The 72,089-nt window shown below is 41.6% G+C and overlaps 2 protein-coding genes and 1 pseudogene across 2 annotated transcripts; 1 reads left to right on the top strand and 2 right to left on the bottom strand.

Moving 5' to 3' along the window:
* Positions 1–2,528: 2,528 nt before the first annotated feature.
* On the bottom strand, positions 2,529–7,755 carry LOC118244048 (sulfotransferase 6B1-like). Its single transcript, XM_035538733.2, has 7 exons — positions 7,554–7,755; positions 6,319–6,464; positions 5,780–5,869; positions 4,953–5,079; positions 4,429–4,523; positions 3,883–4,039; positions 2,529–2,659 (listed from the first exon to the last, which is right to left on the bottom strand). Exons 1-7 carry the CDS (start codon positions 7,753–7,755, stop codon positions 2,529–2,531), a joined length of 948 nt encoding a protein of 315 aa, XP_035394626.1.
* Positions 7,756–11,156: 3,401 nt separating this feature from the next.
* Positions 11,157–17,104, bottom strand: LOC118244131 (sulfotransferase 6B1-like; annotated as a pseudogene).
* Positions 17,105–53,440: 36,336 nt separating this feature from the next.
* Positions 53,441–66,772, top strand: DACT2 (dishevelled binding antagonist of beta catenin 2; the record flags this gene model as incomplete). The annotated part of the gene is given in 5 exon segments (XM_035538627.2): positions 53,441–53,523; positions 53,525–53,846; positions 58,818–58,950; positions 60,548–60,835; positions 64,316–66,772. Coding segments are annotated over 5 exon segments (2,616 nt in total), but the record flags the coding sequence as incomplete, so codon positions are not given.
* Between the last annotated feature and the right edge of the window lie 5,317 nt (positions 66,773–72,089).

Here is a 72,089-nt window from a genome sequence, read left to right as displayed (position 1 = left end):
AGGGCCCTGGGGGGCTGTGAAGACTCCTGGGACTCACCTGGCAGCGCCGCTCCTTGCCTCCAACTTGGCTGCAGAGGTGCCATCAAGGCAACTGGCTCCAGCTGTTCAGAGCCAGCTGCAGTGCCCTTGCTTATGGGTGAGAGTGCAAAATGAGGAGGTTTTGTGACCGCATGGTCACAGGCTGCTCCCCACAGCCCTGCTCGGCCCCGTGCACTGCTGGGGATGTTCCTGTCCCCATAGGCAGGCCTGTGCAGTTCCCTAGTGTGCAGCAGCTGTCAGGCTTGGCCCCATTGCCATGGGCCTCCGCAAGGCTATTATCCCAGGGCTTCCTAAACGTAGGTGCTGTGGGCTCTTGCAGCCATCGCAGCTCTGGGGATGCTGACAGACCCATGGGGACTCTCCTCACCCACACAGTGCCATGGGCCAGGCCCTCAGCCCGCCACCTGCTGCCAGGCTGGGGGCAGATCTGTAGAAAGCCCAGGCCCGGCCCTTGGGGAGGGTCCCTGGGGGCTCTCCCTGGCACTAGGGCAGTGTGGCCCTGCCCAGGCTGCTGCACCCTTGCAACCAAGGGTTGGAACGTTTTCAATGGATACAGGCCTGGCTGGGGGCCTGCCCTGCTCAGAGGGCTTGGGCAACTCCACAGCATCCCTCCTGAGCTTCCTCTTCTCCAGGCTGAACAGTCCCAGCTCTCACAGCCTCTCCGGGCAAGAGAGGTGCTCCTTCAGCATCGTGGTGTCTCTGCCTTGGACTCCTTCAGTCTCTCTGTGTCTATCTTGTGCTGGGGGTCCCAGAACTGGACACTGCGCTCCAGGTGCGGCCTGCCCAGTGCTGCCTAGAAGAGAAAGTTCACCTCTTTTGGCCTGCTGGCAACAGAAAGGTTCACGAGCATCCCATATCACACTCTGAGTGTCCAGTAACCTCAGAGAGACACGGTGTGGGTGTCCAGACGCCTTCCTTTATGCCTCCAGTGACAATATAGAGTCCTCCAACCATGCATCCTGTCTGCCTGCAGGGCCTGTCTCAGGGCAGGCAGGGAGTGGCTCCATGAGTCTTCCTCCCTCCCTCCCTCCTTCCACCAAACTGCCACACCGCACCCGGTCGCTGTTCCTGGCTGCTCACGCTCCTCAGGGGCTGCCTTTGGACACGTGGGGGAGGCCGCTGCTGCCCCTTTCAACACAGCACAGTTATACCACAATGCTTCGAATAAAAATTTTTAAACTGAAGCACTCATGACAGTTTGTGAAAATTGTTTACCTCAGTGTTTTTCCCCTCCTCACAGCCCTAAGGATCTTTAAGTTCACCAATTTTTTGGTCACTGCAGGCAAGCCAGCTTTTGACCTTCACATTCCCAATAAGCCCTTCTTCATTCCTGAGAAAGAGGCTCAGCGGAGCACCTCTCCTTGTCTCCTGTATCACTTGGATGAAGAAGTTATTATCAGCGCATTCCAGGAGCCTCATGGATTGCTTATGCCCTGTTATGCTGTCCCTCCTACAGCAGTTGCAAACGTTTCTTCAAAGTAACCACTTTGCTGTACCAGTAATGCAAATATAGTTACCATTCAAGGCTGCAGCTCTCTCTTCTTTTCAAAGCTTCCCTTAGGCACCTGCTTCCTTCCTAACTCCACATCAAACAACTTCAGTCTGTTCACCATTCATAACCTAACACAGTCAGCCTCAGTGAACTAAAGGGGATGTCATAGTTTTGTGGAACCTCCATGTCAAAGGATTTATATTGCCCAGAGAGGTCTGTCAGGCAGGGTTATGTGATGAAGGGATGGTAAGGGATAAGAAATGGATTTCCAGGATCAGCCCCTGTCTGTAAGGAAAGTCTGAGTGAGAAAAAAGTAGGTAACTCCTGACATGCTGAGCAGCAAGGGCAGGGATGTTGCTGATCAGCAAAGGATTTCAGTCCTCCCAGGAACTTCAGCATGAAGCCAGCCAAGGTGTATGAGAGAGCTTGCGGCATTCAAGACCCAAGAAGGCGTAGAGCCTGTACCACACAGGATCACCTCTGGAGCCTCTGCTTATGGCCACAACCTGATGGCGTTGGATTGTCTTCCTGCATACAACTCAACATAGACACCCTTCCAGTAGCACCATGCACTCTCTATCTACACAGACATTTGTGGGTTCAGACCCACACCACAAACGCATGTCAAGCCCACTGTCTCCCAGGAGGAAGGTCCCTGTGGAGGCCCCTCTCCCTTACCACTGACCACTGCAGAAGCCTCCCTCACAGTCTCAGGCTGTGAGGCAGCCACAACGACACCACGAGACTGGTGCTATGATGCCCATGCACCATCTCTCTCCTGGAAGGATGTCAGGCACTCACTGAAGGAATGCACCCATTTTATTTGTTTGCATTAAGCAACAGCCAGGCCGCAGGCACAGCACAAGCCTAAGAATTACAGCCCGAATGTTTAGAGGTGCCAGGCCAATCTCTGAGGGTTTCCTCTCTTTTCTCATGGTGACTGGCCACCGTTGGAGAATCACCTTTGGGGAAGAACTTGCTGCTCTTCTGCTCATTTTCAGGCCTTGCAGTACACATTGTATTTAATCTTTGCTGCCAGCTTTGTTCTCCCTATGGAGTCTTCAAATTTTCGGTCCATTTCTTCATTCTGAGCTTTAGAGAAGAGGTCTCTCCAGCTCCCAACAATGCCTGTGTACAACAAGAAGTAACAACGACTGAAGGTGGCTATTCCTGAGAGAGGATGACACAACAGTGATGCAGACTCACTGCACACTGAGGCAAGAAGCATCTGATTTATACCCCTAAGAGGTCTAATTGCCTAGGAGAGGCAAGGTAGCAATGATGAGAAATAAAGTCTGGAGCCAAGCCACAGAGAGGATTGGTGCTGGACTGCCTGCATGCCTTCCCTCCCCAGAGGGCATTTCCAAGGTGGTTTCGTGCAGAGTTTACACTGAAAAGAGATGAACCTGTTTTTGTCACAAGGGAATATTCATTTGTGAATGCCTCCTTCTGAAAAGGCAAGTTATATGGGGAAATGGTGTGGGTGGTGGAGAGGAGATCAGTTAAATCCTTCTTCCTCCAAGGGGTTGGAATGGGAAGGGGCTAAAGTAAGCCCACGCCCACAGCAGTCAGAATCAGAGACTCCTGAGCACTGGGGAGCAACTGGGCTACAAGAGCCCGGGCCCTGGCCCCAGGTCTATAAGTGATCATCCATGGGACCACTATTGGCACACCTGTTGAAAGAAACCACGTTGAGATTATTTCTCATCTCTCGGTGAGGACATAATAATGTGATGTCCAGGAGGCCAACAGAGCACTGAGTATGATGTTCCTGAGACCCTTGTCCCATTAGCACACCTCCTCCAAAAGAGAATTTGTATGAAGTGACACGTGCAGTCAGAAAAGTCAAAAAGCCTACTTGAAATTCAACTCCAAAGACAGAAACAGTCAGGTGGGCCTTTCTCCACGTCACACCAACCCACTGTTCTTCCCCTCCAGATCAACCATCAGCCTCATCGCACAACTCCTGGGCAAAGGCCACACCAGCAGCCACCCATAAAGACAAACCATCCAGCCCAAGCAGATTTAGTGCATAGTTGTTGGTATAACCTATGTAATTGTTAGCCTCCACCTCTACACCTCACTTGCCTAATTGACCAGTGTTGCCACAAGGAAAGAGAGCAACATGGAAGCAATGGCTGAGGACCATGGATAGCTGAGGCACTCCAATATGCTACTCACAAACAGCCCCAAAATCTTGCCAATGGCAGAAGCTTTTTGTACAGGATGCTACAGGAGACACCTCACCCACACCTGCCCTTCACAACAAGCCCAGCAAGCTCATGGCTAAGTGACAAGAGCCACTCAGAAGACAACTTTAGAAGGCAGATTTTTCATTTGCAAAGACTTACCCTTACGGAAGAGGATGTCCCCAAATTTACCATGAGTTTCCTTGGATTTCTCTTTCATGGCTTGGAAACTGGTCTTCTTGGCAATTCTGTGAAAATTTTCCTCATCCAGGGAGAACCCAAAGAAGGCAGCAATCTTTTTCATTCCCAGTACTGGGTCCTGGCCAAAGGAACATAGCACAGAGGTGAAGTCAAAAGACTTGGCACCATGGCCAGGTTACAAAGCCAGCACCCAGTGATGTCACCAAGGAATTCTAAGGTCTCTCACAGAGGGGGAACCTATACATGGCGGCCTCAGGTTCAAGGCCTTTTCTTCTCCCCAAAAGCAACTGAGTGAGATGAGACTCCCTCCACAAATAGACAAGCCTACCCTCCTCCTAAGCCCCCATGGGCAAACCCAGGAGCAAAAGAGAGTAGCTCAGGAAAGCATGCTCTTCTAAAGGGACAGACAGGCTTGACCCAACAGTTTCTACTTCCCCATAGCCCCCACACATATCAGGACAGTTGCACAGTGCACCCATCAAGGAAGAACTGGCTGAGGTACCACACCTCTTTCAGTTCCTCATAGCTTATCATCATGATCTTCTCATGGTCAATGTATTGGTTCCATTCCACTAACTGGTCAAAGTAGGATCCCCAGGCTACTGCAGACAAAGAAAAGAGGCATAGCTGTGCAGGATATCTGTGAAAACAGGCCTCTACCAAATCAGAGTAGTCAGCCCAGACAGCTATCTAAACATGGCAGCAGAATGGTGAAGTGGGGACTGGGTAACGTCTGTTCTTTTGGCTGAGGTCAATGAAGGATCCCCCAGTTCTTGCCACTACGTTGCACTGAACCACCAGCTCTATTATGGAAATAGAAAGATTCAAGCTTTGTCACAATCTCTCCATTCTGAGTTAGAGACAAAAGTAACTCGAATTCTCTGTTACTCCCCTATTCAGCCATAACATGGGCCTGTCTGCTTGTCCCAGGAGTGCCTTGGGAAGATACATTGGGATAGGATTCCCAAGCCCAGAATCCTGTATATGCCCCCTGGGTGGAAAGAAATTCCAGAAAACACAGGGCAAAGTACATTTCCCATTCATGAAAGCTGCAAAGTACTCATCCCAGGAGGCAAAGGATGGCAGCACTGGCATGTTGTTGTAGAAGTGGTAATAGGAGATGGCCGTGTCTTTGGGGTTCCGAAGTAGCACAAGGACCTGGAGGAGGAATATGCGTGGTTTGGTTGTGATTTAGTGACTGACCAAGACACCATCTTCTCAACATATCACAAGTCCACAAACACCCACCAGACAATGATATGCCAGTCTAATTCCTTTTATTTAGTAAGAAATCGGAGCTCTGGCAGACCACTTGCTGGCAGCTTCAAGGTGAAAAGAAATACCTTTTCAGTGATGCCCTCGGGACACGGCTGTGAACTAGCACCAATCCAAAATGAGTTCAAGGGCTACAGCCCAGGAGATCCACAAACAGGCTGTGGGTGCTCCCATGCTTTTCTCTGAAGCAGTTCTCATCGATGATCATCTTATCCCGAGGCCCTACTGGGCTTTCGACAGGTACCCTGGTCTTAGAGGCAAGTCCAAGCCTCTAAGCTTATCCAAACAGGATAACTGCTTGCCATGCTCAGTTTTCTGACACAAAAATCTGGAAGCATCTTTCTGAGATCTTAGGGGCTACAAGCCCACCAAGCGAAACTATTTGAGTCAGCAGAGCTGCTGCTGCTGGGAGAGGATGTTTATTCACAACCTCAGCACACAGCACTCTGCCTCTTCACCCTTGGAAATGCGCCTATGCATTGAACAGCACAGGTGAAAGTGCAAAAAGACATCTCACACAGGCAGAGGAAAGCTAGCTTGAGGTGGAAATGCTTTTGCAGTGTGACACAAAGAGAAGACTCACCTTAGCCTTTCCTTGGAGAATGGAGAAGGGCAGGAGATGAGGATGCAGATGGGTTGAAATGATTCTTCGGGAAGGCAGTTTCTTCATCCTCTTTAAGGCAGGTGGGAGAAATAGGACAGAAGTAGCTTATTCACTGAAGTGAGCCTTTTCAGGAGTCGGGTAACAGGAAAATGTGAGACCAGACAAGAGGTATCTCTTATCCCGTGGGAAATCCCAGGTACTGGCGGCATAGGCTTCTGCTAGCCTCTGCCACAGAGCACCATTTCACATGAGACAGGTCTGAGGACAGGACACCCACGAGAAAGGTCTTACCGATCCAACCAATTGGCTCCAGGCCTGGAGCCCCCAGGCCTCCAGCACTTACTGGTGTTCTGAGACCCTTGCACTGGGACACCAGGGGTAATAGGACATGCTATTTGTACTGACCCTAACACTTGTTACTACTCTAAAGTTGTCTATTGCTCCTGAGATTAGACATTGTCTTTCAACTGTTACTACCTGTAACAAGAGTATTGCCAATATTTTCAAACCCTGCCCACCTCATATATTCCAGGATCTCCAAACTCTAGACGTGGAAACATCTGTAGCTCCTTTTCAGCGTTTATCCTCTCTTTCATTTCTTCTTCCGTATATTTAGCATCTGCTGATTCCAGCTCCCTCACCATTTCTTCAAGCCAGTTGGTTCCTGAAATGATAAAGACACCAGTGGAATGTCCATCCTGGGCTGCACATCTCCACCTTTTCCTGTCAGCCTGGCTGAGAGGGGCTTCAGTTTTCAGCCTCTTCCTGGTCAGCAGAGTTTGGTCTCATACCCAGCCCCCAGCTAGGCTTCCATAACTGACTGAAGAAGGGTTCTTCAACCAAACCAAAAGACTGTCAAGCTCTGACAGCATCTTTGCACTAGGCTCAGCTGTCTTGGCTTCTGCAACCTGCCACAACTGGTATGTGAGGCACTGGGCTCAAAGGGCCAACTCTCACTTTTCATATAACCTCTTCTGGGATGTGTAGGTGGACCCTCACACCTCTAAACCATTTCTGCCCATGCACAGCTCTACAGGCTGCACTCAAAGTCAATGTAATAAGAATCACCAACTCCTCTTTCTGTATATGACCTGTTAATGTATCTCTCCAAAGTGATTAGAGACAAATGTGAAGGAATCCAAAACGTCCATGTGAAAGGGAGAGGAAACAACTTAAGAGTCCTGGTAGAATTCATGCCTTTCCCTGCAGTTAGATGCATGGGAATTACTTACATTCTGCAATTCAGTAGCTCTGTGGAAACACCTGTTATTCTGCCCTTGTTAGTACAAAATAGTCCCTGTATTACCCTAGCAGAAAGTAGGGTAACAACATATTTTCCTGTACTATCAAGACTGTATTTGGAAAGTCAAGGGATGTGATTATTGTGCTTTATCCAACACTGGTGATTTCACCACTTGCACACAGCATACAGTTCACGCACTGAAGCACAAGAAATTTTGAGAATCTGATGAGGGTCATGCTGAAAGCCCCCAAAATCACTGCGAGCTTGAGCAAATGAAATACATGGAAAGGCTTGGGTTGCTCAGGCTGGGGAAAAAAATAAAAGGCACAGAGGAGGAGGAGGAGGTTGGATTAGAAGACCGCCAGAGATGCCTTACAACTTAATTTAATGATCCTATGGAGAATGGTGTCACCATAAGCTTTTCTCAGGTATTATTGCTTTGTTAAATGAAGGCACACGCTTCTGGATTGTAGCATGGCATATTTGACTATTTACCCAGCGAACACTCACCTGTTTTAGGATAGCCTGCTAGAATCACATCGTCACTCCTGATTTCAAGGGATTTCAGAGCTTCCAAAGTTTCTGGGCTGCTAAACGCAGTAGGGTACAAAATACCTCTGTAAGAAAACAGCATATCTTCTGGGGAAGTCTTTTCATTCTCTGAAAAGCAACTTTCCACTGCTTCAATGACTCTTTCTCTATTTCTGCTCATGCTTGTATGCCTGTGGAATTCTTTTCAAGCAGAGATACAGACTGTCTTTCCACAATGCAGAAGAACTTTACACAGTGTGTTAGGAAATCAGAAAGGGCATTCACTCAGAAATTAAGGTACATGTCACTGATTAACTCCATTTGTACTCTGTTATCTCCTTTCAAAACTACAGGACAGGAGACTCACAGTAGTGACATGGAGTCTCTCTGCCATGCCTGATACCAGCAACAGTAGTCTGTTCTCTGCAAAGCATTGCTGCTGGGGCAGCAATTCCAGTTAATACTGCTAGCATTCAAAATATTGCATGAAATTAGGGAGAGACCTATAAGTGTTGTAAAATACTACTTTAAATATTTTTAACTGCTGAGCTACATAGTCCAATTTGCAAACTAGATAACCAGCATAACCATGAGGGCAGTGGATCTCAGCCTACTTTGGTATTGACTTCACTAATGGATGTATATCCAAGGGTCCAACTTTGTTCCAGGTGCCAGTGCTATCTTCAGTCCATTATTGTAACATTATCACTTCAGGCAATATATTCAGAACTAAGGACAAGTACCATCTAAGCCATACTTCTCATGACTAAATACTCACATTCAAGACCTTCTACTTCACCATATCCTCCAGGAACATTGATTTCATGTGAAACTCTAATACTTAAGTTCTGCATTAACATGAATCAAGTTCACCTGTATCACATTAGTTCTATTTGTTTCTATACCTGGCCATAATTTAATCTTTGGGTGAAAATGTTCTTGGTGGGGCAGTTATTGGTATTCTGGCTGATGCCTTTTCAGAAGATTAGTACTAAGATGGAGAAATCTGTATCTCCACAAGTTATATCATTGCAAAAAGTCCCATTGTCCACATTCATTGCCCAACACAGGTGCTTGCCTTTTCTGTCCTCCCCTCACACACATCCTTACCCTGTTGAATGCACAGGCCCACAGAGCATCTCTAATGAAGCAAAAACACCTGAAGTGTTACTGCTATAAAATAGATAGGGTGAGATTTTAAGGGCAGACAGTAATTGAACCCCAACCCTAGGATAACACAGGAGGGGATAAACTACAGAAACAGGTTATTGGCTGGTTTTCCATCAGATAAGCAAGGGCATGTCTACAATTTATTTCAGGCCAGGTGCTTTCAAAGTAGTTCTAATCTAATTAGTTTAACAGAGTAGTAGCTATACAGCTTCCCTTGTGAGCACTGTAGCACCCAGTCTTTGCAGAGATTGTTCCCAGAGCCCATGAGCCTCAATAACAACTACATACATAATCTCTCATCCAATAATGCTGCAAGGGTAATAGGTTTTGAAGCTCGACCACTTCCCCTTCCTAAGTAAATGTGATACTTACTCACATTTACTTCTCAAATCCCGGTGTGCTTGGAAAGCCTCACTGCAAGTAAAGGCTCTTGTGCAGTATCTGTCCAAAAACCCAAAAGCTGCCATTAAACTACAGTAGCATTCAGCCAGTGAGAATGTAACTCTAAAATCTGGTGTGGGTACAACTGGGGAAAAAGTCACAAAAGGAAGCCAGACTTTGATAGAGTTTTGCCTGCTCCATGAACTGTAGTGTTCAGTGCTGATTTAATTAATGCAAGAATAATTAACACAAACAAGGTCCTGGATGCTTTTGTGCAGGGCATCAGTAAGAACATGAAAAGCTAATCTGCTGTATACCGAAATACCTAGAAGCGTAGATGTGGAAGGGACTTGATCTGACTTTCTAGTCTTCCACCTGCGTATCTGATTTATTGAGTCTGCCAATCTTCTCCCCATTAGATGATTGCTTAAAATTTTTCATGGCCTCCCTAAGCAGCATTCTCAAGTTTAGAATGACCTGCAACCAGCGGCTTTAATAATTACTGCCTGTGTGTTATGTAAGAACCTCCTATTACTGTAAACCAGAATAAGATTTGACTTCTTTTTTTTTCCAGCACTTTCGCCAAATTAATCCTTGCTGAGTGTGATTCTTCAAGTCTTTTCTTACAAATCGCTGTCTTACTGGCTTGCCCCCCATTAAGTAACTCAGCCTTTGGTTTGTTTGTATTTTTACACTTACCTTTACTGAACTTCATGTTTTCCAACCTTCTTCTTAATTTGTCATGATCTTTTGAATTGTTTCCCCATTTTCCCCAGTACTGTCTGATTTCTGTTCTGGTCCCCAGACTTAAATGTCAAATAACTTAAATCCATATACTATACATATACTAGTTTGTTCACAAGAGTGTTAAAATAATGTTGAATACATCCAGGCCTCTCCACTAAATGATATTGCTTTAATTGTCCTCCCAGTTTTGCACTGATCCAGTTTACAAAGTTGTACCTTGAGCAAACTATTGCGATTAATTTCATAACAGCCATGTAAACAAGTGGAAATTCCTGCAAGTGTTGCTGCTCGTGACCCTGCTTCTAGATGCATTTTATGACTGTTGTGTGGATTTCTAGGGACTCAAATCTACTCTCAGTACTTTAATTACATTACATAACCCATTTAAGTTGCTCTCGCTACATACGAAGCTATAAATCTGTTGATCTAGGTTGCTTCTCTTTTGCTGTATAATTTCAGAACCTGTCTGATGCCAGAATTACACAAATATTAACATCACAATTTTGCTTTTTTACTAACCTTTATAGAGGTAGAAACATTAGTTTCAGTGAAGCAAGTGCAAATTTATATAATAGAAAAAAAAATGAGATTTTTTTTATGTTCCACAGAGATAATTATTTGTGGTCATATGTGAAAGCAGTGCCTATGATTGGATCATGGCTGTTAATACCAGTCTGTAATCTGAATTCCAGACTGGAATTCTGCAGTCAGAGACATTAAAATCCTTAAAAATGCTGATCTCCATGCCTCTTCATTCTATTTCCTCTAGCTTTCATCCAGTTTGTCCTGAAGTCACAGGAAAGATACCATTTGTCATTACTTAAGGTGGCGTCAGATCCATATTTTGCTAGTGATCTTAATTGTGAAGATGTTGCCTACCTTGAGGAATTTTTGAAAAAAAAAATTTCCATATACTAAATAATTTCTAAATAGTCTAGAATGACTGAGTTTAGCTGGAAACAGAAAAGGACCATTTCCTTCCAGGTGATAGCTACTGAAACAGGGCTGTCAGGTTTATTTGAATATAGTTAGTTATCATCTTCAGCAAATGAATGTAACCGAAGCAAGCCAAAGATCTCACATTAAAACAAAAACAAACAAACAAAAATAACAACAACAACAAACTATTCATCACTGTCGCTGTAAAGGCTGCTGCAGTGTGATTAATGTGATTATTACAATCATTCCAAGATTCTTGGATCATTCTAGATTTCTAATATATATTATCCAGATGATCTGAAAGTGCAGTGGAAAGCTCTTCCTCTAACCACATTTAATCACTCTTCAGGCTTTGCAGTACACGTCATACTTTAACTTCATCCCCAGTTTAGTTCCTGCTATACGTTCTTCAAATGCTTTGTCCATTTTCTCATTCTGATCTTCATTGAAAAGACTCTTCCAGTCACTTACACCACCTTCAAAGAAGCAAAGAAATTATTGGAGGGAAAAAAAAAAAATTTTGTTGTTGTTATATACAACTGTTATTCCCTTATTCATTAAATGGAGTTGATCCATATTTTCAAGATAAAACTTCATTCCTTTCTGCACCACTGTAACTTTGTGAAGTCACTGGAGATACAGGTCTGTGAAACTGCTACAATGGAAAAAAAAACAGAAAAAAGGAACAAAATACCTTCTCCTCTTCAAGTGTCTGGTACACACACACACACACACACAAAAATAAATAAATAAATAAATAAAACAGCATAAGGTCCTATTTTTCTGCAGCTATTTACTCCAGAGTCAATTATGACTGACAAGATCAGGAAGGACTGATTAAGAATCATCTGTCTGGAGGCAGAACTGGGTTTCTGCTCCTTTGTCAGCTTCTGGTTTTATCCAGTGACTCGTTTAATGTAAAAGGTAGAGATAGATTCTGACAACCAGGTTAGCCCTCTCGTATCTGTATCACCTACACTGCACTACAAAAGTAGTTTTCTGCTATTTTGCTTCTCTGTATTACTGATTCTTGGACCCTTGTCTTTTCTCTAACTTGTTATCATGAACAAGGCGTTGACAGTGACCCTTTCAGGGCACTTACACCCTCCCAAAAACTCAGGCTGAGTTTGGCCCAGTTTTTCTTTCTTTTAAAAAGCTTCCCCTTCCCAGGTAGGCATCTGGTGGCTGGTGGCTGAAGAAGACTTGGTGAAGACTCTTGGCCCATAGAAGGAAAGTAGTTCAGACACAAGACTACTCCTTCCTGCCAGTCATCTCTGGACCTCTAAAATTTGCTTTGTGTTGTTGCTTCTCCCACAATGGCTGCAGTTTCTTCCTCACAAACACTCCTTGACTAGTTCTTGATGGCGTGATGTTTCTGCCTCTGGGCCTCTTGGAGCTCCCTACCTTTGCGAAAGAGAACGCTGCCCAGCGCCCCATGGGTCTTCAGCGAGTTCTCCTTCATGGACTGGAAGCTGCTCCGCTCCTCTCTACCACACCCTGAAGCTCTTCCTCAGTCAGAGAAATCCCAAAGAAAGCAGCGATGTTTTTCACTCCCAGGGCCCGATTCTGAAAAGAGGAAGGCAACATACCACATGACATTCAAACAACTTACATTGCTTTATTTTTCAAGGTGTTTTCAAGGCCCTGCATACCTCTGTTGGCTGCATATATAGAGTATTCAGAGTTCATCAAGACTGGAATGGTGTCTAGTGTTTCTATTCTCCGTTATTGTTTCAGATAAGATACGAGCTGTATTCCTATAGATCACAGAAGGTTGTATATGATTTACAGTTGAGCCAAATCTACGCTGTTTGGAGCTATAAAACTCCAAAAAAGAATTACTGGGGATTTTGATTTACAATGACTTGGGCTTATATTGCAGCTAAAGAGAAAACAAGAATCATGTTCGCACACGCAGACAAATATATATTAAAAAGTTTTTAAGCTGGAATTTTGTCTTGCCTTCTCCTAAAACAAGAATCTGTCTCATACCGTATCATGCAGTTTGAATACTCTATATGAATATAATGGTTTATTGGTTAGGAACAATTGTTCTTTGAAGTATAAAATACTTGTTACCATTGGTAACCTCACCTCTTTTAGTTCTTCATAAGTTATTGTCATAACATTTTCATCAGCAGCATACTTGTTCTATTCAGAAAGATAATTAAAGTAGGATCCCCAGGGCACTAAATAAAACAAAATAATCCTAAAATGAAGAATAAAATAATATTAGACAAGTTCCTTATGATATTAAACATTTTTTTGTCCTTAGGTTGATCCCTCCGCCATGGCCATTATGTCTATGCCAGAGTTTACCCCCCTTCTGGAGTATTTATGGGGTTTTGCTCCAGACTGTTCCAATCCCTGTCATAGTCTCTGAACCAAAGCTAGTCCAGTGTGGCTCTGAAGGATCTGCCTTCACACCAGGGCCAGGAAGGGAGCCAGGGGTCTGGCTCAGAACCTCTGCAAACACCTCCACAGAAAAGCTCCTCTCTAGTGTGGCTGCTTTTAAGCAAATCCTACCTTGTCTGCTTCTTTCCATTTCTGTGCAACAAAATTTCTGTGCATTCTGTGCATTTCTGTGCAACACAAAAACTGGAGAATTTATGCAATTTTAAACTAGTGGTATTCTTTTTTTTTTTTTTCCTTTTTTTCTTTGTCCAGTTTGGCAAGTTGGTGTTCAGATGTCTGTGTGAGCACAAGATAATGGACAGAGGGGAGGGGTGAAGGGTATCCAAGAGTGAGATAAGGAGGAACTGCTTCTTCCAGCAAAAATAACAGTTTGTGCAAATTAAAGCAGTTTGTGTAAGTGCAGTTCTGATTAATATCTGTCTTCAGTCAGTAAGACAAATACTGTAAAATTCACTTCAGATTTCTCACTTTCTTTCCTTAATCCCTGCTCTGTTTGCTGTAAACTAAAAAAAATGAAAGTGAATCTGATTTACAAAATGCAAGGTTTTTAGACAAAGTCAAAACATTGAATAATTAACATAAAAGAATATACTGTACTTTTCTCTGTCATGAAAGCTATGAAGAAATCGTCCCAGGTCTCATAGGAGGGAAGAACAGACATGCCATTGGAAAAATGATAAAAAGATGTAGCTACATCTTTTGGATTGCGAAGCAACAGCAATATCTACAAAATAAAAATATTTTATAATATTTTATTTCTGCAGTGAAAAATAACAAACCATAGGATGAAAAAAAAAAAAAAACAATAGTCTTCTTTAGAATTGCAGTCTGGGGAATTTCTAGTATGTCATACACTATTTGCAGTAGTAACATTTTTTTTCTAAATCCAGTAAGTGAAGTATTTTGCTTCACTTCAGTACCTTGTGAATATGATTGCCTATAGTTATCAAAATATCTTTTCCAGATTAATCAAATTAATTATGCAGAATTTAAGTATGATTTGCTCAATACAAGTATTATTCATCATTTAGATAGTGTGGAAAAAATCACACAAACACAAATTCTCTCCAGAACTTAACACATTTGTGACAACATTGTGGAAAGCCTTCCATAGGAAGTTGTGTACAAATACATTTTTTTACTGCTGGAGGGTTTGTTTTCCCCCACCTCTGCGTTGTGGATACTGAAACAAATATGTCAGTAAGGATGAACTGAGACTTACTGAGATAAATGGTAGCTATTAGTCAAGTAAAAATGGCCAAGCTAAACGCTATGTAAGAATGATTTTGAAATTTGGCCTAAAAGCACTAAATTGGCTTTCAAAAGCATTTGTAGGAGTGTTTGCTTACAAAACATTCAAATCATCACTCACCTTGGCTTTATTTTTGAAGATAGACCTGGGAAGATTGTCAGGAAGGAGATGAGTAAATATAACTCTTCGAGAAGGTAACTTGTTCATTCGCTTTATTAAGAATTGGAAGGAGGAAAGTAGACAGTTCAATTACTACAAGTATTCTGTTCCATTGGCCTGTGATAAATTATTACTTTGCTAAATTTATCAACAATTTTTGGCTGATCAGACGCACTTATGCTTTATGAGTGTTATCCTGGGACTTAGCAGACTGCCCTGAGTAGCAATAATCTTCAAAAGCCCCTGAGAATGATCATTTGGAAGGAGGATTAGCCATTACTAATTCTCTTTAGCGATAATGAATTTAATACGTTCTGCTAGACAAGGTATGAAACTGAAAGGTAATATCCAGAATCTAACTGGGAGCATGGGAAAACTGAATGATCCCAAGAGAGAAGGCGGGTTAAAGAAGAGGTGGTAGAAAAGACAAAAGTCATTCTTTCAATATTTAACTTTTCATGAAACTCTTCATAAATACAGAAAATGCTACACCGAATTTCCATAGTGCTTGTATTTCTAATGCATATGTGCTCCTCTCAAGCCCTGTAGAGTGCCCCTTTATCCCTCAACATTTGGCAACATAAATGAGTTTCAACCTGGCCAGATGCAGCCTACAGAGACATGGAAGAGTTCTTATCAAAGAGTGGAGTATTTCACATGCCATATATTCAGTGTTTTAAGCACCAAATTTTTACAACTTTAATAAGTATTCTGTGCCCACCTCATATTTCCCAGTATCTCCAACTTCAAGGTAGGGGAATTCTTCTAGGTCTTCATCATTAACATTTTCTTCACCCTGCGTTTTCTTTTCAAACGTGGCTACCAGATCACTTAAGATCTGACCTACCCAGTTTGTACCTGAAAGGGGAAAAATACAGAATTGCTTATAAAGCCTTGAGAAAAAAAGCAGAAGTGGATCTGCCAGCAGCCAGGAGGCAGGCAGTACTACCAGGTGAGTTGCCTGGTCTTCCTTCATGTGATACAATATCACAGCTGACTGTCTGGACAATCACCTCTCAGGGCCCTACCTTTGCCCCTTTGAAGGTTACACTTCTCCAACTTAGATGGCTAAATGCATCATAAATTAACTTGTAAATTGTAAAATAACTAATAAGGGAGAAGAACCACTGATTCAAATATGCAAACATGCATTAATGTAATAATTTTTAATTGTTACAAGTGGGAATAGGGGTGGTAAACCTGTACCTCAAAACCTAGTATATTACATATGTTTTCTGATGTGCTGCCCAGGATTATCTTGGGTGGAAGGACAGGTCACAGAACTTTAGCATAGTTGCAGTACTAGATCCAAAAATTGTGCTGTGTATGCTCGTTTTCTTTACCAATATGTAATGTAGTATCTAAAAAAAGTCTGAAATATTTCATATGTATATATATGTGTGATATATTTTTTCACAATGTAAAGAGAACCTGTAGAGAATTCTCGTGTTTAGTTTACCATTTCCTGACCTGTGGACACTGGGTTCCTACATCTTTGTCATTAGAGTTTAAGAACTGCATTTTAGTGTATAACATTTCTTCAAACAGAAAACATGCTAAAAAATAGCAAAAACTTTATAAACCTGTCAACTGTGGCTATCTGCTGTAAGGCACTGTGAATCCTGTTGCCGAAGGAGAAAAATAGCTATATTAAAACGGATATGTAACACATCCAAGAGCCAGCGTAGAGTGTTTTCAGGGAGAAGCAGCAAAGATGTAGGGTAAACTAGCAACCCCAGAAAAGAACTTCTCTTGATCTCCCAATAAAAATCCATGTGACCACTGTCAAGTGTTGCAAAATAATTTTTGGTAGTCATGGATTTTAGATATTCTAGAAATCTATGAGAAAAAAAAAAAAAAGAATATGCAGCACTGCATGTGAAGGCACCAATGGGTTCATTCTATGTAGAAACACAAAGCTACTATCTTTACAAACATGACTGCAAGAGCAGACCCTGCAATATCAGGAAATCTAGATGCCTCCAGTTTGAGAATTACATTTTTATTCTTTTCAATTTGTGCATATAAATTCATAACTACAAAAATTAAAGATAACAAAAGCTTTACATGCTATAGCTAAGAAAAATCAGATGTCTTTCTCAGTCATTTGCAAAATTCCTATATAATGTCCTCATAATTAGCTTTGTTGTGGCTTTTTTTAGAAAAAAAAAAGTTCTACTTTTTTTTCTCTCTAAAAATTGTAAATAGAACCTACTTATTTGATATCACATAAAATCATTTACAAAGAAAGCAAACTATATTCACCAGATTTAGGGTATCCTGCCAAAATGACATCATCACTTCTGGCTTCAAGGGACTCCATAGCTTTAAACACTTCAAGACTGCAAACAGTAAGAGGGTAGAGAATCCCCTTGTAAGAAAAAAGCAGTTCATCACGATCCATTGTGTTAGCAGCAACCATTGCCTTATGTACCACATCAATAAATTTCTTCCTGGGCTTTTCCATTCTTCTCTGCCTCACACACAGGCTCCGTCACAGTGAGAAATACTACAATGGAAAGAGAACCACAGTGTGCCTTTTAACAGGGCTTTAATTTGGGGGGTTTTGGTGAGGAGGAGGTGGGGGGGGGTGGACCTTGTAAGCAATAATTAACTACTCTTTTTGAAACTGGAAAAAAAAAAAAAAACTTAACCGCAGACAAAGACCTTAAGTCACTTGAACCCTTTGATATCAACAGAACATGGATGTAACAGAACGAGAAAAACAAGCAAATGTAATTGCATCCTGGGTTAAAGGGTTTATCTAACTCAAAAAATATCATATGCCAAAAATATGCAAGTAATTACAGCACAGAGTTTATAAACAAAGTACATCGAGATAGAAGAAGGACATGAATTACAGGCTAGGGTTTGAATGGCATAAGCACATTCCTTGTGGCCGTTCTGCTCTTTTCAACATTCATTCTGCTGGGATATTTTCTTATATACCTCTTTTTTTTTTTCCCACAAAAGTGAGATAAAATGCACTGGAATTGGGAGAGCGTTTGCTGCATTAGCGACTGTCCTGTGATGGTGGCCAACTGCTCCCTCCAGCTGGTGCACAGGAGGGCAGAAGGACCAACACACTCTTTGACCATTGTTCTTCTCTGTTTGGATTGCAATAGAGAGATCTGGCTTTCTGGTGGTTACATGAAAATGACTACTTTTACATGTTCTTTCCTTAATGAGCTCAATCATTGTTTAACAACTGATCAATGATCACTGACTTAGTAAAAATGTAGCCTCAGTTATAATGATTATTATTTATAATGGACTTTAATCGATGAACTTCAGACTGCACCAATCTCAGTACAAAAATTAAAGTAATGCCCAAGTTTAACATTAACATCTTTGACAAGAGAATGGATCACAAGGCGGAGAGGAAGCAGAAAATAGATCCTCCCTCCCCCCCAAAAAAATAAAAAATAAAAGATTAAAAATTGTGCCAAGTGTCTAAATACCATTCTTTCCTATCTCCATCTTTGAATGCTGCCTGTTGGGCAGCTGTAGCAGGAGGGCCACCGATGGCACACCTGTATGTTTCTGCCAGTTGCTTGCCCTGGGGAATCCACAACCGGGCGTTGAGGCACCCTGCAGCACTCACAGGATCACCTGGCCCTACAGCTCTTGCATTTTGATGCAAATATTGTTCAGTCTATGGAAATCCTTTGCTTTTACCTTCATCTCTTATTTTCTATAAAACTTTATCAGTATATAAAGACTACCTGTGAGCAGGCATCAGCTGAACCAAGTGGACACCACATGACTCCTGCTCAGTCCATTTCCTGAATCAGAGCTCGCATTAACACACATCCAGTTGGCACCATCTGCATTGCTTCACTTACATTAGCTAGAAATTACTGTACCATGAAATAGCGTCTTTGCTGATTCTTAACGTGTAACCAGCTATTCTAGCAAAGCATAAAAGCAGCTTGCCTTATTTTTTTTCCTTTAGCTGGGGTTTTCATACTAGAAGCACATACTTTGTTCCCATACTTCAATCTTCACAGAATAGTCCGGAGAAATTTTGAGAGTGAAAAACCATTGGATTTCTCATGTATATTTGCCAGAGAAGGCAGTCAGGGCACTTATTCATTGGAGGCATGTATTATGATTAGGAACTGAACACACACACACACACAAAAAAAAAAAAAAAGGCAGTATTACTGGAGAAAAACCAATTAGAAGACAAGTAGACATAAGTCATAAGGAGGGATTTGGAGGGGAATTAAATTTCTTGGGTTTAAAAAAAAAAAAAAAAAGGATCAAGATTTCGTAACGTGAGCCTTTGGTACAGCCATCTGCCAGGACACCGTAGCTGGGAGAGGGGGAATGAACCTCACACGGTACGTGTTGCATAAGAAAGACTCTGATCCTGCCAAACGCTGAAACAGGAGACTGATGGAAAACATTAGTTGGTTTAAAGTTTCTAAAAAGCAGCTTTAAAAACACGGAGATTAAAAACAGATTAAAGGATTTGGTAATCTCCAGATTAATGGTGTTTGTTGTTCAAACCACCACTGTGCCTCTAAAGGTTTCTGACTTCCCATAGATATCAGACTTGGTCTTTCCTGATTGTGGAGCTTTGCAGAAAGAGTCTGGTGACCTTTGCTGTGATAGCTACAGGACTCTGCCAGCTGACAATTACCCAATGAGCTGATCTGCTTGTGCAGAGCTATTCCCTGTTAAATGAAGCAACAAAACAATCCCCAAACATACCCTCAAAACTTAAGGGATTGTGCTCTCAGTTGGTAGGTGAGAAGAGGTGGGTTTCCATAACTGTTCCTGTGGTCTGCATGTATCTCATTCAGACTCTGGAAAAGGCTTCAATAAATCAGCCTTCAAAAATGACCTAAAATGGATCTTGGTCCACTTATGAAGGTACCCCCCTAAACTCCTTCTGACCATCGATATGACAAAAAAAAAAAAAATCAAGAGCTCAAGAGGGGGATGTTTCCTGGGATCCTACAAATCAGTCCAAGAAAATTTGGGCCCCAAGTAGAATTAGCTCTACAATGGAACACCATTTGTGTCATTTTTTTCATTTGAATAATCCAGTGTATGCCAGATCTGAGGGCAGTCAAAGTCTTCAAACAGCGACTGGGGTGGTAGGATGTGTTAGGTTATGTGGTAAAAGCTTGTCTGCATGTCCACAAAGGAGCACAGAGACAATGGCGGGCAGGGGTGGGGAGCCCAAATAATGCCCTGTCCAGCTACTCCCAGGGCCGTGACAGCAGCCATCAGCTCGTCACCACCACAAGCACAGAGAAGCACACAAAGGCAGTCCAAGTCCAGGGCTCAGCTGGTGCTGGGTAGGCTGCTGTCCCAGGACATAGGCATGTTAAGTATTGTGAGGGAAGAAGGTTTCATCATTGGACAGGATTCATCAGGGGATGTTTATGAGAAGGACCGAAGGTAGGGAAAGGGAGGGATTTAGGCAATTTGGGGAGGAACAGTGAGGGAAAATAGAGGGATAAGGGATAAAAAAAGGACCAGCTACATATAAATTGTTGGCTGGTCGGAATGCTTGTCTGCTTTGCCCTGCGCCTGATCATCACAGACTGTCCTATTTTCTCATTAATTTCCTTTCCATCTTTTTGTCTGGGCAAAGGACTCTATTAAATGTGTACGTGTGTGTATAGGGCAGTCTGAGTGCCAGCAGTAGGGGTCAGACCCTGTGTGGGAGGTCATCTGTGTCTGAGCGCCAGCATCTGGATTGAATGCATCTGAATTAGGTGGGTTGGGACCACAAGCCAGAGCGCCCATGTGCATGGGTGCCAGCAACTGGGGAGACCCAAGTGGCACCAAGTGCCAGTCCCTGAGGTGGGACCAGGGCTCAGAGCCTTTATGCACCTGGAGCAAGTGTGGGTGCATGAGCGTGGGTGTGAATGCTAGCAAAGGCCAAGACAGATGTGCCAGTTAAATCACCTCGAGGCAGGTGTGCCTCTAAAAGTGAGATTGCAGAGTGCTGTGTGCCTTCCGATAAACTGATTGTTGAGACTACAACAAGAATAAACCACTGTTTATTCATTCAGTAAAACAGATAACATTTCTCGCTAAAATCAGCTCTCCTTACTCAACTGCACTTCTAGATGCAGAAACTCCAGACATACAGTCCTGGCTGAAAGTGCATATTAGTCAGTGTGCCTTGAAGGTCTGTAAGTGGAAGGTTTGGTGAACTACCATGAAGAAAAATGCACAACTCTACATCCCCACTCAAATCCAGAAGCAGCAAAGCAGGGTCCCCAAAGGCATTTTTACCTGGGTGTGAACATTTTACTCTAGCAACTGCATGATATTTTTGCTGTTCTTGTGCTATATACATGTGCTATTCTGTTAATCCCCTAATAATCTTCTATGTGTTAGGTTTAGAATTAGATAAAAATTAGCTTATGATTTTTTTATAGATCTCCTTATCTCAATTTTTATCAGTTCTGGTGATTCAAAAGATTATTATGCCTTACAGTTTTACAGGAATCCAGAAATATTCTTCATCTCCAGATGCATGTTCGCCATACCCTCTCTTTTAAAATCCAGGAATTATGGGTCAATGTTATGTCCATGTGAACCCTATTGCTGAATTCTTAATCTTATCAACAGTTTACACCTATATTCTCCCAAAACATGAACCAGCTGGATATTTTGGGTAACTGTATCACTCCTCAGGAATACAAGACAGATGTGAACAAACAGACACAAAACAGGCTATTTACCAGACTGCATGACACTATCGTTATTTACTTAAAAATACAGGAAAATACTGAAACAGAGATGAAAAAGAATTAATCCTCAGTACAGGATCCAGGTTTGTTTTCTTCAGTACTCTACAAAGCTGTTTGAGCTGGGGTGTTATCCTCTGTAAAATTATCTAGGATACGCCTTCATCTTTTGTTTTCTTCCTGAATTGTAGTCTTCTTCGTGACAGTTACCTTTCCTCAACAGAGCAAAGCTGGTCTCACCACTAGGTTAGACAACAGTCCCTAGTCTACAAAAGTATACCTAGCCCTATCTTTCCTCTACCCAAACTTTCCCATGTGTCTCTTTTAAGCTTTCCTCTCACAGCTTTTTTTCAGCCTCAGCTTTGCTGTCTCTGGAGAGTTTCCACTCTCTAATCCCTTCTCTGGAACAAGGTAGGAAATAAGCAATTTTCCACAGCTTTCATCATCTTTATTAATGCATGGGCTAGTTGCCAAAGTACAGATGCAAAGTTTAACTGCTCCCTCCATCCTGTTAATACTCCACTAGGTAAGAAGAAAGAACATGCCAGTAAGAAGAAAGAACATCTCAGGACACACAATTCTGGAGAAATCATCTTTTTACACTAATCTAAATATAAAAGGTGTACGTTAACAGAGTCCACAAACCATCACCAGAAGACGTTTACTCTGTCTATTTTGTCTGATCTTTCCCATTGATATTGGTGAAATTAACTTAAAATATGTAAGTAAACAATGAAAAGTAGGAGAACTTTGACTACAGCTCTGTTACCAAATAAATGTGTAGAAGGGATAGTCAAGCCAATGACCTGATTCACACACACAAAAAACAAAACAAAACAAACAAACAAAAAGTCAAAAAGTAACTTGTTACATCATTGTCTATCCGTACAACTTGACATTAAAAGTAAGAGAACAAGGGGAAGAAGCGGGCAGGAGGGGATAAAGAAGAATGTCAAAGACTTACAGAACATTACCTGATGTTTTGGAGGACTTTCTTATTTTGGGTAGTACACTAAATATCCTATTTTCTGCAAACCTTTTATTAATCCCACTATGTATGGTCTATGCCTATGAAGCAGTCAAATTTCTGGAGACTTTAGTACGGAAGGAATTATGTCATACAAAGTGTAATGTGGCAATACAAATGAGGCCAAATATATAATGCAGATATAACAGATGTGAAATAAAGCTGATTAAAGATGTATATTGAAACAGGTTATTCAGATGCACACAAAAACAGTCCTTAAAAAAAAAAATCACAGTTTTAATTTTCAGTTTATGAACTCTAATATACAAATCAGGATATTAAAGCAAACATAAATTGCTCACTAGAACATATGAGATGTAAGTGGATATATCCCTATGGGAGCAATTCCTGTCTTAAGCATGCAGTCAAAATTGTGTATTTCGACCGAGATACAAATTCTTTGCCTGAAGATCATATTTGAACTGTTTGTTTTGTTTTGTTTTGTTTCATGTAACTTATCAAAGACATTTAGTTTTATTCAAATATTGTAGCATTAGAATTGGAAAGTCATGCAAAATGAACTATGGAGTGTTTTTCTCTGATTTGTTCAGAACATATTTCTCCATGGATTTTGGTCCCAGTCATGACACTTTAAATTAATCCTTCAGACATCTTTGACACTGTAAATTAATCTTTCAGAAAGTTTAAACATGAACTGCCAGTCTGTATGCTAATTCAAATGCTGAATAGCTTGCTACCAGGCCAACTTGGGCACCACCAATAGCTCATCCTATTTACTCTTAGCCCATGCTATACCACTTTCTTTTTCCTCTTCTTGCCCTCCAAAGGAGTGAGCTGAATGCACTCCACATTGTGTGTTCTGGAGGAGGACAAGGGCTGTGGTGTACTGCTGGAAGAAAGGTTGGGACATGGAGGAAGATAGAGGACTTGCATCCATACCCTCCTACCATCACAGGGTATGGAGATGAGGGTATAGGAGAGAGGAGTTGATGTAAAGGAATAGGGAGGGAAACAATCACTTGGGTATCTCGTCCCTAGAAATACTCAGTTCACAATTATCTATGGTCATTTTAGCCAGATTAAGATTAATGGTCATTAGTGCAAGAGTAAGAGTTAAAAGTGCACACACACCATTGTGCGATAAATACTGTTCTGCTGCTTCCAGGGTAAGCTTAGCAGCATAAATCTTTTTGATAGTGTCATACCTAACAAGCCCTGAAAAAATGTGAGATGTCTGCATGCAGAGCTCCTCCAGACGTTTGTGTTGCATTTCCTAGTGCTCTGGGTGCAGCAGGGGACCCAGGCTGGCTCCGTGGTTCATGCTGTACTGACTCTTAGCAAACAGCCTGTGTCCAGGCAAGGTGTGTTTCTGGAAGAGTAACTGAAGTTTAGCTGGGAAGTTTTTTCTGAGCTTTTCTGAAAGTCTCCAGAGGCTAATACCCTGATCAGAACTCAGCAGGCTTCCACAGCCAGAGCAAAGGTACATCCCTCCAACATGTCTACCACAGACATGGCATAGTGACTTGAATTTCCAGGAGCCCTCAAGTGAAAGTCTCCAAATTTGAGAATAGAGGTTGACTTTTATCTTCAGAGAAGACCTGTGTGAGACAAAAAGTAGCTAAAACCCAAAAACAGGGCAGGAACTTCCAACCATCACTTTTTCACACTAAGGTTAGTCAGGTAAACATCTTTTCCAACTCAGTTCCTTACAGTAGTGGGTTAATGTGTAAAGCATTGATTGCAAATATTCCTGACATTATCAAGAAAGTCGTTACCTGTAGGTAACTCAAGGACACCACTCAGTGATGTAACCAGCAAATCTGTGGCTAAAGGTTCACCTCCTGCTTCTCCAACTGTTTTCCTCACAGCCTCTTGTGCCTTCTCTCAAATCAGAACAGGACTTCACAGCAAGGCAGGTGTTGGAGGTGTGAGTAACCTGTGAAGTTCTGTAAAAAAATCAAAGGCAGCTGTAAACTGTAGCTTTACTGTATTGTGACTAAACTAATAACAATAATGCATATAAACATGAGCTGTTTGGTTTATTACAACTATTTTTATCAGGTTAAAAAAAAAGAAAACAGGAGGCTCAAGCTGGCATGTTATGTGTTAACACGGTTCAGATTTCTTCTGATAAAAAAATATAAAAAAAGCACAACGTCTGGCACAGAATTTACTGAGCAAACATTGGCAGTAACTATGCATTAAAATTACCCAAAGCTGTGGAGAGCGAGTGTGATATACTGGCTATAAAAAGATAAGAACATTTTAAACAAATTTGCGTCTGATGTGTTGAGGGGTTGTTTTTTTGTCTTTGTTGTTGTTGATTGTTTTTTGCTTTTTTTTCCTGATCAGTGCTTAATACAGATTTAATTCAATTTCCAAAGAAGTCAATGAAAAAAATCCATTAATTTGAATCATAGTTGGATGAGAGATTAAATATGCAGAAATCATTCTCCTAAGAAGTGGCCTGAATTGATACAGTCTCTGTGTGTCAAATACCCCTTTAGCCTTCTAGAGAGACCCAAGAGAATTTGACAATAAAAGGGGAAATAGAATATTTCTTTAAGACAGCATCTTGTGAAGCAGGGCCCTTAGATTACTCTGTATGAGATTAATTAAAATACCACCCAGTAAATGAACAATCTGTTAGTATGCCGGAGGTCTTACGTTTAACATTAAAATCTGATATACACTGCAATCACTGTAAAGACAGTTGTAGTCTGAATATTATAACACTTATCTGCAACATTGATTTTTCTCCTGTATATCATGCAACTGCACTCCTGATCAGAGTTCAGAAACTGATTGCTTTAACAGCTCTGTTTCTCTCTCAGGCTTTGCAATACACATCATATTTTAACCTTGTTCTGGAAGTGGTTTTTGCAAACTGTCTCTTGTACATTTTGTCGATTTACCAACCATGCTTTTCCTCAAAAAGATTCTTCCAGTCACTAGCACCACGTACAAAGAATCAGTATTGACACTACAAGATGTAATGCACATGCTTTACTATTCAATGTATTTATTCTCTCAGGAAGCATCATTTAAATCCTTCTACATGATAAGGAAGGTGTTTTTCCTTGATCTTTTAAATTATTATTAATTTGATTCCTTTTCAAACCTGAGCAGTTCTGCCAGTCTGCAGGGATCCACTGGGTGGGGTGGTTATCAACAGCTCTCTGCTTCGCTTATGCAGTAGATGGTCCCAGTCTTGGGACACAGATGAGTAAATAGCCACAGACTAACTCCTGGGTTGCAACACAGGTGAAATAAAGTTAACTGGTCTGATTTTTGTCCACCTTAATACACCAGGGAGACAGCAGTTGCACTGCACAAACTCTTCACCAGCTGCTTATTTATTCCTGCCATGAAGGCTGTAGCTGTAGGGTTACTCCAGTATTAGATGGCACTGACAATCTGGAGAATAAGGCTTACAGGTACTCATGGCCAGAAAATAAACTCTTTCCAGACAACCAATGGGCCCTCAAAAAGCTCCCATATCTTTTTCAAAAGAAAAGCAAATGCCGCCTTCGAAGAAGGACTCAATGGTCTTAATAGCTGGACAGCCTCTGTCATGCTGTCATCTAATATCTGCTGTTGCTGCAGGGGGATAAGATCTCATATTCTTTTAGCCTCAGAGGAGGAAAGAAGTCATTACCATATCACCAGATCCCTGGCTCTTCCCAGGTCAACAGAATTAGGCGAGTCTGATGCATACTGGTTCAAAAGAGTAAAGGTGTCCAAAAAACTGTGTGCTAAACCAGTTGTAAGACAGTCATGAAATAACTCTTTAAGTTAGGAAATCTATTGGATTCTTCATCATTGTACATTGTGAATAGTCAGTTAATATTTATGAAAGGAAAATTAAATTTCTCTGTTATTTTATTTGATAGGAATATTGATAATAGTGTTTTCAGAAAGGCTAGAAAATTCACCTGTATGCAAGAGAACATCACCAAATGTCACTTAGAGATCTTCATAGATTGGAAGCTGCTCCCCGGTGCAACAGCATGAATGTCTTTTTCATTCAAAGGGAATCAAATATATATATATATATATATATATATATATATATGTCATTCTTAAATATGTATTTCAGTTGGGAAAAAAAGTAGCATAGTAGATATTATCCAATTAAACACAGCATTTCCTCCTCATAGCCTTCCCAGGGTGTCTCTTCTTGCACCACATTGATGACAAAGTGATGAACACAGCTGTTCCCAGGACTAATTCAACTAATTACTCAAATCAGGCTCTGTATATTTAAAGTCCTATAATAATGAGCAGAGCTCCTTTACAGAAACAGTGACAAAAGCATGCATGTTTCATTCATAGACACAGTGGAAATTGCACCCCCACAGCACTGGATGAAAATAAAGCACATAATTACACAACGAAATATTACTGAAGACTGAGTATATGGTTTCCAATCTAGAACCCACATGAAAACTACAGAAGGAACTCCTGTCCAAGTAAAACCATGCCCTTGTTCCACAAGAAAAGGCTTTAGAAATTGTCTCCTCACTACCCAGGAAATGCACCTGAAATGATTAGCCTTGGCCATTTTACTACAAAATACCCATGTACATTTCATCCACTGGATTTCTTTTCAAAATAAATATCGCATATTAACCAAAAAATAGAGTTAGACATACAGATATTTACAGTTTAGCTGAGTTTTTATTATCACTACTCTCTTATCCTTAAACATGCTATTATTAAATGCCAGTATTACTTTCACAATTGGAAATAATGGTCGGATAACCTTTAATAACCAAGAGCTATGGTGAGTAGTGAAGACTCCCTTACTGACTCCTGAGTTTTCCCAAAGGTATGCCTTCAATGCTCAGCTGAGCCAGATGAACTACAGAAGGTCCTCAGAACTGGTCAATCTGAGAGCATCCTCATTTGATGGCAGATGGTCTGAACATACATTGCAGTGCCACAATTTTATCATTCCGGCTGTTACACAAATGAAGAATTTCCATGCTAGAAGTTTAGTAGCGATAGGTTTTGATTCATCTTGAAAATATCTACACAGCTTAAGCAAATCCCTGCTGCAGGATGCTGTGGTGCTGAAAGCTGAGAAGCTTTTCATCAAGTTCATGGAAGAGAAATTCTCAGGGCACTGTTAAATACAAGTTCTTCCAGATTCAAGATGTCCTTAGGTCACAGATTATTGGAGACTGGGATACTATTTCAAGGAATTATCATTATATGCTGAATATTCCCTTATTATTCTCGTTATATTCTCTCAGCCACTTCCGTACATAGGACATAGTTAAATGCACCTTTGGTCTGTTCTAGGATGGAACGCTAGGGTCTCATATTCTTTAAAGACTTCATTTTAACTTGGACTCTCCTCACTGGAGGCTGGCCAGAATCAATATTTATCATGTAATGGACAAATAAAATATCTAATCTAAAATATGTCTTCAGCTTCAATATATGTTATGTTATGCAATGTTTGTTTAAAGTGCACAGTTAAGCTCTTTCTCAGGTTGCAGTTGGTGAAAGGATCAATTTTCAGTTTTTATTTCATGGTTCTGTTTGCTTAGCTGACAATTATACTTAAAACCAGAGGATTTTAGCCATACATACTGATGTATGTACTTATAGGGTCTGTGAGTATGGTTTCATATTATTTTACATCGAATGAATCGTGTCAATACTGTCAATCATCCCAAAGACTTACAGGATAAGAATTTGACTTGTTGCCAAAGGCTATATTTTTATGAGAATTTGAGTGAAAATGATCTTGCCACTTCTGAGTATGAGAAAAATTGTTAGGAAAATGGTTTCTTTCCTCCTTAATATAGCCATTATGATTAGATATTCAGTACTGTAGTCATGACTCAAGCCTTGCCCTAGTTAGGGCTTAACAGGCATAGTATAAATCATTGTTGCCTTACCTGCATAGGTAGCTGAGCTGAAGTACATTACTGGAGTAAGGAGTAGAAACTTGACCTCATTATTTGCCATCAGACATAGAGCATTGCATGAAAGCACACAGCACTGCAGGGCATGGGAGCAGCCAAGAGCAGAATTGCTGAGCACTGCCTCCTGGCAATGCTGGGCACAGTTACAATCCAATCAGACGTAAAATTTCTCATCTCACACTTAGTTCTTAAGGAAAATGAGTCCTTATTTCAATGTTCAGCTGCAGGAAATAACAGCTAGAAGCAATATGGGAGCACTGACACAGTGTTTTTGTTAAGGTAGATATTTAAACTCATTCAACAGAGAAGATTTTCTTTAGCCAGCCTTGTCCACTCTCTATCACAGAAACACAGCACAGCTGAGGTCTGGGGAGGCCTCTGAAGAACATCTGGTCCAACTCCATTGCTTAAAGCAGTCACCTAGAGGAGGTTGCTGAGGACCATGTCCAGTTGGGTTTTGAATATCTCCAAGGAGGGAGACTCCACAACCTCTCTGTTCCAGTGTCGGACCACCTAAGAGTGGGGAAAAAAAAAAAAAAAAAAAAGGAAACTATGTATGCATCTTTATGAAAACCCAGCTCACTTGAAAAATTTTCATCAGCTGTACTTCTAATAACAGAACAGAACAGAACTGAAAGGAAAGCAAAGGGAAAAACAGATTATGGATCACATGTGAATCTTTTATTCTGAAAGAGCAAATCTACCTGCTCCATACCTGTTCCATACCTGCTCCTGTCCTTCATAGTGAAGACTACGAGGTTGAAGAAAGTTTCAGGCACTTTGACTTTAAAAAGTAAACTGGAATAAGGTTGAAAATACTGCCTGGACCCAAAGACAAAATTCTGATGAATGCATCTTTATAGAAAGTGAATAGTTTTATTAGACCTTGCTGATGTAAGTAGGCTAAAAGACCTTTCACTGACTGCGCTGCATTCTGGAAACTAATTCAGCTGAATGATTTTGTTTGACCTCATTATTGCCCTGAAGCCAATACTGAGGAACAATGAAGACAAAATATTTATGAAACATAAAACTGATCCATCATTAACCAAAAAAAAAAAAAAGGATTTTAGTTTCTTTTCTTTCTTAGTTTTCATCATTTTTGCCCTCTGGCCAAAAGTTTATCCACCATCATAAGGATATCCAATAAAAGATCACCTTTCTTCTTACAAATATTCTTCATCTTCATTTATATAGAACACCATAATAACAAGACTTTTCTTCTTACAAATATTTTTCATCTTCATTTATATAGAACACCATAATAACAAGACTACTACTAGCGTTTTCAAAATTCCACATCTTTGAAATAAATCCCATCCCAAAAACTTTAATTTTATTAACATCTTCACGGTTAATATCACATGTTCAAGAACACAGTTCACTGGTATGTATCGCCAGTTGTATCTTTGGGAATTTGCGTCTGCAGAAGAGAGTATATTTATACTCTCTCTGGCTTTTCTCAACATTTTTTTCCTAGTCCAGAAGTTATTATTTTCAGCAATAGTCTGAACATATTTCCTTTTTATTAAGAACACCCTGAAAAATCAACTATTTTTGACCCCCAGAATCTGTTTCTAAAAAGTAACAGGTGATACACTGAAAGTTGTTGGCATTGAACATATTTTTTTTCTGTTGGTATTTGGACCAGTCTGATGCCAGAAATATCTTTAACAGAGTTATGGGAAATTCAAGTATACTTTCCAAAACATTTTAAAGTAGTTTGAATGTTCTCATTTCATATCCCTGTTTTCACTGTGAAAACAGAAGCTCCAAGATATTAACCAGACTGGAGCTCAGAAATGCTGAGCACACAGAGTGTTTGCTTTGCTGGAAATCACAGAGAGCCAGTACACTTCTCACAAATGTCTTGTGAATGACAGGATTTTGGCAAGATCAACACTGTCTTTACATCATATAAAGTCCCTTCTAACTAGTTGCTTGTCCACTATCCTTTTCATCTTTTTTTTTTTTTTTTTTTTTTTTTTTTTTTGGACTACAGGAGCCATTGAGCCATTCAGGAATTTTCAAAGCTTATCACATCTTACTCCATCCTCTTCAGAAACAAACCAAGGTTTTCCATCAGCAGAGAAAGACCAGAAGAAAAACACACACTTGATGTCCAGAGAAACCTTGGTTTCTTCTTTCTTCCAGTAAGTAAATGAAGCCTTCTCCCTGTTTCGTCTTTCTTGGTATCATCTGTGTTAGATGTGTGAAAAGGGAACCTCTCTGCAAGACCTGTGTTGGTCTCAGATTTAAGAGACTGAGGAGATTAACTGTATCTGTGAAACTGAACTCAAGGCCCAAGGGAAGGAAGAGAATAGCTGATGCTAGAGAGACAGAGATGATGAGTTTTCATGAGGATTCTGAGAAAACACAGGTATTGGTGTCCGGCCACAGTGCAGATGCCTAGGGTGGTGACTACAGGAAGGAAGAAATGGAACTGGGTCAGTGAAGCAACCTCTTAATAAATATTTTGTTATCATCAGAATTGGTTATATTGATCTATAGGACACATCCATCTCCTGTCTCAACAAAGACTAGTAGCTCAGAGTTCAGACAGAAGGTCGGGAGCCTGGAACTAACTACCAATTTATAATTGGTAATTTTAACTACTCCTAACTAACTACCAATTTATAATTGGTAATTTTAACTACTCCTTTACTTCATGCATATAAACAATCTTCACCTACAGCTGGGACTACTCGCAACAAGAAAGTCACTTACAGCTTTGTCACCTGGATGACACAAGACAGCTAAACCACTGTGTGCCTTTGGCCAGTTTGGACAACCATAATCAATTTACATTACTGAATCAGAGTAGAGTAGGCAAGGCAAGGAAAAGCAAGCAAAAAACATCCTAAATGTTAATTCTTCTCTTTGCCCAGAGACGCTGTGGATGCCCCATCCCTGGAAGTGTTCAAGGCCAGGTTGGATGGGGCTTTGACCAACCTGGTCTGGTGGAGGTGTCCCTGCCCATGGCAGTGGGGTTGGAATTAGATGATTTTTAAGGTCTCTTCTAACCTAAACCACTCTGTGATTCTATCATTCTGCCTTTCTAATCACCAAATAGTCAGTGGTAGAAAGGACTAAAGGTTGAGATCACCACATCTGATACCCTGCTTAAGATGAGCCACAGAATTCCACCTGGTAGTTCTTGTGCCCTGACCTCTATCTTATGTTTCAGTGTATCTGTTAAAAATCCCATATGCCACACACGTCCTTCAGCAGGAACAAGCAGCTCCTCAGCACAGGAATTGTGCGGCGAACTGATTTCAAATAGAGTGGAGGGAGGGGATAGACTTTTTTTTTCCTCCAAAAGCATAAATGGTTCTTTAGCACATAACTCTCCATGACAAAGACAGCCATCTTTTTAGAAATTGTCCTGTAGTTACTCAAAGCTCTTCTGGTCACTAGTATTTTTCTTTGTCACTTTGACATTAATCGAAAGAAGATAATTAGGAAAAATTTAGAAAACAAATCTTTTGCAATAAAAGACAAAGCATCTCTTACGGAGCACTAGCCTAACATTTTTCAGCGCTTCCTAATTGATGGCCATAATTGGCCACATTTGACCACATTTTTGACCACATTGACCACATTTTTCTATATGTGTTTCTATATCTGTTACATTCAGTTGCATGACTATAGTAAAAATCTTATATGACTGAAGGAAAGGAAAAAAGTGTATCTAATTAGTTACTACTGCTGTATCTGACACTCTATGAGCAAATGACTCTATTTTCTTCAAGCTATGAAACCTTTGATAGGCCAGAACTGACACACACGTATGTTTTCCCTCCACAGTGAGTTAAACTTAACGCTTTCTTTGTATAATAAAGTTTCTATTTATACCAGCTTTAAGATGCAAGCACAAAGATTAATTTCAGCAGATGTCATTATGAAGAGTTATAGCATAGCCACAGTTCTATATGTTAATTTTCTAAGGACTCCATTATAGTCTGTTGTGACCAATGTGATGTTACCAGTGCCACCTAGTCTAGCTGGTAAAAGTAGGCCAGCATACGTTACAAGCACAACCCTGAAACTCAGTCAAGGTCACCTGATGGGCCATCCATTGACATAAGAAATAAATTGTGTTTCAATGTAAATGCATCTTTACTTCAGTACAACCTCTTTGTCTAGCAGCAATCAATACTGTCCTCCTTCTTAGTCTATGAATACGAAATGAAGTCAGAGAAGTTCCTGAAGACTCATCTACCTCAAGATGTACAGCTTTTCCAAAGTTCAGCTTGTAGACGTTTGAGAGAGGGAAGCACTGTGAGGAAGATCTGCTATAAAAATAGTTAACATAATTTAAAGCAAAAGAGGCAAGAAATTTTAATGTTACAATTTTCCTGCACGTAAACTCAGTTTTGAAACCAAATTTGTTTTAAACTTTATTATTCTTTATTTTAGGATTATTTATAAACTACATTTAAATAACATTGAATATTGTATTATAACTTTAAATAATATTCTCAGCTTTCCTTTGTTCAAAACTTCTGACAGGTCATATAATTTACAATGGAATAAATTCTGAGCTTTTGCAATGGATTCAATCATGCTGAAGCATACAGATTGGCTATATAATCTATGGTAATACTTGTGTCTGCTGAAAGAAAGTTTTTTCCTGCTGTGGAGGACAGATACATGTTAGTACCTGGTAGAGCACTTCCTCTTTTCCTGTATTTATCAATCCTAGTTCCTATCAGTGAAGTTTTCATACTGTACCGAACACACAGGGAGACGGAATACTGTATTGTTAACGTTGATGTTTCTATATGATAGAGAACATAATTTTGCAGATCTTTTCAATGATAAGCCAGCTGTTTTCTCAGATACAGAACATCTTAGAAGACAATGATGTACATTAAAGTTACATTTTTTTCATTATTATATCTACTCTAGTATTTCCCATCTCATTCTTCTGAATTTCTGGCTATACCATGACAGAGTGCCCTGGCTAACATCACATTTCTGTATCTGCTGCTGCCCCCAATGGAGAGCTGTTTCTGGTCATTCCCCCTCTTGACAAGTCCTTTATATGTAGGAAGAATTATTTAAAAAAAAAATAAACCAAAAAATTGATACAATAAATAAGATTTCCAAAGTGACATGTTCATATGTTCCATGTTCTTGACATGTGTATTATGGTACAAGCTGACAATCACAAAATGTCACTCAGAGCTCTAAGACAGACTGTTACAATTGCATCAACCCCCAACTCCTGTCCTTTATGTCTCAAAGCTCTCATTATCTTTAAGCTTGGAATACAAAGCTATATTTCAACTTCACATACGGACACCAGCCAAATATCTAGGGGCTGTTATTTTGATGTTCAGATGTGCATTGTGCTTTAAGCATACTGATTTTCTTTATAATCAGCACACGCCCAACATTTCCTCTCCAGATGGTACTGGGAAAAACCCTAAAACAACTGCTGTTAGTTACCTCATTCATTGCTCGTTTTGGAAGACAGTTATCATGCCAAGAGGCATGCCATGAGACCCAAAAATGATCTCCTGTTCTTCTTGTGGACAACTGAAGCTATTAAAGAGAATCTCAGAGGATAATAATAATAATAATAATAATAATAATAATTTGAAAACCCCAAGGAAATACAGTAAAAAACTTCTGAAAAAACGTGTGAAACATGTATCTACCATTCTGTGAACTACATACACTTCCCCATTTATGCACATGTTGTATAAAGAGAATTATTTTTATTATTGGACTCACCTATTCCTTTCGTAACTCCTTTGGTTGTACAAATTCATAATCGCAGCATTAGACTACTAAAGTTTTGTGGTTTTTTTATTATTTGGCAGGGGTGGGGAGAAGAAATAGAGAGAGACATATCTGATTGGCTACATGGCTTTCTCTGTATTTTGTTTTAAAACCCTTTGTCTTTCCAGTTTTATGTTACACTGAATAATATATATTTTAACCTTTGTGAATACCTGGCATCTTTGTGTTTGTGTTTTTTTTTTTTTTGTTTGTTTGTTTGATTTGTTTTGTTTTTGTTTTTCCCAGCAAGGAAGAAGACCATTAATGTTTGTGCTGTGCTGAACAATCTGTGCAAATTAGTTTTTTATATTCATTTTAAAGAAGCATTATCATTAAATTATAGAACTTAAAACCTTAAAGATCATCTAGTTCCAACCCCTCTGCCACGGGCAGGAACACCTCCCACTAGACAAGGTTGCTCAAAGCCCCATCCAACCTGGCCTCGAACACTTCCAGGGATGGGGCATCCACAGCCCTTAATTTCCTCCCAGACCTTCCACTGCTGGAGGTACTCATTATTTCCCCTAGTCTCTACTGAGTCTATTTATTTCTACAGAGACTTCCTGTTCATAGAATACTGGAATATCGTGAGCAGGAAGGGACCCACAAGGACCATCGAGCCCAACTCCTGACAAGACTGCCCAAAAACCAACCCATATGTCTGAGAGCATTGTCTAGACACTTCTTGAACTCCTTCAGGCTCGGTGCCATGACCACTGCCCTGGGGAGCCTGTCCCAGTGCCTGACCACCCTCTGGGTGCAGAACCTTTCCCTAACACCCAGCCTGACCCTCCCCTGTGCCAGCCCCATGCTGTTCCCTCGGGTCCTGTCGCTGTCCCCAGAGAGCAGAGCTCAGCGCCTGCCCCTCCGCTCCCCTCCTGAGGGGGCTGCAGGCCGCCATGAGGCCTCCCCTCAGCCTGCTCTGCTCTGGGCTGGACAAACCAAATGACTTCAGCGGCTCCTCAGGCATCGTCCCCTCTAGACCCTTCACCATCTTTGTAACCTTCCTTTGGACACTCTCTAATAGCTTTATGTCATTTTTATAGTGTTGTGCCCAAAGCTGCACACAGTGCTGGAGGTGAGGCCACACCAGCACAGAGCAGAGTGGGACAATCCCTTCCCTCGACCAGCTTAGCAATGCCGTGCCTGATGCACCCCAGAATATGGTTGGTCCTCCTGGCCGCCAGGTACACTGTTGATTTATATTCAACTTGCTGTCAGCCAAGACCCCCAGATCCCTTTCTACACAATGAATCTAGTCTCAGTAGTATATAAAACTCATGCATTTCTCTTAAGTCCAAAAGGAACAATTCACTATCTGGTCTGATCACCTATACAGACTGGGGAATTTTACCTGGTTTCCTGTGTTAAGACCAACAACTTGCTGTGGACTGGACTTCTGGCAGTGGTCACCTAGTTCTCTAATTTTATTTCACCGAGATGCACTTTGCAAGATCTGTTGCTGGACTAAACCGTGAGGATCTCTGACACAAACCATGGGGAAACAACTGTCTCAAGGTGATATCTCAGTACCCTACCCTCACAGCCCACACCAATGTTCTCCTCAGTGGCCATACCCTTCACACCTCTTTCAACCCAGAGCTCTTTTTTCTATATGGCTGTGTGAGCCTGTGCTAGCAGTGACGTAAAGGGGCACGTAGGCTAGCTGTTTCTCAATAAGTAAGTAAAAAAATTGTCTTGCATGTTTATAAATAAATTATTGATAATTCTAAGGACCTGCAACAAATTCAAATGATTTTGACCCCCTGTAGCCAGAGTATGGGCAACGATACAACTCCTATCCTGGTGCTGGTTGGATGGTTGTACTGAAGCCATGCAAACAGCTGTCAGCAAACACTGAGCAAGAGATCCACCTCACACAATGAAGGAGGCCGCAGTGATTCCCTGGTCAGCTGTGTAAGCATGAAAGCCAAAGTGTGGATTTATTACCTCAGATATGATCCTGCACCAATGATTTTGGCAACCTGTTGTCTCTGCACATCATCACAGTGTATCAGGTGGATGCACTAGCTTGGGTTAATGATAGCTTTAGTGTCTTTCCACAGAGCTACATTACTCAGTGTAAATGAGGCTCGAATCAAGCAATGGCTTATTGGTGATACGATGAGAAGGAGCCTAAGAACCCTGGAAGCATTTTACTAGAAGTTTGTTGAAGCCACCACATTATTAGAAAATGTTTCCACTGCAAAAGTAATTTGTTTTCAAATAAAATATCTAATTGCTTCCAGCAGTTACCCAGCTCTTCTCTCAATGCACCTGGAAGGCTCCTACTTCTTGAAGCTCCTCTCCTTTCCATGCCTGTCCACATCCCAGTGCATCCAAGATCCTTGAAGCTTGTTTGCTTATTCCCAGCTAGTTCCTGATGCACAGGCACTAGTACTCTTTACGCCTGTCCCCTCCTTGGCTCTCTCCTTTTAAAAGGTGTCCACTCTTCAGTGTGCAACGTCTTAGCATGTCTAGTTATCCTTCCACAACTAGTATTTTCTGCCAAGATCATACCTTCCTCTGTAGGTAAGCTGTCTTTCCAGCTCTTTCAAGCTATATTCCTGCCTGTTGCCTACCTTGTCTCAATACTGAGCACTCCACAGTATTCTGCAGGTACCTTTTCTGAAAGCACTTCTATCTATCCCTGAGGCGTGGTCTGCTCTTGTCTTGCTAAAGTAAGCAATGTCCCAAACCTTTTCTCTCCTTCTGGTCCCACTAAGCTAGCCAGGCACAGAGGTAGAACTTTGTCCCTGATTTACACCACCCCACCACTCACCACCACATCTGGCCTTTCCTCCACATTCCCAAGTGATAGGATCAATCTGGAGAGATCTACAGAAGAAAATTTCTAAAATGTTTTGACCTCCAGAAAAGAAAAAAAAATCTATTACTCTCCATTTGGGCTGTTTACCCACAGCTCTACAATGATAGCGCCAGGAGCTGGAGGCAGGCTGGAATGCCAACTTTGGCATCCCACAAAAACAGAGGAATGCCACACGGCCCTGAAACCTGCCAGGAGAGGTTTTGTTGGGAAATGCTGGATCACCATCAATTTTCACAAAGATTCACTTGCTGCAACAAAACATTCACACATAATTTTTGTTAGGGAAAGTTTCTCAGCTCCAGAATTACACATTTAAAAAGGAAAGACACAAAGAGGCCTGCTCATCTTGAACAGGCTAATGATTAGGATATCCAAGGTATAGAGCCTGAAAAAAGGACATAGGAAATCAGACACAAAAGAGGTAAACATAGCCTCTCTTATAGCTTGGGTGTCAGGTAATAATGGCATGGTAATTTATTGCTTTCTGGAAGGCTCTGAAGGCTTTGTTTCATCTCAGGGTAGAGTGAGAAAAGTCCAAACTTGAAGGACACGACAGCTACAAAAATCACACTGAAAAAAGTTACAAAGGTCTAGGTGGGAGCAGAATATTTGTAAAACTGTAATCAAAACACTTTAGTGGATAGCATATGCAAACTTCACTTCAGAGTTGCTATGTGCAGCATCAGTATAAATTGCATTTCCTTCATTTCTTCCCACACACAATCCCTGCTGGATTTTGAGCAATAAAGCTGAGACTTTTTTGCCCTTATCATACTCACCCTAAAATTCTTTGGAGTCTTACCCCTAATCTGAAAGAAAACCCAAGATGTTTTCTTACATCTTTGCGCCATCTACTGTCTTCCACAGATCTTAGCATCCAACTCATTTTTTTTTGCTTGCTGCTGCTTAGATGTTTTTATGGAAATTTCGATTATAATTGCATGACCTCGTTCCTGAGAGGTAACAGTCAGCTCAGAACCCCACTTTTTCCTACAGCTGATGGAAGGTGCCATTATCACAGTCAGACTGACCTCCAGTAGGTTACAGACTATTCAGAATTTCCCTATTTTCAGCCCTTCAATAAGTCAACTCTCTTTGGTTTTAAAATGTTCTAATGCTTAATTATCCCAGCTTCCAAAAAGTATGCCTTGTTGCTAATGACTTCTGTCCCCAAATAGCACACTGTTTTTCTCTGAGATGGAAAGAGGTCTTTAAGGAAGCAAACACAATGAAAAAATAACATTCTTTGTTTTTCCACAAAGAGACCCTACAAAGTAGTCAGTGCATTCCCAGGCTACTTCCTGGACGTGAAATGATATATAATTAAACACCTTCCTTAGAGCTGAAGAAAGGACCAGTGTCTAAAACTGTAGGCCTCCAGCTGCTGGATACCAAATGCTTTGTTAAAGAAAGGCTCCTTGCCTGAAGGGTAGAGATGTTCAGCTGAAAGCCCCTTCTGAGCACAATCAATACACAGTGATAGGAAGCTTGAGATTAACAAAAACACTACATTTCCAGATTTGCTTGCTTAATAATCATCAAGGACAGTGGATATTAAGTTAAAGTGATGCAGCCATAATGGTAACTCATTTACCTTTAAAACTGCAGCCCACTTGTACTTTGATAATGATAAACAAGTGCTTTTCCAATCTGAATTAATATACTTAATACTCAATAATTTAAAAAAAAAGCTTTTTGGGGAGGAAAAAAAAAAACTGTCATAACAGCCATAGGGGAGAGAGCAAAAGTGCAACTAGCTGAGATAGATTTCTGACTGTAACTAATACTGGATGCTAAGTGGAAAAACATATGAAATGGCGCAATCAGAGAGTAATGCTTTCCCCAGTTTATACTCTCATTCCTCAGCCATCAGCAGCTCTGGCTTCCTGAGATGATGGATGCACTCCAGCTACATTTAACAGCCACCAACGGACAAATCTTTCACGATTTTTTCTAATTCTCTTTTGCCTAACTATTTGAACTTCAGTCTCCACAGCATCCTGTAGCAATGAGATCCTAAATTCAATTTTGTATTGTACAAAAAGGATTTTTTTATACTGCTTCTTCACTACCACAAGCATGATAGTATTTCAATCACCTTATAAAGACTTCTAGGCAGAAGGGTAGCTAGCAACTCAACTTTCTAATGTAAAAACCCATAAAGAAAATAATCATTTGAAAATAATATATATGCCTTTTACAAATCTATTTTAAAAAGGCAAAATTTCATTCCTTTATCATGAATTCAGAAAGCTAAAGGATGACAGGAAAAACATGCTACCAGCACGTCAAGATTAAAGAGATGCAAAACACACCAAAGCCACCTTGTCCCTGGTTTCACCATATGCTGCTCAGCCTTCTTAAGGATGGAACCAAAGTGAATTACTATGCACATGCCTGAAGTGTTTGTAGGTGCAGTTTTGTTTTACGGATTCAGGCCAGACTTGAAAACTTACCTTAAAACTGTGTGTGTTCTAATGCCTCTTAGGCATTGACACTCTTTAAGTGTACTATGCACAGCCTACTAACTCTGCTTTATATATCAATATACACATATATATCAGATAGCCATATATGCACATAGATATAATACTAGATTTTTCCTTTTATTTTTGTAGTTCTGAAACTATCCTAAATGCAATATAATTCAATACCCATTACTGCAAATAAAAATCATATATTTCAAGGTAAACAGGTAAACTGCTATTTCCCTAAAAAGTCAGCTCTAACAATTCCAAAGTTTTTCTTGCTATTGTTATCCTATTTATGACTATGCATTTTAAATGCCAGCCTCCTACACTTGAACACAGCACATAAAGTGTTCTTGCAACGTTAATTAATGATGCAAAGGTGCCTTTACTGGTGCCTAAAATTGAATTTATACAGCATATGCAAATGTATTTTTATGTTAGTAAGACTGGCCAGATTTACAGTTTTCATAGTTCAAAACAGTGACACCACAACACAGCATTGAATGGTTGAAAATATAATACCTTTTATTATAATATGCTGTTTTCTTCAAAACAAACTGTTTTGTAGGACCTTGGCAATTTTAATAAAAGCAGTTATATATATATAAGGTTTACTCAAAATAGAATATTTGGATTGACTCATTTCTGGAATATTGCCCTGACTTAGTCCTTTCATATTGTTTAAACTCACTGATAGTTCATTAAGATAACATATGTGAAATAGATTTTTACAGGCAACTTAATTTTGTTCCTTCCTAACTTTAGATTACTTAACTTACCAGCTTTATTCAGGTAATAAATATTGAAGCATGGCTACAAACAGAGCATTACAGTTTAGTTTAATATAGTCTATTTTTTTTCACCCCTGACTAAATTTACCTTGCCCTTGTCACTACATAAATGACTGGCAACTACGGCTTTTTGTCCACTTACCTCTCGTTAGATGTGGTGCTGTCTGCTGCTTTGCCATTAGATGTCACTCTGGACCATGTAAAAGACCAAGTACATGAACTAGCATCATCAGCAGAAATAAACAGTTTCAAAATAGGAAATAATCTTCTAAGGCTGCACCTTATCCATGAACCCTCTCCAGTACATATACCTTCACCTCCGCCTTCATGTTCCTCTGTGGCTACTGGCTGTGCTGACACAACAGCACATACTGGAAAGCCAGTTATGCCTCACCTAGCACAAACTTGATCCTATGCTCCTTTCATTTCAGAAAGCGACAATTTCTAAGGGCCAGAGTTTTCAATCACACAGGGATAGAGAACCATGAGAAAACACAGCTGTGGGATGCCTCTTGGAGGGCTGAAGGGCAACACCAAGCATGGTGTCTGAGCCTAGAGCAAATAATCCAGCAAAAGGGATGTTTGGTGGACTGGATCTGAAGCCAACTGATTAACTGCTCTATTCTTGTATCGCTTCTCATGAGTTCATCTTCCTTTAGTCTTTTTGGTTTGTTTGTTTGCTGTTTTATCTTGACTGAGTTGTTACCAGCAAAGCAGTTCATCAGTTTGTTGCTACTCCCCCAGGGGAAGTGGGGAGTTATGGTAACTTTGATCTTGGAGGAGAGATAACAGCGGCGAGGTAAAGCACTCCCACATCAGTGGGGTGGATTCTGCTGATGCTGAAATCCAGAGGAACCCTCCCCACACGCATTGACTTCTTGTGGCAGCATGATCAGAGTGTTAGCGCCCTTACAGCTTTTATTATGTTCCCAGCCCTCTGGTCTAGGGCACCACGACATTTTATGCAGAGCTGCCACGTCAAAACAGGACCAATTCAAACAGTCCCCAGGTTTTCTGCTGACACAAACAGCTGTGGCGTTTGTGGTCCATCCTGGAATTTCAGCCAAAGGGAGAAGTCCTGCTTGGGATTAGACTTCTGCCCATTGCCACGTACTTCCACTCATTCTGAGCAGTTCACAAACAGCTCAAGGTGGGGCATTTTTTAAGTACCTTGTAATCTAACCATATTTATATGTTTTTAGGCAGACTACTTGTTATATCTCAGCAAGACGGGATGGATTAATTTAAAATGAAATGAAACAGAGAATTATAAAAAAATATTAAACACTCTGCTTTCTGATAGCAGCAGCATTTAACCTTCTAAGAAACCACACTACACACACAGGTGAAAAGCCAAAAGAAAGGAGTTTCTGGGCATGAGCCCTGTGTGTAAGTAAGGGAGAAGCATAGCACTGTCAGGCTGAGAGCTCACAGACCAGAAATGAAAGCCTTCATTGGAGAACTTAGCCCAGAAACCAGGAAAGCAACTCTTTATCTCTCTTCCAGAGATAGGTATGCAGAGAGCAAGCTCCTGGGGGTCACACCACATGGTTGTTTTGGGGGGCTCCCAATACATCTGAGAAAGATGAAGTGACAAACCCGAACACAAACACCAAGGATGCAGCAGAGCTGAGAAAATTACTGATGTGTTCCAAGCCTAGTCTGGTGTGTAAATACTGACCTGAGACCAGCACCACATGAGAAGTGGTCTTTGGGGTACGAGTAAAGCTGTTGCATTTCAAACTGAGGTGGCCCATTTTCTGGTGGGATACCAATACTCTTCAGCTTCTGACCGCCACCACCACCTTCACCATTACAAGGGACGAGCTGCTGCTCTACATGATGCAAAAAGGATGGCTGAAGTTGCACCACTGCTGTTCTCCAGAAAACCTGCTGTGTGATTCAGCTGGTGTCCTTGAAGAGTTTGTCTGAAACATCCATCTTCTTAGCGTGCAAGACAGCAAATGTGTTTTTCTCCCACTTTCCCTCTCTTCAGCACTGTTAGAAAGGGAAGTGAGCATCTCCTCCTCCATAACATCCTCATTAGTCTCATATTTCCTCAGTTTCCCACATTAATCCAAGGAACAACCAGAACTTGATCCCAGTCTCTGTTATGGCACCACAAAATAACACCTGCCATCTCTGCACGTCACCTTACATGGTGGGGAGAGCAGACAATGCCATTCATTTCAACATTGCTTCCAGAGGATAATAAAGACAAAAACTGCCTGTTGCTACCTTAATTCGATTTCCTGGGAAGGGTGGATTACTGTCTGCTCGCCAGGATGGATTTGCAATGGAATACGCTCATTAGCAAACAGAAAATGTACACAAAGCAAATCTAGTCTTCCAAATTTTCTCTAGGAACAGCTTTACAGGATTTACACAAGAATTTGCTTGCAGGAAAGGAGATTTGAGCATCTAATTTAAAACATCCTGTTCTGTGATGAAATATTTCTTTGGGTGCCCACACATGTGGAGATACTTTGTTTTTTTGCAAGTGTTTCTGTGTTTGTCCTTAATCTGTACTGCAGCTGGTAGATCAGTGTTGTTTTACAGGTATTAAAAACATCCAGCAGGGTAGCTGCTAGCTAAGGTTTCAGGCTCCTGATAAGAGATGGCAGATGTTCTTCATCGTAACAATGAGGATAGCAGCTGCCTCTGTTTTGCAAGAGAGAGTAGAGAAAACTTGATCCACGCTGATGCTTGGACAGAGGGCTGATTTTAGGTCTTCTGGCATACTTAATGAGGTTTAGAAAATAAATAAATAAATAAAAAAGCACTAGCGTCTCCCTTAAGGTCAGAGAAATAGGGAAAAATAAATCTACCATGCTGTGGCGCTGGACACTAACTTCTCCGGCTTTGCAAGGTAAAATCTGGATAAGGATTTCTGCATTGAGACCATACATCTGCTTTGCTGAGAAAGAGCTTTTAAAAATGGCTCTATGCAGAAAAGAGAGGAAATTTGTCAGTGCTGCAGGGTAGAGGAATCTGAGAAACAGCAATGGAAACAACCAGATGGATTATTTCAGCTCAGCAAAAGTGATGAAAAGAGTCTGTGCCTCTTGATTATACTTTAATCTAAAGCTGCTGCAGAATGTATAGAGGTAAGAAAGCTAGAGCGTCCCTCAGGCAGGCTTGCACAATGAACTCAGGGGATGCCCAAGCTGTGGTGCAGGGCCATGAGCTAGCACCACAATACCAAACAACGTGGCTGGGCTAGAATGGTGCTGCGGCACAAACAGGCTCAGGGACACCATCGCAATGACACTTACACAGTCCTGCCTGAAGCTGAAGGAGCATCTCTACACGTATTATGGCACTGATGTAGCAGCTCATTCCACCTCTCCAAAATGGCACAGTAATCCCATGGTCAGTAAGACCAGAAATGTGCCCATTGCACCAAAGCACAATTACCTTGGTCAGAGGAAGAAGAGCAGTTGGAACTGCAACTGGGCTGCTCCCGCTCCTAATGGAACCAAGTCTGATGTCCAGAAAACCTGTTACCAGTCAGAGGAGACTGTTTTACAGGCAATAGGTCAAGTTCAGACCAAACTTAGTTGCCTGGACATTTTTCAAGCTGGATTTAGGTGTACTCAAAGTGAACCTGGCTTGAAGCTTTAATAGACAAGAAAACTAATATGTAGGAAGTATTGAGGCATTACCACACAAAATTTTCCAGCACTGCCATGACTGGAAATGCACTCTAGTGTTATTTGTGCTTCTCCAGGATTTAGAGAGGGGCATCCTTTGGGAGAACTTCTCTGCTTTCTCAGTTTTGATGCAGATTTAAATTGGCATTCACTTCACATAGTCCCTCCTCAGTTTTGTAAGCTTCTCAACACCTGTCCACTCAAGCAAGTCCTGCACAACACCTCTGAAGCTGAGTATAAGAACATTTAGCAGGAGGTGAGACTCAGGGTGCTTATTTCCTAGCCTGGCACAGGTGGGCAGAAGGAATACCTTGTACCACTGCAGCCAAAAGGACAGTAAGGCAAGTAAGAGATGCCTTGTAAGCTCACGTTGTTACATCAGAAAGGCATGTGGAAAGGTCGTATGAGTCTGCTGTGGTAAGGGAGAACACGTCATGTACTGTAGTATGTATTTCACACGTCAGATCATCTCATGCACAATTAACTGGTACTGTGTTATTTGTCTCTTTGTAAGCAAATGATTTGATTAAGGGCTACTTGGACATGGATTGCTGATATTGACATGTGCTACTTTGAGTGATTTTAAGAACCTAGTATTTCATGAAATGCTCTGGTTACAAATTCCTGTCTTCTGTCTTTCCCAGGTGTACATATGGCAAAGTACTTGCAATCAAACTAGTCTAAGAAAAATGCAATTAAGAACATAAAGAATCTTCTTGGGCACCTGACAATAAATACAAATTTGCTGAAGAGCAGTAAGCTGAAGTGAGGATGACATGGCAAAGTCAGAGGGCGTAGATAACATATGTGCATGTGTGTGCTTTTTCACATCCTGTTCACAGAAAAATTTGTGAACAGTAATGTTAAACAAAGCACAAACGCCACAGCCTCAGTAGCAGAGGAATTAGAGATCAGCTATGTGTCTCCCATTCTTCTTTTCTGTCCTGGAATGTGCAATATGTGCTTTAGCCCACCCCTTTGCTGAGCACACAGCTGCTATCTCAGCGTGCTTGTAAGTTTTCCATTTGTTTTTCACAGTTCACTAATGACTTATAACTGCCCCTGATCACCACGCTGCTGTAAATGATGAATTTAGCAGACCCCACATGCAAATGGCAAAGAATGAGAGACGATGTCAGTACTGGTATGCAACCAGAGTTTCGCAAACCTGCTCATGTTGCACGGTATGCTGAAAAAATAGTTACACACAATAAGCACCATCTTCCTGCCAGCACAGCTCTTCTTCAAATGACAGGAGCTGCAATGTCCTATGAGCAAAGAACCATTGTCTGTAAAATAACTCAGTTTTACTCAGTAGCTAGGTTTAGTTAACCTTTATAGGAAATAAAAATGTGAATGAACCATAAATATAATTTTTTTAGTTTGCCACTGCTCTATTTAGTCATGAAAAGTGAAGCAAAGGCTTTGTTGAAAAAAGTTTCCGTAATATTGCTCCCCAGATGCATTCAGCAATACTGCAGTGATGTGATGTACACCGGTAACTTTTGCCCATTTACAATGCTGAAGCAATTTCTGCTGTGGTTTTATCACTGACCTACCTACCAAAAAATGGAGATGCAATTGAAGCTGTGTGAATGATTCTTTCAGGGTAGACTCAGCAGGAAAGCATGCTCCCCAAGGCATGTTTTGCACAGTGGGTCTCCTTCTTATAAACAGAGGCCAAGTAATGGCTGAAACACAGGATTCAGTATGTGTGTTTCCATACAGTTCCACCCTAGTGGAATTAGGATTTAACATTATTGGAATGAAGCAAGGAATTTGATAAGGCTTTTTCTCCCATCTCATTGACTTGTTTCTATGGGGATATACGGAGCTGCATTTTTAATAGAAGTCATTTAAGTGAAAACATTTCCCAGTTGCCACAATGCTCAGTATGACTCTTACACACCATCATATAAATCTCGTTAGCTCACAAAACTCACAACATATTCCCACTAACTATGCATGTCAGTGAAGCAAACTGAATCTGTCCAATTTGCTCTTTACTAGAAAAGAGAAGGCATTTCAAAGGATGCCCAATGAAATCTGCAGCCCTCAAAAGTCAGCAGGTTGTTGGCTTTTTCGTTGTTGTTTTATTATATTTTTTTTTATTATTGAAAGAATCCAAAAGGAGCAGACCTTTTAGCATCCAGCAAGCTAAGAGTGCATTATCTGAATGCGTTCAATTCCTGTTAATCAATAAAAGTACATTACCGTGCCATCCTCTGCATTTCAGTCTAACTCCCATTACCTGCACAGATCTCCAATGCAAATAAATAGAAACATCAGCTATATCAGCATGCTGTAAAACTCTAAGATGAATTCCTTTTTCTTTGTTTCTTTCTTTCTTTGTTCCTCCTGGATATCTTTAAGGTAGCAGATCTATTTTTAACAACAGACATTTCATTCTGAATGCTGTGATCCAGAATGTGCAGAAGCATTTGGCAAGACTAAATATAGTGAGTCTTAGGCTTCAGTTTAGCAAGATATTAAAGTGTGTGCCTGACTTTAAGCACAGAAGTAGCACTATTGACTTCAGTGGGACCACTCACCTATTTTGAGGTAGATGAGTTTTTAAGCATCCTGCTGAATCGGTGCCTTGGGGTTTTCTAACCATACGTCTTAAAAATTTTTGCCATCCTTAAGTATGCTTGTCAATACATTACTATGAAAGGACCCAGATATTTTTTTTCCCCCCTGGTATTGAGCTTTATTCATGCTGGGAAAAAAAAAAAAAAAAAAAAAAAGATTATTTTTTGCAAAAAACAAACTTCAAATTTTCATCTGCCCTGAAAAAAAAGGTAGTGCCCTTCATTTACAGGACTTCAGAGTAGAATTCTGCAGTAGGGCAGAAGGAATACTTATACTGCAGAACTGCACATTGATGTTTAGTTTTTCCTGTTGGAGATATATTCCTTTTCAAAGAAGTAGACTAAGAAGTAGGCTAAGGCCTTGCACACAGCTGGTTTTGCTTTGTTTTTCAGAAAAGTATGGAACTTTGAAAACAGCAAGATCATAGATCACACACACACATAAACCAAATGGTGAAAAGATAAATCCATATGCAAATGGTAGGTAAAAATCTGATGTGATGTGTCAGGTGTGAAATACGAAGCAATGGAACACAAATCTTGTGTTGGTGTAACTTTAAAGGCTTTGATGGTTCCATTTATTCTGAATGCTGGACAAGTGAAAGGAGAAAATTGGGATCCCTCAGACTAGAAGAAAATGAGAATGACAAATGATTAAATCAACATAACTGCATAGATTCAAAATATTTTTAGAAGGCAGCTTTGCAATCGAGAAGTACTTCAAATATTAGCAGAAAGACCCATACTTAAGAATAAATTAAGCTTATAAGAATGAGAGCAGACCCTCAAGTGATGAATCACGTGTAACTTGGAATAACCAGGCATACAAACAGAAAAGATGGCAGCTTGGATATACAAACATGGTCACCTATATTGAAAAGCTGTTGAAGGGAAATGAAGTAAAGGGAAAGTAAAAATGAAGAGCAAATGAATGGAATTCTCATTTAATATTAATGATCAGGAAAAGAGATTTTAACAATATTTTAACGAACTCTCCAGGTGATATGATATTGCTAAGCATTATGAATGCTAAAGAGGGCAGAAAAAAAAATGCTGCAGGGCCTACAGAAATCAGGAGGACAGGAAGAAAATCAGGTTCTGTTGGGAAAAAAGTAAAAGCTATAAATTTCTCCACACCAAAAGATGTGGAGAAATAATCATTATTCTCCTCAGCTAGCCTGACCCCTTCCACCAGACCACAGATGAGGTTTTGAAGTGATGGGGAAGGGTCACCGTCCCGCTCAGCAGCAACTTACTGATAGCCCCTCTTCAAGAACTGCCCTACCCCAGCTCTGTGGGACAGCCTTCTGACCCAGCTCTCCAGCCCACAGCAGAAGCACTCAGCATCTACTTTCAGTATCTCATTCTTAAAGAGGTCAGATTAAAATCTTCACTTACTTCCAAAGAGCCTTAATACCCATTTTGTGCCCAGTCCCATGAGCAGGTAGGTGGAGGTGCAGTGACTGAGCGCTGGCTCCAGGCCAACTGTACTCACCACATGCCCCCCGGGCACCTCTGGTTACAATCTGTTATAAACTTAGACCTTGGTAGTTCGAACAATTTCCTTGTGCTTCAGCTTCTTCTCAGTTAAACGATGGCAATGCTTTCAAGATCCCTGCCAAGAAGCCATTATTACCACACAAAAATCGTATCACTTTTTTCCCGGTTTCCGTTCTCTATTACACTCCCATACCTCCCATTCTTTCTGAATACTGATGCCCTTAACTGTTTTCTGGCTTTACTCTCAAGCATCTGGCCCCAGACTCATCCTAGCTACTCTGTGTCATTCCTGGATTTCTGGTCCCCACCATTTTCTCCATTCTCCTGCATGCTCTGTGCTTCCTGAGTCTGCATCTATGCAACAATTGCTCATGTTTTCCCCTAGTTTGCCCATCTGTCCACAAATTTATGAACAAACATTTTCACATGATCCAAAACAAGGCCTTTTAGACATGAATATTTAAGTTGGAAGGCATAAACTGGAAAGAGGCAAGACTGAATGCTTTCATGGTTTCCTGAGGGAAACCTCCTCCCATCCCTACAACCCCCACCATCATGCTGGGAGCATCACAAGAGAGACTCAATCTGCAGCCTTGCAAAAAATAAACAGAAATAATCACAAAAACAGATGGACATCTCCTAATCCCCAGTAGCTGAAGGCAGAATTTTCCTCATGTTTTTAGAAGATTCCTCTCTCTAAAGACCACCATCAACTCAAATCTGTTTTCGTAGCAGGAGCTGTATGTCAGCTGCACTCTTGCTTCCTCTTTCCCATCCATTACCCTGTAAGCTATAGTTCAAAAAGTCATTTTTTCAATTCAAATCAAATTCTCTGAACTCTCTAGAAAGAGACCATCTCACCAGCGATTTGTTTCTTTCTAATTAAATAAAGTAATCCTTGAGACATCAGCCTTTAAGAAGAATGTTTTCAAAAGCAGCTGCTCTGCTAATTAGGCAAAATGCCTGGATGAATGCAATTTACTTACAGTCACCTCATAGAGGGACACACAATACTATGCATTCTCTGGCAAGCAGTGCTAGCATGGAAATAGCACTGCCCAATGTGGGCAACATGAGGGCTTAATCAACTTTCAGAATGCTCTTAATGCTGAAGTTAACATTTCCAAAAAATGGCAAAAGGCTCCATCCCACTTCACGGCTGAACCCCATACCACTGTGTGGTGCCTCAGTCCTTCTCCGCTGAAGGATATGCTCAGCACACGCCTTCTTGGGCATGCAATGAGCAATGGTGACAGGTACAAGAATTATACTTCCACATATCATGAGTAGGATAATGGCTTCTGTTATGTTTGGCTCGATCCATGTCTGACTGCTCTGCATCCTCCAAATAACCTCTTCAATATCTGCCAGATGTTAACAGCTCAGAAGATTCATTCAGTACCTCTCCATTAGACCTTTGGTTGGATCAATGGCAAGAAGTCTGCAGAGCATCTAGGAATGACAGGACAGAAAAGGGAACAGAAAGGTAGGCTGGCAATGTGACTGTGCTGGTGCACCCACGGAGTTTCCATCATGCCAACAGATAGTCCTAAACAGCATTGGATGAATTTCTTCCTCAACTAATGCTACACATGCTAGTGCCAACTCAGGCTAAAGCCATAGTTAAAATATACACAGGCCGAACCTTATACAGAGAGACTCTGTCTCTTCACATGGTAACATTGCCAAAAAGATTCTGAATGATTTTTCCCAACAAAACATAAGCAAACGTGGGAAACAAACTGTAGTTTCACTCTTGAAGCTGCCTGTTATTACCACTGTATTTTGTGTACTCTGGACTTCATCCAAAGTAAATATTCAACTATTTTCCTTTTAAACACATCTGGAGGTCAATACAAATTGTCTTACCATTAACATTAGTCCCACACAAACTGGCTAATATGCATCCACAAAACAGGGAGTGAAGTCATTTTTGTGGTCAAATTAACGATGCAGTTTCACTTTCAAGTCCTACCACAGATTTCCTGTTCGATCCCCGGTTAAAGGGTTAACCTCTTTGTATATCTCCATCTGCAAAACAGGGTAAATAACACCTGCCTCCTTTCTGGTATTTTATGAGGCTCTGAGGGCATTTCTATACCACAGGTGCAAGGCACACCCAAGCTGGTTCCATATGAGGAGCACTAACTCTGTTCCTCATTTTTCTAGGGATTCAAATTCAAATTAAAATACCCAGTATTCAATTTACTAAAGTGCTGAGTGCTCAGAACTGCAACTGAAGTCAAAGGGAACTCTGCAATTTATATATATTGACAATATGATACTAAGTACTCTGGAAGAATTGAACCAAAGGCATCTCCGATGGGCACCTAAAATGAGTGAGCATCTCTGAAATGAAACTCAGTGCCTCAAGTCCCCTCCTAGAAAACAAAAACAACTTTACAGCTTTTGGGACGTCATAAAGACATTATGAGTTCCAACTGTAAGTTACTTACAAGCTAGAATGCTAAGTACCATTACAAAAAAAAAAAAAAAAAAAAGAAATTCTGTCATTAGTGCACAGCTTCAATAATCTGCAGTAAATAAGGCAAGGGGTTGGAGCATGAGGAAAGAGGGTGTAGAGTAGTCATCCACTGAGTACGCATCTTTCATTGTACACATCTTTCACACTGAATAAGAAATAGACTGGGGGAACAACATTGTGCAATCATATCTTAAAAAACAGGGCCCAAAGTAATATTATGTAGAATAATTGTTATTTCTTACTGTTTTGTTGTCTGATTTTGCAACCATATAATTCCCTTACTACAGGTTTCTCTTCAGATGTAATTTATGTATGACCTCAGAATCCATTGATGGAAAACAGAAGTGTCAATTTGACTCTTGCATAAATTGAGAATAATGTCTTTGAAATCAATGGAATTTAAGCAACATAAGTGAAAAGTCAAAACCTTTGGCTCCTGAAAAGTGCAAGTTACATTTCAGCATTTGGATTCAGTGTACTAAAGCTAGGCAGCAAAATGAGGTGTTACCTGTACTCTTCTCCCTTTCTTTCAAGTCATTTCTAAAGTCTAGTGAAACTTCACAGAGCATCAGCATTGAACATTCTTCTCTGTCAGTCATCAAGAATTGTGGAAGTTTGATTATTTCCTACTATGAATCTTTCACCTTTATCACTACCGCTGCCCCATATAATACCATAGCTTTAAAACTGGGGGCAATTCATACCTTTTACTCTTTCCCCAACAAATCAGATAGCACAAGCTATTTGTGGAGTTATCTGAAAAGATTAAGTGACATCACATGGGTTCTGGGGAAGAAACTAATCAGTACAACACAGGGGATAATCAGGAAGCTGATTAGAATAAAGATACTGCTGTGATATAGCCCATTTGGGATTTAATGTACAAAAAGATAAAAAGATGAAAGAAAAGGAAGAACAAAGTGCAAGGGATAACCGTTCCTTGCAAGAGAAGGAGGAAAAGAAAGATATATGACCTTAGATTAACTAATTCTCCTAGCAAGTATATACTAACTGGTATTTGTTTCCGTGACTTGTATTTGGTCATGTTAGAACATGGTTTGAATAAAATAAGGAGCAGTGTTGTATTGTCTGTTTTAACAAGTGCCAAGACAAGTTATTTACAAAAATGCTTCAGCTCCTCATACCTGCCATGGCATTTTGCAAGATTCTTGCCACATGCTGCACACTACTGGTTGTTTGCCACACTCCACCCAAGAGGTGACAGTATTTCATGCTGTCTTTTGTCAGCACCTTCAGGAGCATCTTAGTTTTGAAGGCAGTTTTTCTTTCCACTTCGTAGATTGAGTCCAGTCATCTTGGCTCTGAGGCATTGCTCTGCATAGGGAATTTTAGTGGGATGGATGGGGAAAGCAACAGCAGAAGTATATTCATAAAAAAAAAAAAGCCGTAGATAATATTGTTCATATTGTACCCCTTACACACCTTAACCAAGCACTGTGATCATCGGTCATACTGTTCCTGCAGTTCCATCTTATATGTGAATATTAGAACTGTGAATATTTGCATACAACTTACCAGAACAGGATCTCTCTAGACCCCTTCTGATGTAGTTCATTTTTTTTCAGAGTAAATACAGTCCTGAAGTCATTAAACTACATGCAGTCTGTGAAAAGTGACATGGTGAAAGTAAGGCTTGGTCCTACTGTTAAATAATGTGTTGTACCGGACGTGGTGTACATGAATAACTTGGTGGACATGGTGGACATGAATAACTTGGCCTCCCAGCAGGAGCTGTTTTTGACATTACACTAGTGCTTCTGGTACTCCTACAGGGGCTGCAGCCGGGAAAACTAGGCTGGCTGCAAGCTTGGAGGCAGAAACAGCCACCCACACATGGTGTTGAAAGAAGGCACTTGGTGAACAGATGACAGAGCAGCTTGTTCCCACTCACCCAACTCGTGTATTCCAGCACAAAGTCAAGTGGCATTCAAATTGAGGTATGCTAGCTTTTAAGGATGTGCCAAACGGGCAAAAGGAGGTGACCACAGACAGATGGGCTATATGCATTGTGTACATTGCCTCGCAGAGAATCATACACACTCCTGAAACTATTAGAATCTCCTTGAATGTGACAAAGTGATCTGAGGATCTGTGGGATTCAAATGCTTCCTACTTCAGTGTAGGCAGCAGAATATTAGTTTCGTGTTGTATGGTCTCCACTGTGTTCACCAGAGTCTTGGTATCAGGGCTTCTTCTCACTCTTTGCATCACTATAGACTACATTTTAGTAGTATACACTTTATTAGTATATTTATTATATTAGGATATTCACTTTCACATATTAGTAGTATTCACTTTGCTTTTCTGCCTGCTAACTGAGTACCTCCTACGAAGCTGTCTTGGAAGCTTTAAATGGCATTTTCTGGATAGCAACAGCAACATGACCTTGGATTTCTGTGACCAACCATTTCCAGACCCCATTTAAAATAAGTCCTGAGCCCTTCAAGTGACTTTGGGAGGCTGAGACACACCTCGATCTCACAAAATGACTCTCCGCCATGCTTTTAAAACAACAACAAACAATTTAGTACTAGAAAGTGAATGGCTATGATTAGATAACACACTTGGACTGGTTTCCAGAGGGCAAGGTGAAGAGTGCCAGCCCTGTGTGTATTTCTGACATGAAACACTAGCAAACAGGGGAAGGGACAGCATTACGAGTACCGCATTTTTTGTGAGGGAAATGTTCTACCTGAGCGCGCTCACTGCACCAATATCCTCGCAATATCTTCATATGCATGAGGCTTCAGCACGATGACGGGCTCGGGCACTTTTTGGGTATCGCAGAGGGGTAAATCAGATCCGTCGTTAGCCCGCAGGGATCTGAGCAGCCTGAAGAGAGTCAGAAACCAACAGCGTTTTCAGAGATGCTCCGGACAGAAAGCACCCCCATGGGGCAGGGACAGGGACGGGGGTAGGGGCAGGCAGGAGCCTCCCCCTCGCGGGGAGGAGGCAGCGCACCGCCCCGAGAGGTGGCCCCGGAGCTGCCCGGAGCCGCAGCCCTCCTCCCTCCTCCTTTCTTCCTCCTCCTCCTGCTCCCTCCCCGCTCCCCACCTCTCCTCCAAAACCTCCGGAGCCGCCGCGGCCCGGCTCCAGTCTCCGCGCCGCCCGGGGCCGGCCGCAGCCCCGCCGCCTCCCCGCCGCCTCACTGCCATGGCCGGGCCCGCGGCCCAGCGCTGAGGATGCTGCTGGGCGCCCCGCGGCCGGGAGGGGGCGGCGGCTGGGATCGCGGCCGGGTGGGCGAGAGGCTGCAGGCGGCCCTGGCCGGCCTGCGGGAGCTCCAGGTGCTGCGGGAGCAGCAGCGGGACCTGGTGCGGGCCGCCCTGGCTATGCCGCAGCGGGGCCCGGCCGCCGGCGGCGAGCAGCCCCTGTGCGCCCGCAGCAAGGAGCGCCGGCTGGAGGCCACCCTCAGCGCCCTCAAGGAGCAGCTGGTAAGGGACGGGACGGGGTCCTGGTGGTCCCCCGGGGTGCGGAGGGGAGCCTTACCGTCCAGGTCGGGGAGAGCAGGGCTCCTCGGTCCCTGCGGGGCTTGGCCGGGCGGCATCCCCGACGGAAAGTGCCGGTGACCTGCGGGAAGCCCAGCCACCAGGTGGGAAAACGCAGCGGCGGGCATGGCGTGATTAAAGTAACACACAAAAGATGCTGGCGAGCGGACTGCCGGCCGCTTGGTTGCCTGTCAGTAATAATTTTAGCTAATGGCTCCACTTCGTGTATATATAAGAACAGAAAAAAAGAACTGAAAGCGCTTATTGCCTGTCTGGGGCCACTGGGTTAACAGCAGCACCCAATGACCTCTGGCCGTAGCGGCTATCCATTGCTTCTTTATGTCAGCTGGCATGCTTTGGTTACTGATTTGTTTATATACATCTCAAATAAGACGTGAAAATAGAAGATTATCTCGTTAGGACTTCGCTGGCACCTCAGAAGGCTTTCAAGGACACGGGAGAAACTAGCGGATAAAATGGAAGGGACTGGGATTAAATTTATTCCCCTGGACGTGCGGGAGCTGGAAGGGCGACAGTAACTCAGCTCCACACCGAAGAGGGACAGGTTTCACCAGTAGGTGCCAGTGCAGGTTTGGGAAGCTCTTCTGGGGGTGCCTGGGAGGGAAGCGTGCCTGCAGCTTGCGAGGGACGGCCCCGAAGTGTGTAAAACCAAGGGTCGGGCTCCTCAGCCACGCTACGGTTGTGCGAGCGCCTGGAGCTGTGGTACAAAGCGCTTCCGACTGACCTGCGGCTGCTGGAAGCCTTCTAGCATGGCATACCTGGTAGCTTTCTACTGTTGTTCTCTTCCCTGCAAACTGCAGACATATATTTACCCAGAGGTGCAGACCTTGGCTTTGCATAAGACTAAAATAAACCCGAGAGAAAAGAGGCTTTGCAAAGGAGTCCACACGTCCTAGGAACTCAGAGACCACAGGCTGAAAAAAAGTTTCCTGGTGCCTTGTGGACAGCATATTGCAGTCAAACCCCTTGAAAATTTTGTTCACGATCACAGGAAGTTAAGTTAAAGCTAAAAGTAATAGAGAATGCAAAGCACGGTGTTGCTCCGGGAGTGTTATGTCTTCACCAGTGTTGTTCTTGGCCCAGGGACGGTAGAGTCTGTGATCACAGCTCTATAAGCTTTCAGATGGAGAAACTCATTAACAATGTAAACGTGGCTTTGCCTTGGAGTGCATCTTGATCCAAGTTTCACGTAGGGCTGTAGCCCTGAGCTTTTGTGTGGTCATAGCTGCATTCATAAAATGTTTGGTCCTTGTCACATAAGACGGGGAAATTGTATCAGCCAGAGCTGGCTCGAGGCTTCTCAGCAGTGGAAGCAAGACAGATAAGTGTCACACCAGGCTTCTCCTGTGCTGGGAGGGTGAGAAACAAGCACGGAGGCTTCCTGAGGTGTCAAATGCCACTAGCAGGAATGGATGGAGCAGAGCCATCAAATCTTTTAGGGACCACTTGCAGATGCCACTTCAGCATCCCAATCTCTTCCCCAGCGGTGGGTGCTAGCAACAGCCAGCAGCTGACCTTTCTGCTGTAGGCAGCAAGGCCACAGGCTTTCTGATGCCCCTAGCAGTCATGTCCTTTTTTGTTCCTAGTCAGTGGCTCTTTTTGGTGTCCAGGGGCTCTTCTGTCAGAGCTGCAAGTTGCCACGGCACAGGCAGCGAGCCTGTAGCAGAGACTGTGAAGAAAAGCAGAGCTAAGTGATGCTATCTACCCTCAGTGATTCCAAAGGTGCTAAACAGGTCTCTTGGCCAAACTTCTTTGTGGTGACCTAGAGGAGAAAGAAGAGATGCAAATTCGGGCTAAGGCAAAGGAAGTAATCTATGACACTTTCACTAAGTGGGTAGATATCTAAGGCAGCAGCATACAGTATTGCTTATCTTTTCTCAGGGAACATATTTATAAAACCTCACTGATTTGAGTCCAATGATCTTATTCCGCAATCTTTCAGGTGGCTTACAATGTTTTGAAAATGTGGAGAAGGGACAGAAATTATACTGAAGAGGAAAAAAAAAACAATTGGTACCCTACATTTTGTGTAGATTTCTTTCCCCTTTAAATATTTTTAAAAAGAATAAAACATCTTTTACATCCTGGATTTTTTTTTTGTAATTATTAAAATAACTTAAATTTTTTCTGAGCTATTTTTTTTCTCAGCTGAGAAAAACATGTGCTTCCAGAAGGGATTCATCTCACACCAGAATAAGTGTCTGAGAGGTGAAATTGACCTTCCTCTGAAACTGGCTGCTTTGCAGAATCTGTTACAAAAAGACCCAAGAGTGAATGGATTTTAGATGTACAGACCTAGGTAAGATTAGTGCTATCTTTTGTCCATTCCAAAATGCAGTTGGATTAATAAAATTGTCAGGTGCCAATCTACAACCACAGCAAGAAACATCAAAACCCCCTTTAGCTGAAGTGAGCTGATTAGTAGCAGAGCAGGGTAGTTAAACATGACCGGTGCTTTTTGGTACCTTGGTTTGGGGTGCCAGTTTGTGTAGATTCAAAGGAACCTTCTTTTCAGAGAATGTTCTTCTGAAAAATGGGTGGTATGACAATATCCCCGATTTCGCTCCCAGAAATCGTAGTCCATCAATAGCACAAGTTGATTTGGAAAGTCTGGTCCTACTTTGCGTTGTGCAGAAGTCTTCACAGCTGCATTGCCCAAAGCAAACAGATGGCTTCACCTGCAAGGTTTTGTCTCATGTAAAATTCATGTAGTGAATTGAGAAAGAGCGTGTTCAGGGTTTGTTGTTCTGGGTGCCGCTCGGTGTAGTTATTGGAACAATAACAACCTCAAGCAGCACGCTGGAAAAGCCGTCCTTATCCAACCAGCGTGAGACGTGGTTGTTGTCTTGGAGAGCAGAAGGAGTTAACTGAAAGATCAAAGCTATGAAGTCTGCCAGAAACATGAAAACCCAATGGTGTGAGGCACCATAAAAGGGTTAAAATGATGATGTAAATCATGTGTGTTGGTTAAAATGCTGTGAAAGCGTAGACAGAACCTGGAGGTATAATAAATAATCTTTGAATACCTGAGAGCCTTGTGGCCTCTCTGTCATTAATCAGAAACCACAGACTGAGGGATTGGCTGGCAAAACATTAATCATTAAGCAATTAATTCCAGCCGTGAAAACAAAACTTTGTGATTTCCTGAGTAGGTGAGGTTGAAGGAAGCATGGCATGTTTTTGCTTTTCCACCATAAAGGAAATAAAGAAGTACTGAGGAGGTCATGCATTTCATCATTCAGACGGGATAGAAAATCTCCCTTATTATCCAGGTCTTCCTTTTGTTTATGTGAAACAGGAAGAGTGAAAATCACCACCTGTATTCCTAGGGAGCAGTAATGAGCTTGTTGAGCTTAAACATTTCTAGACGCGAGACACTAATAAAATGGGGTTTTACTTCTTGTGTGTTATATGTCCCTCCGGTTCCCTAAAACAGTGTGCTAGAAATACACTTTAGTCTTCCCAACAACATCAACCACCATAACAGTTGCCTTGTGAGACTCAGGACATCTGCCTTCTCTCTTTTCTTTGATTTTCACTTTCTAATCACTTACTGATTAGCTCAGGATCTTAGCGTTCCTTGCATTTTGTATGTGTAGCTGTGGAGAAACCTAAAAATGCAGATCTTAAAAGCGGAATAATGATAACACAAGGAAAGTGGAGCCGAAAATACGTACATACTGATTTTAATTTTGTACGTGTTGCTTAATATTGTATATACTTTAATTAGTTCAGGGGTCCTAAATATTATTTATTTGAGGTTGGAACTGCTGCTACAGCTGCACTTTTATATGTGAAATGTAGGCACAAAGAGTCTTTTTTAAGAAGAATGCCTTTCTCGCCGTTACTGAACAGAAACCCAGCCTCACAAGGGCTGCGAGCACAACTTTACAACCAGCTTGAAGAGAATACCTTTCTGTGGAGTACTGCAGGATGCATGGTTAGGCGTGATATAATTAGAAGCTGCCTAAATAGCGGCTGGGCTTAAGTAATTTGCCAAGTGCCATGTGAGAAGTTGGTGACAGAAACCAACCGTGGTTCTTTGGCTGGTACCCTAATTCCTGGCCATCTGTCCCCCTAAACTGTTCATGTAAGTACTGGCAGAGCAACTGCAGGAGCTGTTACCACAGATCAGCCTGGTCAGTGATTGCAGTGGGCAAAGGCGCTTGTTGCTGGCTTCTGAGGGATTATTTGCAAGCCTGAAGACACCGTTTATTTTAAATACAGACATTTTAACAAGAGAATTCAAGTGCCGCATTCTTCTTACATATAATGTGTGGAAATAGCTATCCATGAGACATGAAGGGGATATTTTCAGCAGCAGAGATGGCACATTTCATGTAGTGTACCCTTTCTACTGTAAAGAGATGCTATCAGAGCTAAGGGCGTTGCAGAATGCAGTATGCTACCTGTTCTTCATGTGGTGATAAGATACCTCTACACACAAATGCTCCCTTTCACCAGAAAGTATCTTCAAGCTGATTCAGGCGATCCATAATGTTTCTCTCATCCTCTGCCCAGAGGCAGTGTATGGCAAAATGCAGTACATATATTAGTGTGATAATTAGTCAGAAGATTGCCATCCTCTTTAGTGAGACAGTCCCTGCCATAGGTGTAACAAAACAAGGGAAGTTGAAGTAGCATATTCAGTATGAGAAGTTCTGAGAAAACATTCAGCTGGGCAGAAGGCAATATATGCTGAGAAACAAGATGTTTTGTACTTGCCCGTTATGTCAGGCTCATTACAGAGATCCATTTGCAACAGTCCCTAGCTAAGCAAAACATTTCACGAGTGCAGAATCTGTCCGGCACAGATGGCCTGAATTCACGTTGCTGCTGAGATTCTAACCGCAATTATTCTTCATTTTCCCCTTCTTTCCTTGACTTGTGAATCAGTCTCGTTTGAGGAGACAGGATGTCGGTTTGAAAAGCCACCTGGACCAGCTTGACCAGCGAATAAGCGAGCTGAAACTGGATGTCAGCAAGACCTCCAGTGAATACTTGGACAGCGACAGCCGCCCCAGCTCAGGTAACATGCACGCGGTCATTTATTCCCAGGGGTGCGGTGCCAGTAGCGCTGAAGGATGTCAACCACTGAGCAAAACCCTGTGTGATGTTTGGTCAGAAAGAGTGCCCCAGGGCTGAGGTGGAGAGTAGTGATGTGGCATTGAGCGCACACAGAGCTGGTGAGAATTCTCCTGCAAAGTGGATTTAATTGGAAAATGCTGTTTCACTCAACAGTATTTATTCTGGAAATTTTCAGTTAAAAAATAGACATTTTAGCCACTAACAGAAGGAGAAGACAAATTTATTAATTAATTACCATGTTCAGTGCAAAATGGCCATTGGCAAAGTGTCTAAAGTACTTACTAGAAGCAAAGGAGACCAATATCTTAAATCTGCAAAGTCTTGAACATCAGTAAAGCCTTAAAGATCACAACCACTGCAGTGCTCTGACCTAATGAATGTTTGATCACTTATATAAAAATGAAACAGCTCTATTAAAAGATACTGAAAAACAACACCCCAGCAGTCTGCTGGGTACCGTTCTCATGGACTAGAGAGAGACAGAGTTTCAGGTTTCTGTTATGATTCACAGGGAGAGCTGAACTGAAGTCTTTTATAACTGGGATGTCTGTTAAAACCGGTTTCTGTTATCTAGTCTGGGACAATGGCAACACCTCTTTTTAAACACAATTTTGAAAAGCCTTAAGTCTTCCTTAATACAAGGAAAGATTTTTTTTTCTTTGAATCTTGAAAACTTGTACGATATGAGAAAATCTTCTTATGTCTTATCTATATCTATACATTGAATAGTAGTAATTTCCTGAAGCATTACAAATAGCTGAGCAGGAATAAAGCATCTTACCACTAACTACTTCTTCCAACAGTTTTGTTCCACATGCAGTTTATGTGGATATACATATGAATTTGCAGGATGATACTTACAGTGTGTATAAAAGTTCAAGTTTCCATGAGTGTTTAAGTTCAGGAGTTATTCACTTAGGCATACACAGTTCAAAAGGAAACAGCATCCTTTTCAATTTGCCTTATATAGAGAAGAATTATAAAAATTCCCATCTTGAACTTACACAGAGCCTTATTTAATAGTTCCATAATTAATTAGCAATGAACACAGGACCTGGAGAGAGAAGATAACCTCCACTCTGTGCCCTCAGATATTCCAGCTATCATAGACTTGGCAGCTCTGATCACAGGCTAGTTTTGCTCTACTGTCCCAAATGAGCTGTGCTTGTATGCACCTAGCACAAGTTACAACACCATATGATGGCTGTTTTACACCAGTTGCATAATAGTCCCCAAAGATGTTCTTCAATAGAGAACTGAGTATGATGGTGCTGCACTTCTCCCCACCTCATGCTCAGAACTAAGTGCGTGTGTCTGTGCTGAGCTGGCTTAGGGCCTAAGGAAATATACAGAAGCCCAATAAAAGGTAGTTGAATCAGAGTATGCCTTTGCAAAAGTTGCCCCCCAAAATAGTGACAAATTTAGACCTAGGGCAAATAGCAAATGGAGATTTATCTTATTCTCTGCATGTGTCTTCTACAGAGCATATTTAGTAACTGTAAATTGGAAATATCTTCCTATTTATTTCAACTGGGCAGGCTTCTACGACCTGAGTGATGGTGGTTCTTGCTCGCTCTCCAATTCTTGTACCTCTGTGTACAGTGAGTCCATCTCCTCCTCCCACACCAGTCTCTTGCCCAGCTCTCAACACCCTAAGGCAAGGCTCAGTGTGTTTGATTACCGACCCAAGTCTGCAGATGAAACTACTGTGCATACCACCAGCTTCCAACAGCAGGGCACCTATGTCAGCGATGGATGTCGGACTACAGCGAGCACAGACGTTTCTGGGACTCCTGCCAGGTCCAGACCGAGGCCAGTTTCCACAGGTAATTGATTGCAGAGCTGGGTATTCATTCAAGAGAAGGGCAGAGTCCTGGCTATTACTCTTAGAACCCTGTGTACTAATAGCATAATCAATACATAGCATTCATTTTAAGTGTACAAAGTGAGAATTAATTGAAACCACAGAGCCGTGCCATTTACTGTACAACTTTCACTTGTCTCAGACTCAGATACTTTTAAATAATAGCAAATATGAGAAGGTATGCAGTTAGAGATGGAAAAGTACTTAAGTGCATGAGGTAAAATTGTAATGAATGTCTAGTTATTTTTTTTAATTTATCTGTTTGAGGAAATCAGTAAAATTGCATACTTGAAATGTCTTATGTAAAAGTACAGCATGAAAAATATAGGGTGAATTCAGTATTAGAGCTGTTGCATTTTACTGAGAAAGATTTTCCAACAATTTGAAGGAGAAAGAGCTATTTCCAGACTTAGTGTCTGTGTTCTCAATCTGCCCTAAAATAGCATGATAAGACTTAGTTTCCTAGCCATATTTACTGAAAGCAATGTGCACACACAATATTCTTCTTCATGCTTTATAACGTACAGTTAGGGATAACAGACACCAAAGGTTAATCAGCTATCTATGAACCGGTCTTGAGCCTAATACTGGACCAAACATAAATTTGCCTCACACCTTCATGTATAATGGACAAACCTACTAGTGCTGTAAGTCCCTTGTTCATGTAGCTGTGAAGTGCCATCATATTATTTTCCATTTTGGTCCTTCCATATCCTCAGAGCAGCCTCATGCTAGTGCAGTTCGTAGGGTGACCCAGTCAGATGTGTTGCTGTTCCATTATAGAAACAGTGGAGTCACAGAGGAACATCTTTTCAAGTACAGCATCTCTCTGGAGTCATTCCCACACCTTCCTTACCTGAGCTAGCTCACCTCTGGCTTGCTGAGAGCTGAAACAAAGACCCCCTGTTATGTACAAGTCTGTGCAGACACACCTGAAGTGATGGTGGTAAATTACAGTATAAAAACAAATTGTTCTCAAGGTTTCTCAGATGCTGGGGGGAAGAAGCGTTGATCTTAATGATCCGTGGCTTCCAAGTTCAGATTACAGACTTGCTTTTGTATCAGAAATGTGCAACACTTTGCTCTTAGCAAATGTGGCTTTATGGGCTTGGGGTATGGAGATATATTAGCAGAAAAAGGGGTAAGTAATGTTAAGAAGAGGTGTGGGAGTGCGGGCACAGACGTCCTTTAGTCCTCCTTCCCCTTTTATACCTCCTACTCCTTTCTTCCCAGCTACAACCTCTTACTTCATTCAGTGTGAGAACCATAAGTGGTGGGATTGTTGCCTCTGTGTAGTCTTAAAGAAACAATTCCTGTGAAGTTGGCCATGTTGCAGAGAAGTGAGTCAAGATTTTACTTCAGAAAAGCATTGTTTGGAAAGGGGAAAAAAATTCTCATTTCCTCCCCCTAGCTTGTCCCCGCTGAAAACTGCAGGTACAAACACATTTCCAGTTGCCACAGAAAGAAAAGGCAAGCTTGCTAAAACACCACAAGCACAGTATTCTTTTGACCCCTTCCTGGTTTGTTTGCGGTGGCTGAGTCACTGCTCCTTTGATTGATTTTTTTGCATAGCTGTTCACTTTGTAGTAGAATAAGTGATTTTTGTTAAAAGCTTGTGATACTGATCCTTCTTCACCTCACTGTAATGAGTCTGGATTACTGTTACACAAAATCGTCCTTCGTTTGAGCTAGAACATGTGCTAGAGTGTCTTCCCTTTTAATGTAATGTTGAGGAAAAAATCAGTTTGTGGTAAAAGAAACCGTGTCCTTTTTTGTGGAATTTCTATGCTGCGCACAGAAGGTAAAAAGCAAGGGGAAAAGAGAACACTGCTATACACTGCCAACAATTTCCTAAAGAATTTTCATTTTGTAGTTATGTTGTTTGAGACATCATCATCCTGAACTGCTGAAGCAGTTCTTTGAGTGCCTTAGGTAGGACACTGCAGACAGCTCCAAATTTTGAAGTCTCCCAGAAGCTTCCTTGGACAGGAGAGAGGCAGTCACTGTAAGTGAAATACCTGCTTGGATTTAATGTTTGGGTTTCCTGGCGGCATGAAGTAGCCAGGAAATTAGCTAGCTGAGGATTTGTTGACACTACAGCCTGCACTGTCATACCAAGAAATCCAAGCAGACTGCAGATGGTTCCAGCACTCTTGGTATCAAAGGTAACACAGCACCATGGTGCTCTACCGGCTGACTGGTCCAGATGGAGCAGTCCTGCTCCTGAAACACAACCTGGCTCTCACAGAGCAGATGTTCCTGAGAGGAAGGTCCAGCAATCTGGTGTAACTTGCCCTTAGATTTTTTTTTTCTTTGTCAAAATAAAAAGGTTCTCTAGCTCATTTTTCTACATACTGAAGGTTGACTTTTTAAAAATCTGCACACAGAATTACAGCAGTCCTGATTTTGTGCCTTATAATAAAAGCTCAGAATATTTTGTTCTGAAATTAAATGCTCCAAGAAGTTTGGAGACTTAAGAAAGGCATTGACTGGTGATGTTGTCAAATGAAATTAGAGATTCAGTTAGGAGGTTTTATTGGATTTTGGGTTGAGGAAAAGTAGAATCACTTCATTGTGGCCTGTCAGACACTTGAGTCTTAATGTCTCTGCACTGTAGGTTGAGTGTCTCTGTTCAGTAATGCCTTACTGAAGCAAGATGCAAAAAAAATACAGCTACAGCTTGCAGCTGTGAAGAGTTTAAGAAATACCTGGTGTCTGTTCAAGTCTTCTTAAAGCAGCTGGTTGAGTACTCTAGATTTTTCTAAAATGCGTGATATAAAAGGGTTGGAGGAGAAGCTGGAATTCAGATTTAACCACTTTTAAAAAAAATAAAGATACTGTTGACTCTTTGGTAGGTTCTTGCATGCTGGCAATTCCAGGAATTTCTTTCTGAGTTATAGTTATAGGTTTGTTTTTGTTTTGTTAGTTTGTTTAAAAAATAAAATAATAAAAAAGTCATTTAGCCAGAGGAAGTCTATCCTATCCTGGGGAAAAAGTATGAAAAAACCATATCTGTTGTATTGGATAATTCTGGTTTGATGCTTCAGGCTTAAAAGCTATTGGATTTACTTTTTATCTCTACTAAGAAATAAAAGTAACTCCTTATTTTTGGTTGATCGGGTTCCTGTTGGTCTATGTTGTGTGAGAACATTTTTATATATACACAGATTTACTTTCATCCAAGTAGCACAGTTTAAATTTCCTGCGAAGGCATCAGTTTTATTATTGGTGTTAAAAGGCATTCTAATCTCCATTACGCTGAGGTGAATAAAAGCCCTGAGGTAATTGAGTGTTCTTGGAGGACTGAAAGGCTTTCTGCATTCCTGCTACTGATTTTAGTATAAGTTAGCACATCCCTCTGAAATAACACTTTTAATATAAGCCAGCTTGAGTGTAATTGTCTGTGATTTAATTAGGTTATTTATTTTCATCCACTGTGTAGGTGACTTGGAAAGACTCATTCCAGCAGACAGTAGATTTCAGACAGAGACAGATCACAAATCCTCATTGCCTCCGTGCCATGCAGACTTGCAATTGCACAGCATGGACCCCAAGTTCCAGAATGATCTGGTCTCCAAGAACGGCATCGATGTGTACCCTTACCCAAGCCCCCTTCATGCGGTGGCTTTACAAAGTCCCCTTTTCTCCCTGATGGGGACATCTCCAGAAGCAGACCTCCAGGCTTCCCCCAGCAAACCCATGCCTAGTGTGACAGGTCCCAGCTTGATTAGGACTAGGCCAACCGCTGAGGCCAAGCCAGGGGGTTACATCAATAAGTTACTGCAGCTGACGAGATGCAAAGGGAACAATCGAGCTGATGCCAGTGAGCGGGTTTCGACAAAGAGCCAGCCAGCCACAATGCACCAGAGACTCATCATAACCCCCAGCACTGGTGGAGTGAAAATTAACAGCAGCGGTAGCCAGCTGGAAAAACAAGCAAGTTCTCTGGAAAGTAACAAAGCTGAAGGAAAGCTGCAGAGAGAGGTGCCAGAAGGGGAATGTGCCAAGCAGCAGGAGACCATGCGCTGTGTGAATGAGGAACAGCCGTCCACTCTCCCTGACACAGAGCCATCAGCTGTGCATAGTTGTTATCCTGCCAAGTCAGCGGCTAGGGGCTCTCCACTGGCAGAGGCAATGGAGAGCAGTGCGGAGTGCAGTTCATCTGGCTCGCAGCTGTGCCAGGAGGACTCCAGCCTGGGCACCTGGAATGCTAAAGCTGTCCCTCCCCGAAAGCTGCCCCTCAAAAGAAGTGGCAATGCCAAACTGGGTAGTGCTGGAGGGCATGAGCGAGCTGCACGGGGTGAGTTTGTTCACGCTCAGTTTGTCCCTGCAGAATCCCACCAAGTCCGAGTCAAGTTTGCCAGCTCCAAAACAAAGGCAGTGAAGATAAAGAGGAGGAACAGCGAAAAGGTGCTGCGTCCTGGGAAGCAAGCCTTTTGCGTGGAGAAGGCAAGAGGGGCTCATGGGGCTGCCAGGCCGCCTGTTGAGTGGAATCAGCCCCAAAGACCGCACGCAGCAAAGAGCCTCATCCGGAGACCTTCGTACTCTGGTGATGTGAGCGGCAGGTCGTGCTCAGAGTCTAGCCTGTTCCCCGCACAGGTCAGGCTGCCCACCACACCATCCAGGCCTGAGCTCTACAGAGCTTCTGCCAATGCGCTGTATTCCCTCGAAGGAGCTTCTGTAGACACAGCCAACAAGAAGAAGCAGCAGCGCAAGTGGCAGTCCACAGTGGAGATCTCTGCCAAGGCCCATGGGGTCAGCTTCTCTGGCCTAGGGGCACCGAAGCAGCCAGCAAGGAGAGCTGGTGTCCTGCGCACCCTCAGCATGAGGGCTCGCTCCAAGAGTCATCACCACGGAGCTTACGCCAAAAGCGAGTCAGACCACTCTGAGTACTCTGCGGAGTGTGCTTCCCTCTTCCACTCCACCATCGCGGAGACCAGCGAAGGGGAGGTCAGTGATTTCACAGCTAACCGTTTTGGGGACAGTGAATCCAGTGAAAGTGACTCAGATGGCAGCAGTAACAGCAGCAGCCTCGTGCTTGACTATGATGAGGGGGATGAAAGTGAGCTGATTTGGCCTGAAGGTTCGGTCAGACAATCAGGGACTGTCCAGGTCTCTTCCAGGCCTCTTCCCCCAGTGCCCAAAATCTGTCGCATCAAAGCTTCAAAGGCACTAAAGAAGAAGATTAGGAGATTCCAACCCGCTTCTCTGAAGGTTATGACCATGGTTTAAGGGAGAGTGAGCATCTGTTTCTTTCCTTGAGACATCCTGCTGGCTCTCATTCGCGAAACAAGAAGACCGATGTGCAGAGAAAAGGACTTGCTTAAACGAACTTTTAACAACCCCTGAGTCAACACAAGGGATCTTTTTGTTTGTTAATGCCTGGACATAAATGTCACTGTATCTAATTTCCTCTTTTGCCATTTATTCTGTAAATATGGATCTGTGTATATTGTGTCATGCCTTTTTTTTTACTATGCAGAAGGGTCACCATGGTAAAAATAAAATGCCAGGAAGAGATGACGTGTCCAAACAACCTCTGCCATAAGATTTTGCAGGCAGGCTCTTGTTGTACGTATGCATTCACAGTATCAGTCTCAGACACAAAAGCCTCCTAAGAAGAGGGGCTCTTTCCAATTGGAGATTTGGGAACATCCCTCCCTCTTGTAAGTAATTCTGTGCAGTCTGAAGGAGGATTAACCACCTACTTATGGAAAAGCTCTCAGTGCTGTCTGTAGTTCTTTCTTTCAGATCAACCATTTATGTACCATCTCCCAACCACAGGAGGACAAGTCTGTTCTTCAGTAGAAACGTACCATGCTTATTCAAAAAGGCAGTGTGTTTGTAAATGAGAACAAGACTTCAGTCTGTTTTCAAAACTGAGAGAACAGGGTTTTTCCTTCAACCCCTTCTCTATATGATTTTCCATGTTATTGTTCATTTATTGAATGAGTGAAAGAACATGAGGGCTCAGTACCACGGTGTGTGGATAGCTTGGACTGAGATTATAGCTTTGCCCCTGAAATTGCAGACTCAATAAATATTATTTAATATACTTCCAAAGGCTATACTTGTCTGACTTTCATGTCTAAAGAATGATTCTGAGAAAATGTAAATATTCTAACATAAGCAGGAGGACTGTTCTCTGACAGAGCAGATACGCATTTTCTTAATCACTGTGTCAGAGGGGTTCTATTTTATTTTTCAGAGGGTCACTATAGCTCTGTAGGAACCAGGGACATCTACCTCAAGAAATCTACCTCAGCATCTGCTTCTAAATGAGTGAATCTGAAAATATTTATTCTGAGGACAGAGTAGTGTTTTAACTGTCTCACTTCAATTGATGCAATTTTGCTACAAGACACTTCATTTAAAACGTTTATGTATGTATACACAACATGTTTTCAATGCATCTGAGGGCACCTATCTGAGGCTTTGAATTGGTTGCTAAACTGATGAAGTGATTTTTTGTGTGTGTGTTCAGACAAGCAGTCCTAATTCTTTCCTCTGAGCACAGGAATCTGGAAGCTGAGCTGAAATTCACCCTGTGTTTACCAAAGATCAGGTATTATCCTCCTACCCTTAATACATTCCTGGCCTAGGAGATGTAGGCATTACCTCATTCAGCCCATGTACTGGGTCTGAAACAAAAGGCAAGTGCCTTAGCAGAAACTGGGGGTAAAAGAGTATTTGTTTACTCCAAGGATTCATTAGCAAACAGAAGTATTGAAAGACTAAACTTTTAGCCAATGCCTTCTGTTCTTTGGAAGCTATGTTTTTAAACCACTCTATTTTCAAATCATTTTTTGAAAATGAGGTAGAGAAAAGTAAAAGCTACATGAAGTAATTCAAATATTTGGAGCTAGTGCCTAACACCATCCTTTATTGTAGCTAGTGAAGTGTTATATCACAGTCAGTGGAGTACATTTAAGTGTTTTTTCATGGTCCCAAGAATACTTGGATGTAACCGCTCCGGTAGGATTAATGGGAGAATTTCACAGGTCTGGTGGTGGTTTCTTGTTCAGCATGTCAAGCAACAGAACAAACAAAATAGTGATTTATGCCATGTTGACTTTCTACACTACAAAAGGATTCTTTTTCCCGTTTACACAAAAGGTTTGGTTTGGGGGAGTGTGTCAAAAGTTACATATGAACCTTTAATCCATGGGTTTTCTATGCTCGGGTGGGGTTTTCTGGTTAGAAGGGAACTTGGAGGGCGTTTTTTTTTTTATGGGGGAGGAAATTGTTCCTAACTAGAAAACTGCTCTGGGTAGGAGCATTCTGAAACCTCATAAACACCACCACCCAGTAGCTCCCTGCCTTTTTATTGGAGTAAGCTCAAACAATAAGTTTGTGATCACACAACTCAGTAAATCCTGCTTTAGGATTGTTAATACTCCGTCAGAAATGCTGCCAGACACATGATGAAAGTGCTGATCCAGAGTGAATTCACACTGCCAATTCAAATAAAGAAAAATGATGACTTAATTTTGTACTGACAGGTTTTATGCCTAATGAGGTATCGCTGCCTCTACTGCTCACACCTTCTGCCAGGTCAGATAACGTCTCTCATCCCAGAGCCAGCAAAAAGCCAATATAAAAGCATAAAGCTGGCACAAACTTCATCATCCTGTGCCCTAGCTAATTTGACAGAAATATGATTATGTGCCTACACTTGATCCAGAGAGCCTGGAGAACCCCAGCTGTGCAGAAGATCTGCTATCACCTGTTGAGGTATCACCATGTATGATGCCTCATCACGCATTGTGTGTGATGCCACTGAGCGGTGACTTTCTGGGAAGGGCGGTACTGGTGGTGCTCAGGGCAGGGTGGGCAGTAGCTTCCCCACCAGCCACTGCTTGCTTTTGCTCCCCAAAGCTCTTGGTACAATGGGGGGCTGAGTGCTGTCTCTTGGAAACTTCATCCCACAGTGCTGGACATGGTAACAAAGTTCCTTGGAAGGAACTTGGATGTATTTCAGCAGCCTTACTCGAGGATAGTGGACCTTCTCCCTGGCATTTCCCTTTGGAAATTCATTGGTTTCCTCTGCTGGAGCAGAAACTGCTGGGACCTGAGCCTTGGAGGCAAGAAGTAGGACAGCACAAGGCAAGGTGGGAGACTTGGATGGCCAATACTGCAACAATACTGGCACAAAAATACAGTTGTGGCTCTGTACATTGATAAAAAGTGGTATATTTTGGTGGCACATACACTAAGAATTTTAATACCTGCGTAAGAGTGTGATGTCTATTGGTGCTCAGTCCATCTGAGACTGTGGGCTAACTGCTGACAGCGCTGAGAAATACCTACCTCCAAAGCAAACATATCTGAAACATATTCAAAAACAAGAAATATCTGTGAATAATTTGATGCAATACTATTATATATATACATGTGCATGCTGAACATCACAGAAACAGCTTTCAGCTCCATATGCAGCCTTATAGTGAGAATCAGGGATGCCCAACCTTACTGATGCCCATGGCAGTATACAACCAAAATGTTCACCATCTATTTTCCCTTACAGAAACAATCCACAAAATCCTTTTATCTTGCAGTGACAAGTACTATAAAGGCCTGAAAGAATGCAAAAAATGTCAGTTGGTGATTCAATTAAAAGTCTAACACCAAACCTGACACACTTCAGGAGTGAGAAGTTTAGCACTTTTGCTGTGACTTGGTTAGCAAGTGTGCAGTTCTGACAGCTATCTGAGAAACAGCTTTATGCAGCAACTCCATTGCAGGAGCTAACATCTGTTGTCATTGCTCCTCCAAGCCCTAGTGAATTGAAATCACTCACTGCTGAAATGTGTGCATCAGACCAGCAGTTTCCTTCTGTCAAAAACCAGCGATAATGCTTTGGTGTAGAAGCAAATTGCTCCTTAACCACAAAAGAGAGAAAAGAAACTGGGAGAGAGAGAATAGAAAGGGCATTAAGGAAGCTTTAAGAGCAATTTGCAGAATAGATCAGCCTTATGATTTTCAAAACTTCATTAATCCTTTTATTACTCTAATAATTTTGGAATTTGGATGATTACCAACCTCCTTGGCTTTGACACAATCTCAGCTTTTCTAGTCCACATGCATTACCCAAGGCTCAAGGGAGGCATGCAGCAAAATGAGGCGTCTGTGACCTTTGTCTCAGCCAGGGGACAGGAGAGCAGCTTGCCGGGAAAGGACTGACCAACTGCTACTCTGATGCGGTGGTGGCAGCTTTCATTTTTGAGCCCCTCTGAGCCCTCCCCAACCATCCAGGAGCTGAAGGGATAACTCGGTGTATGTTCAACATATGTTGACTGAGAAATCAAGGACTCCAGTTTCTGCAGCTCGCCTGTGAGGAAAGCAAACCTACAATGACCAACTATTTCAGAAGCAGCATTTAGCCTCATATCTTATACAGATGTGACAGAGATCTGGGATGCCACCATTAGCTGTTTTTCTGTACAGAGAGCTGCTGTGGTACTTCACTACAGGTGAAGAGGAATCAACAGGAAAATGCTCAGCTAAGGGCAGTTTCTTTATGTTTGTACTTTTCAGGTTCAAAACCACTGCAGTATATCTAACTACACTGCAGTGCAGAACATCAGCAGGGTAACAGCTGCAATGAGCAGAAGTCCAGCCACCATCAATTCTGTTAATTCCATGTGCTATCTTTACAATGAAGCCTGAAGACTATTGTTAGCTAATATTGATTTTTTTTCAAGCATTCCAGCGTTTTTTTTCTTTCTGTCCCTGGCTCTGCATTTGTAACTAGGGATGCAATGCATTGAATTCTCCCATTACACAATTTCAGGGAAGTCGCTGAAGCTACCCCACAGATTCCATTATACCCCCATGCCACTCTCAAGATGTCAACAAGGGGGATGATGGGAGTGACAGATGAAATGTAAGGAGGATTTCAGACCTTGCTTTCATTCTTTGTTGGGCTTCAGGCTGTGGAAGTAACTGTGTTTGTGGCTGGTTGGCCTGGGGAGAATCCTGCTGCAGTGGCACATCTGTGTTAGTGGGGGAACAGGAGCAGCGAGTAGGGCTGTGCTCAGCAATGGTTTTTCATGCTTACTCTGGTTGTCAAAAAACAAATTGAAAAGAGTATCAGCAATCTAGTGATCCCTGTCCCTATAAAGCTATATTTTGAGAGAGAAGACAGTGCATAGATTAAGTTGAGCAGGCAATGTTGAAATCAACTGCAGATTTGCAAGCCCCAAATTAAGAATCTCAATTTCAGCAGAAAACTGGAGTGACTGGATGTGCTCAAAAGCTCTCTCAAATCACCCCTGGTGCCTGCTCTTCAGCATCCAAGACAGAAATGTGAGGCTAACAAGTTGCTCTGAGAAATGTGTATTACTGTAAATCTTTACTCCTACATGCAATACTTTCTCTCCATTCCTAGTGCCCCAAAAAGAGTCCAAAAAGCCAAAGGTTCATGTAAAGCCAAAGGTTCACTCAGTGAGTTATTACATTCAAGATTCTGTACCAAACTCTTTTACAACCTCCAAGACTGAGCTATATGGATACAGCAACTCTCCAGACCACTGCATGTGCCCTTCATCAGAAAAACAGAATTGAAACTTTCACCCACACAACAAGATGTAGCACCAACAAGAGCTTTATTATTCAATGTACAAATGTTTAAGACTTTGCATTGCAGTGGTCCAGAATAAAACACAATTAAACCTTCATTATTGTAAAATTAGTAGCTCACTCACTAATGAAAGCCAGAAAGTTCAATTATGAAAACAGTCTTTGATTTTGACAACTCTCCAGGAATACAGAATTTGGCAGCAGGATAGCTTTTTATACATTTTTTTTTCAGTTTTCTACTTAATTTTCCCTAAAGAATAAAATGAAGAGTAGAAGGAAAAAAGACATGAAGTTGAAAAGACAAAAAATAACTAAAATATTCAAAAAGGCTTTGCTTAGGCTTGACTTTAAGGTAAAAGTAGAGGCTAAAAACCAACTTATTTTGTTAGAACATAGTTGCCCATCCTTCTATGCAGTTATTTGGAAACGTTCTCACAGTTTGTTTTCAAGAAAGAGAAGACGACCTTTAGGAAAAAGGCAGAAGATGAAGAAAAATACAAATATTCTGTTTTCTTAATAAGCAAAATCATTACCTCCTCAGCTAATGCAGGCTGGCTTAGGAACCACCACACTGCAGCCTACAGTGCTGGGTCAGTTGTTTTTTTTTAAAAAAAAAAAAAAAAAAGAAATTGCAA

This window comes from Cygnus atratus, chromosome 3 (genome assembly GCF_013377495.2).
Source record: "Cygnus atratus isolate AKBS03 ecotype Queensland, Australia chromosome 3, CAtr_DNAZoo_HiC_assembly, whole genome shotgun sequence".
NCBI classification, from domain to species: Eukaryota; Metazoa; Chordata; class Aves; order Anseriformes; family Anatidae; genus Cygnus; species Cygnus atratus.
This window is presented reverse-complemented; position numbering and strand designations above follow the sequence as displayed.

What these genes read in the sequence shown, in the direction of transcription:
- LOC118244048 (XM_035538733.2), bottom strand. Translation starts at nt 7,755, where the DNA reads ATGAGCAGAAATAGAGAAAGAGTCATTGAAGCAGTGGAAAGTTGCTTT. An exon ending in TTCTCCAAGGAAAGGCTAAG is followed by an intron (nt 5,080 to 5,779) that starts GTGAGTCTTCTC and finishes TTCCTCCTCCAG; the next exon opens with GTCCTTGTGCTACTTCGGAA. An exon ending in GGACATCCTCTTCCGTAAGG is followed by an intron (nt 2,660 to 3,882) that starts GTAAGTCTTTGC and finishes TGTTGTACACAG; the next exon opens with GCATTGTTGGGAGCTGGAGA.